Source organism: Aegilops tauschii, chromosome 7, assembly GCF_002575655.3.
Source record: "Aegilops tauschii subsp. strangulata cultivar AL8/78 chromosome 7, Aet v6.0, whole genome shotgun sequence".
Lineage (NCBI taxonomy): Eukaryota > Viridiplantae > Streptophyta > Magnoliopsida > Poales > Poaceae > Aegilops > Aegilops tauschii.
Window position 1 is genome coordinate 139621809 of NC_053041.3, and position 72089 is coordinate 139693897.

A 72089-nucleotide genomic window follows, 5' to 3' on the forward strand; every position below is an offset into this window, starting at 1 on the left:
GGCGGCAATTGGCTCCGTCGGGCCAAGCGAGGTTGGTGAAGCACCGAGCAGCCTCGCCCGTATCTGGACGGCTCGGCGGGCCACCCAGCCGGGTAATATGCCGGAGAACGGCTCCTCGGAAGCCATCGGAAGAGTGGAGAAAATGATGAAGGAGGAGATGGGGGAGCGGCGGAGGGGTGCGATTCTTGCCCGATGTCTGTCTAGCCTCGTGTAAATAGAGGGCGGACGGTAGGAGCTTGGCCGGCGTCTGGCCTCGTTTAAACTGAGGGCGGACTGGAGGAGCTCGGCCGGTGTTGCGTTTAATTCCGGCCCGCTCATGAATGGACGTGTGGCCGGAGTAGGTATCTCGGTTTGCACGCGGGTTTAACGGAGGGGTTTGATGGAGGCGAGGAGGCATGTTCAGCCGGGTGTGTAGCGGGCGGTGCAGTACTATTCGAATTGACAGCGGGCGGCGCAGTTCCCGATACGGCTTTTATGCAGGCGAGGGAGGGAGTAGCGGTTCCTGAAATGTTGAACGGCCAATGCATCCTCCTTCAATTAATGCATGAGGGAAGTAATGGGAGGAGGACCGGGAAAAGAGGTTGCACGATGTGAATGCAACGCAGTTTGCCCTCATATAAAGGTGCCCCTCCATTCCAATGCATCTACGTACGCACCTAAGCATTTTCCTAAGCACCTACACTAAGCGCAAAAGAGCTCACTCCAGACCCATGGCGGTGATGCGCGCGAGCGGCCAGCGGCTGTGCCAGATGGTCCACTATGTCGGCCTTCGGCATGGCGCCGAGGATCATCTCCAGACGGTGTTGGAGACCCGCTGGTGGATGGCCGCCGTCGACGCCAACTATGACTCTCAGTTGGACCAGATGATCGTTGCCACCACCAACAAGTTCACCGTCCTCAAGAAGCTCGCGGACGACATCGCCGTACTCCTCGAGCCCGCGCGCCCGGGCTCCTCATTGCCTGCCACCCTAATCGGCCTCCATGGCCGGAACCTCTTTCAAGCACTGGTGGCCCTGCGACTGCTCGCTGACGCCATGAAGAATGTCCACCTAGAGGTCGCGCTCGCCCCGAGGCGCCTCGCCCTGCAAGAATTCATCAACCTACACATCCACGTGTACGAGCAAATCGTGTACATAGGTATCTACAAGGCCAGTGAGGATGCTATGACGTTGGCCTTCCTCAACCGGCTCCAAGCCTTGGATGCCTTTGCTGAGAAGCACCTCGACCTCGCCACAAAAGCCGCCGCTCCTTAGCCACCGGTCGATTTCCCGGCGCACTAAGTTGAGGAGGAGGAGGTCGTACGTTGATGGATGCATCTTTCTTCTTGCCTTCTGTAACCACCACTGCGATTGCATCATCATCGTGGCCTTAATTCTTATTGTGCTGTTGCATTCTCGTTTCCAGTCAATACCGACATGTGCGATCCCTTTGCTTAATTATATGCATCACTGTAACTAGTACTCCATCCGTCAATTTATAAGTTGTGCTTACCTTTTCCATCAACTTCGTGCAACGTGCGGGCATCTTGCTAGAAACAGTAGAACATGTGGGACTGCGTGTGACCAAACCGATGATGTGCCAACCTAGCTACTACATACCCTACTTATCTGGTGGAAATAGCCCCGCCCTAGCGTTTCCAATCGTTATTTCTATCTATCGATCATGCCAAGGAGCAGAACCAAAATGTTACAATTTATACATGTTTCTCTACTCCTACTCCTATAAAAGACTCAGTTGGTGATGGTGGTGTGTCTGCCATCCGTTGTTTCTGACCATTAGATCTGCATCTAACGGTTGTGAGGTAAGTTGTGGCATTTTTGCAACAATAGCCCACTTCTCTGCTCCAATTTGCAGAAAACCCCTTATTATCTTGAAAGCAACCACATCCCTCCCTCACCTCATCAAAATAGCCTGAGAAATATATTTTGAGTGAAAAGTACTCCCTCCGTTCCTAAATATTTCTCTTTCTAGAGATTTCAATAAGTGACTACATACGGAGCAAAATGAGTGAATCTACACTTCAAAATATGTCTATATAATCCGTATGTGATAGTCCATTTGAAATATCTAAAAAGACAAATATTTAGGAACGGAGGGAGTAATATATTAGGAGTATATCAAAACAAGAGTGATTTCTTTCAAGTTTGTGAACAAGTACTACTATTCTACTACTTTGGATCCGTCCAATGCACGGGCACATTGCTAGTAAAAGGAAAAGGCCTGCCGCATTCGCGTCGCACTCCCCCCCCCCCCCACACGCCTGGGAATCGAGTGTACTCCACGGCCCATCCGGCACAACACATAGCTTAGGGAAGGCGTGTTGCCTAGCATTTTCACTTTCATGTGGGACCGCCGTTGAGCAAACCGACTATTGGCAAACCGCACCCTGCTCGCCGCCGGGTTGGAAAACAGAAACGAGGGGAAGATCTAGCTGTAGCACGGAAGCCAAGAAATTTGATGTCAGATGGGGTTCGTTGATAGAATAGGAGCATTCCGTACTACTCTACTCCTACTAGTACCAAGTTTGTACTATACAACTAGTACAACCACTATACAACTAGTAGGTACGTGCACGACACAGCATCGTAGGAACAAAAAATGGGAAGATCTTGTTTTGGGTGATTTATCTTTTTTCAGTCAACGTAGTATGAATAATATGATGTGGGAGGCACCCATGAAACTTATGTGGCTTGGTTGCATGGCTACGAAAGGTTAGAGAAAAATAAATAGATAATGTGTTTAGAGTGCACTCCACTAAACAGATATACTTTGGATCCATTGCAACGGGCCGACACATCTATATCTATACCCCCTATATAGTGTGTGAATAACTTTGAAAGTTGGTCGTTGGATGAAGCCAATCCGACGGTACAAAGATGGCAAATCCGAGGACTACTGGCCATTGGATATCATCTACATTCCACCAGATTTTGCCACATGTAGAATCTAGAAGACTCCACATGTAGAAGCATAACGCACAAACCACCAGAATCTCATGCGTGCAATGCACGTGTACCTTACTAGTAGTTGGTAGTAGTAATAAACAAATTCCGGCTTTGGCATGAGCTCGTACTGCGGGAGCACCACAAGGCCTGCCGCAGGAGTTACATTTCCCTCTCGGGGCCCACGGGACCGAACTTCAGTGGCTTAGTGCCCGGCCTATGAGTCAATGACATGTGGACCTTAAATGCGGCTGGCCCACATGTCATTCTCATGGTGGTGGTGTGGTTCGTGACTCACTCGTTCGAGATGAACCGGCCGGTGGTGGCGTGGCCATGGCGAGGGTGCCACAGCTGGGCGTCGGGGCGTTACGAGGCGTAGATGGCCACACCGGCGGGTACTACCTGTAGTACAGAAGTATTCCAGCTGAGGATTGATGCCCGAGACGAAATGTGTCACAGCCGCTGGATGAAAATTCGATGGTGCGGGAGTACGGATCGGAGCACAGCAGCGGAGCAGGCAAACCGCGTCCAATCAGGTGTGGCTGTGGTAGAAAGTTGATGGTCCCCGCAGTTCAGCTGGCCCGCATGTCATGCACCCAAAGGCAGAGGAGCGGTGGGGCCGAGAGGGATGAGGCGCACGTCGGGGGGATGATGATCCCTTGACGTGAACAATCCTACCATTCTATCACTAACATGTGGGAACCGCAAGTGTGGGTCCCACCAGTCAGCGAAGGAAAGGCAGGGTAAGGCAGTGATAGCCACGTCAGAGGATCCATGTTCACGTCGGGGGATGTCGTGCTTACAGGTACGGTTGGAGCGGCATCGTGGGAATCGCGTGTGGGTGTGGCAGTGGTAGAAACAGGAAACGTGATGGTCGCCGTGGTTCAACTTCCATGGACAAGCTGTCATGTCTGCCGACACATATATATCAAAACTAGAGTGTTTATATTTCAAGCACGTGAACAAGTATTATTCTACTACTTTGGATCCATTGCAACGCACGGGCCAGCACATTGGTAGTAGTAGTGTCTTCCCTCGTTCATCCTTTTCTCTCACAAGATAAACTACTCATACAAATGCATCTTGATGTTCCATGGAACGCACGAGGATGTTTCCTTGGGGGTCTCTCCAGCGCGGTGTGGCCGTAGTTGCAAGTTGACGCCCCTTGAGATGCCGACGTTGAGGGGCACTCGGATTTCCTCCGATGAGCAGGTAAGATGAGTTTGATCATGTAGTAAATGCATTCTAAAGACTACTTCCGTGTCCATTTCCTAATTCTCCCCCTGCCCAATATTTCACAGGTTAGGATCGGTGCGAGTGGAGATTGGCTTGCATATGTACGGGAGGGTACCAACATCAATTTGCACAACATTTACAACGGTGACACTGTTCCCGTAGAACCTTTGTCCAACATTGGGATCAGCCATGCAACAGGCCACCGCATGAATTGGTACGATAGAACCACGGTGAGATTGAATAAGATAGCACGAACCTTGCACATGGCGGTCAAAGGTGGACCATGCTGTCTGCGGCCGATTTGTTGTCGTACGAGTATGAAGACGCTGTGCTCCTTTCTAACCGCATCTTCGCGGTGACAAACCAGGGGACTTGTTTTGTATGGGACACATCCTACGATATACTCCCTCTCTCCCAGTTTATTTGTTTTGAATCTTTTCGTTTTATAAGTTTCAAATTCAAATTTAAAGGGGTAGTGGGGCCAAGAGGGGTGAGCCGCAGGTTGGGGGACGTGTGGTGTCATGGGTTCGTGCGGCGTCGTGGGAATCGCGTGTGGCTGTGGTAGAAACTTGATGCTCGCCGCATTTAAGGTGGCCCACATGTCATGCACACAAAGGTAGAGGGGCGGTGCGGCCGAGAGGGGTGAGGCGCACGTCGGGGGACGTGGTGCTGTGGGTTGGGGCGGCGTCATGGGAATCGTGAGTGGCAGTGGATGAAAAGTGATGGTCGCCGTAGTTGAACTTCCAAGGACAAGTTGTCATGTCTACGGACACATGCATTGCATACTGATCACTGGAAGGAGTAGTAGAGAAAGCTAGGCGGATAAATAGTTCCTTATAGTCAAGCGGACCCGCGCTACTACTTGTTCCAAAGACATGCACACCATCGAAATAGTCCATCTATATCAATATACATAGAGAGGGATTTTTTTTACAAGAGAGGAAATAGTTCATCCATCCATAATGCCCTACTGCTGGTGCAGCATCTTCTTCTTCTTCTTCTTGTCTCATTTTCTGTGGGAGACGGCTTCGCAACAAGCTCTCTGGACCTTGCAGCTATCTCGAAACTCACACAGGCATCGAGGGCAGCATATTTTATCCGCTCGTACATCAAGGGATAAATCTCCCATCCAGACGACCTTAATGCCAGCGTCTCGTCACCCTTCTGAAGATTTGTTCCTAGCACAAAATTTGCTACGTCGAATAGGGATGGTGTCGGTTTATCACAATCTTCTACAGGAATTTTCATTTTGGTTTGTAGGTTAGCGATGCTTTTCAAATCAAGGTTGTACGGCTCCAACTTCTGTTTGTCCCCTGCGATGGCTGCCCCAAAGAAGTATGTGTCCTCCCGAGACAAGAAATCATGAAGCTCACCTGGTATGGAGGGCGCGTGTATGATGCGGTACACCAAAACATCATCTTCGAGGCACAGCTGAACGACAGCGGCGTGTTGGATCTTCCCAGTGGCACGCTCCGTGTACTCTGCATCGAGACCGATGACATTCATCTCCACCTTTTGGAGGGAGTTGGATACATTGTTGATCCAGTTCCGAACAACCCTTGGGTGGTCGGTGACTGTGGAAACTATGCTCAGCGAGCCTTCGACGAGGACATTTGGACGCTAAAAACCTGCATCTCGATCTCTTTCGCCATTTGGAACCGCTGGACCGGAGGGCTATGGTTTGGAGAATTAGGATTAGATGGCTAGTCTAACTGAAGAAGATGATTATTTATAGGGGCTTCGGAATTACTCCAGGAGGATGTGAAGAGGTTAAAACAATGTGAATGTAGTGTGGTTTGGATGCAAATGAAGATCAAGGAGTAGTGAAAAAGTCGAGGAAAATCGGTTCCTAATGGAGAAGTAAATGGGAGAAGTTATGCGCATGCATGAGGAGAGCTGCGGTGGTTTGACTGCTGCATGCAATGGATTGGACAGGCTCTTCGGTTTCCTTTTCTCTCTCCCACGCGCACAGAATGGCCCACTTGCATGCTGCAGTTTATTGGCTGGAGTCTGGCTGCAGCTGCTCATGCGTACGCTAATTAATGCAGTGAATGCGGGGCATGGAGGGAATCGGGCGCATGCAAAAGGGTATATACGCAGACTAATTAGAGAAATACTGAAAAAAGTTATGCGCAGACAAAAGAGGACCAGAGGGAGTACTACTCATGTTCCTACTACGGTTAAGGAATATGCAGTTATCCTCAAAAAAGAAAAGTCTTCACGCTTCCGCATGCATGAGAATTTGGTTCTGCTCGCAATATCGATGATAGCTAGAGGATGAAGTGAACCCAGAGGCATGCTAGCACGGGAGTGTACTCATGTTCCTACTACTCCTACAACTAGTAGTAGTACAACTGTGGTACACTTGATGGTCAAAATACTATTATTCATCCGGTCCTCACAATGAAGTGACAAGACCCTGCGCCCGAGGTGACACCAGTCCAGGCGGCGTGTCCGGGTTACCAAAGTCAGCCTCACCTTGTGCACTGTGCAGTCACTGTCACCGCCGCTATATAGCATGCCTCGCCTCGTCTCCCTCTCCCCTAGCACCACTCCATCTCCATCTCCGTCTCGTCGGAGATCCTGAGGTCACTCTTCATTATCTCACTGTGCCCCCGCATACCCTCGCCTCACTCGCCTCCCCCAGTACCACTATTCCCTCGCTAGCCGCTCTAGCACCGACAGCCTTCTCCCCCGTAAATCAAGCCCCCCAAAACCCCACCTTCCAAACTCCACCATGGCCGAATGCGAACCGGGCAGCATCCATATGAGCCGCGATTGGAGCAATCTCCCCAGTCACGTCCTCGACCTCTGTTGTTCGTGTATGGATATGTTGAGCGCCCTGCGGCTGGCTGCATGCTCGAGGGGCATGCACACGGCCATCATCGAAGCGAGGCCAAAGCTTTTCAAGACACCCTGCTTGCTACTTTCTGGTCTTGCGAGATTGGCTCACCATGATACGGAGGCGTACATGATGCCCCTCGACTTCAATCCGATCTCCATTAGCCGAAACTTCTTTGCAGGTATGTAGTGGGTCGCCGTACATCATTTCCCTCGACTTCGATCCGATCACCATCGCCCGAAACTTCTTGGCAGGTATGTACTAGGTCGGCATGAACTCCCACTGGATGGCTGCCTTCAGAGAAGACGGTAAAAAGTTGGTGCTCGTGAACTTCCAGACCTCCCATGAGATTATCCTTCCTCCGTTGGATTATATAGAGTTTTACCATCGCGGTCCTAGTCATCTAGATTACCACGTCAGTTGGACGGACCTTGTTTTGCATAAGATTGTAATCTTCCAAGTGCCCACACGACATGCGAATTACGCAGACTTCAAGCTAATTCCCTTGTTCGACCGCGGACTCGCCTATCTTTACGCCGGTGCCTTCTTTAGCTGGAGACAACTCAGCTCGCAGTGGATCATCATCAAAGCTGATACACACTTCTGTGATGCTATTGAACACAATGGAATCATCTATGCGATCGACAAAGCAGATGGCACCATGTATTGCTGGGACGGCGCGTGTAAGTTGTTTCTGTCTCATGTTAATGATGACGCCATGACACTGTTTGAACTTTTTGTGATGATTGGCATATCCCTGTTTGAGCAGAATTTGAGTAGAACTATGGCAATGTATTAGAGACGCCATAAATCGGCTATATTTGGAATGAGTTAATTCATGCGATTGTGATCTTGTCATTACAGCCAATTTGTACCCCTGAATAGTCAAACGGTTAGGAATATATGGATATTCTCCTTATTTTACAGTAATCTATATACTACTACTAAATATGAGTGTGTATCAATGGCCATGTTAGTTTCCTCATTTTCATGATGTAGAAACATGCACCACACTGTTGGTTTCATCTAACCATACATTAGGGAAGTAAATGTGCATATGGAGAACTCTATATTTGGAAGTAGTGAAATCATGTAATGCTTACCATGGGTACATACATATATTCGCCCTTCAGCAATCAATGGCTAGAATAATATCCTCACAAAAATTTTGCCCAGAGAACACGAGTACATAACAATGCATGGTCTGTTAGTTGCCTTGAAGAATTTGTTTGTGAGGACAGAACATGATTACATAACATGCATGACATGGTAGTTTCCTGTGAAGAATCGATTGCGAGATAACATGAGTATAACCATGCATGGCACTTCTATATTTTTGAACCCAGTATACATTTCCCTGTATTTTCCTCCCAGTTCCAACAGGGACATATCAATGATGTTTCTTGCATTATCCTACTCATACTCTGAACAATGCTGACCTTACATTAACAATGCCTATCCTTTTTGATATGATGTAGTGTCCCTACAGTTACTGCCCTTTGTAATCACACCACCTTTGCCAAAAACAGGGAAGCACAACTGGTTCCTCGCTAGATCAGATGACGGTGAAAGACTGATGATCATTCGGACACATGAGCCCGAAAATTATATTGCAAAAACCCCACTGTATACAAGCACCGTGAAATATGTGAGTATCCGGGCAGTGGCAGTTACGTCTATGAGCAGGATACCAGCTTGTTGGGGCCTTCAGGATTTTTTAGTTGGAGGCGGGTAAACAGCCTTGGTTCACACTCTCTGTTTCTCGGACTCAATTATCCGATTAACCAGGAGATCACCGTTGGCAAGGACCTTGATGGCAGAGAGGCTTTGTTTGCTATGGAAAACTGTGTCTACATGGCGAGCCCTAGGAGTTCGGGAGCAAACTCCCCTGATTGTCAACGATACAGCCTGCAGCCAAAAGAAGGTGAGAATGACAAAGGCATCCGGATTAACTTTGATCCTTGGATGTCTCAATTACGACAGGCAGTGATGTGGTTCAAGCCCGGTTGATAGGTAATTGGGCTGTTGCGTCGAAAGGGTGGAGTACTGGTGTCTCCGGATCATTGGTCACTGAAGCGGGGCTGCAAATTATGATAGTGTTGGATCATCTCTTCGAATGACTTTGTTGTCTTTGCTGCTTGTTCTGGATCGGTAGTTCTTTCTTTTGTTATGCATATTCCTTGTCATTTGGTCATCCTCGTCTATGTCACACTTATTATGTAATAGTTGCCTCTGTTTAGAATGTCATTCTCGTCTGGATCACGAGAGTCTGAGCGCTGCAGATGGGTGCGTTTTGGTGGTGTAGGAAGAGTTCTTATGAACTATCATGTCTTGCTATTTATGTCAGTAGTAGTCACTAGTCAGTGTTTGAATGTTGTATATATCGTTGTTTCGAACTGTTTATTGTCTCGAACTACTAGTGGGCTAAATGAGGGCATCACCATTATGCAGTGTTCAGAGTGTATCTCCTTTTTTCAAGTTATATAATTTGAGCTCAGTGTCTTTTCGATGATGTACACTTGCTTGGGCCAGTGCGGTGTCGTTGAATATGGGCCGAGTAGTAACGCAATGCCAAACAGGTCAATTATGACTCGCAGGCCGGGCTCTCAAAAGATCCTAAAAAAGGTCGGGCTCTCGAAAAAAGAAAGAATAAGGACTCTTAGGCTGACATGTGGGCGCCACCGGTGTTTTCGTGCACTTGCGAGCTGAGAGCATATTGGCGCGTGTTGAAAATTCAAGCTACCTTTTCATCCCCAATCTCCCGCCCCCCCCCCACCTCTAGAATCTCGATTCCTACTCCAGTTCCCCCAAATCCCCCTCCTGTACTCCCTGTACTCAAGCTCACTATCATGTCGCTGGTCAACGCGGATCTCCGAGACGGAGATCCTGAGGTCCGTCCTACCTTCGGTCGCTGCGTGCTGTCGCTCAACAGTGGCATGGCGACGCTTGATGACCAGTTTGCCGGCAAAGTGCTGATGGTAACCATCAACGGTGACCGGCCTCCCGTCTCTCCGGACGACCTTGTAAAAGCTCTTGGCATTGCGCACGACATCCAAATAAGTGACTTGCTTGTCGAAGTCTGTCCGCCACCGGCTGATTTCTTCATCAGGTTCCGGACAACTTTCGACTGCAGTCGTGTGTTCGAATCTTCCCGGCGTTTGTTCTGTGATGGCGCGCTGGTGAGCGTTGATCGGTGGCACCCAGGATGGGGCTCGGTGCCCTCTGAGCTTGAGTTTTTAACAAAGCTTACCTTCCACGGCATGCCTCGACGTGCTTGGAACAACGAGTCCATGAATGAGCTTATCAACGACCTTGGAGGTGAGCTCGTAAGTATGTTTGTTCCTCCAGACAGTTGGGCTCTCACGGTTATGGCATGGATGAAGAAGCCGTTGATACGTCTCCAACGTATCTATAATTTTTGATTGCTCCATGCTATATTATCTTCTATTTTGAACATTATTGGGCTTTATTATACACTTTTATATTATTTTTTGGGACTAACGTATTAACCAGAGGCCCAGCCCAGAATTGTTGTTTTTTGCCTATTTCAGAGTTTCGCAGAAAAAGAATATCAAACAAAGTCCAAACGGAATGAAACCTTCGAGAACGTGATTTTCGGAACGAACGTGATCCACAGGACTTGGACCCTATGTCAAGAAAGCTACTAGGAAGCCACGAGGTAGGGGCGCGCCTACCCCCCATGGGCGCGCCCTCCACCCTCGTGGGCCCCACGTTGCTCCACCGACTTACTCCTTCCTCCTATATATACCTACGTACCCCAAACTACCAGATACGGAGCCAAAAACCTAATTCCACCGCCGCAACCTTCTGTACCCATGAGATCCCATCTTGGGGCCTGTTCCGGAGTTCCGCCGGAGGGGGCATCGATCACAGAGGGCTTCTACATCAACACCATAGCCTCTCTGATGAAGTGTGAGTAGTTTACCTCAGACCTTCAGGTCCATAGTTATTATCTAGATGGCTTCTTCTCTCTTTTTGGATCTCAATACAATGTTCTCCCCTCTCTTGTGGAGATCTATTCGATGTAATCTTCTTTTGCGGTGTGTTTGTTGAGACCGATGAATTGTGGGTTTATGATCAAGTTTATCTATGAACAATATTTAAATCTTCTGAATTCTTTTATGTATGATTGGTTATCTTTGCAAGTCTCTACGAATTATCAGTTTGGTTTGGCCTACTAGATTGATCTTTCTTGCAATGGGAGAAGTGCTTAGCTTTGGGTTCAATCTTGCGGTGTCCTTTCCCAGTGACAGTAGGGGCAGCAAGGCACGTCTAGTATTGTTGCCATCGAGGATAACAAGATGGGGTTTATATCATATTGCATGAGTTTATCCCTCTACATCATGTCATTTTGCCTAAGGCATTACTCTGTTCTTATGAACTTAATACTCTAGATGCATGCTGGATAGCGGTCGATGTGTGGAGTAATAGTAGTAGATGCAGGGAGGAGTCGGTCTACTTGTCTTGGACGTGATGCCTATATACATGATCATACCTAGATATTCTCATAACTATGCTCAATTCTGTCAATTCCTCAAATAGTAATTTGTTCACCCACCGTAAAATACTTATGCTCTTGAGAGAAGCCACTAGTGAAACCTATGGCCCCCGGGTCAATTTCCGTCATATTAATCTCCCATCAACAAGCTATTTCTAGCGCTGTTTTTATTTTGCTTTTATTTTACTTTGCATCTTTATCATAAAAATACCAAAAATATTATCCTATCATATCTATCAGATCTCACTCTCGTAAGTGACCGTGTAGGGATTGACAACCCCTTATCGCGTTGGTTGCGAGGATTTATTTGTTTGTGTAGGTGCGAGGGACTCGCGCGTAGCCTCCTACTGGATTGATACCTTGGTTCTCAAAAACTGAGGGAAATACTTACACTACTTTGCTGCATCACCCTTTCCTCTTCAAGTGAAAACCAACGCAGTGCTCAAGAGGTAGCAAGAAGGATTTCTGGCGCCGTTGTGACGCCCGGATAATTAAGCTACAGTAATCTTCTGCTAATGATGCCATCTCATCATTTTTACTGTTTCTAGAACCCATGTTAATCCAAACTAATTCTAAATTCAAATTCAAATTAAAGTTCAGGATTCAAATTTCTCAAACATGCAAAATAAAATGTTCAAAGTGTGGCAAATATTCCATAACTAATTATGGTGGTGACCCAACACTTTTGTAAAATACTTAAATGCCCTTTTGTGGATATAATAGTGGTTACAAAGAATTATTAAATGCTTTTTAGATCATAAAAATACTAAACTATTTTATTTGAACCTCAAACTAAATGTGGCAGTGGTATAATTAGTAATACCAATTTAGATGTTGTCACTATATTTTATAAAGCTAATTTCTATTCAAAAATAAAAGAAAACTAAAACTATACAAAGAAAAATAAGAAAAAGAAAATGCAAAAGAGTTAAGAAAAAAAGGAAACCCCCTGGCTCCCCTGGGCCTCGTCCCACCCCCACCCGATCCAGCCCACCTAACACCCCCACGGCCCAACTCCCTGCACCGGTTGCCTCCCCCTCCTTCTTGTTCCTCGGACTCGGCCGCTACAGGGCGCTCCCGCCAGCGGTCGGCACCGCACCACCTCGTCGACGACGCGGGAGAGGATAAGGCCTCCACCGAGGCCGCCCCCGAGATATTTTCTCCCACTCACCTCACCCTCTCTCCCTCGGTCACTCCCTCTCCCCAGATCCCTTTCCCCCTCCCCCCATCGAGCCCGTTCGCCGTCGGCCACCTCGCCTCGATGTGGCCACCGCCCCCCTGCGCCAAGCTGACGTGCCCACAAGCTCCACCTCGTCCTCCGCTCCTTCTCTGTCGAACCACGGGACCCGAAGCGATCCACAACGCCGACGACAACATCGTCTTCCACCTTCAGACGCGTGGGAGCTCGCCGTTGACCCACGCCGCCCCGAGCACCTCGAGTCGTCCCCGGGCCGTCTCTGCAATGGCCGTGAGCCCTCGATCCTCCTCCTTCTCTCCCCGGCCTCTCCTCGTAGACGTAGCTCACCCCCGACGCACTCGCGCTTCCGCCACTGTGGTCGAGCTCGCCGGCATGGCCCCTGTGGTCGAGCTCGCCGGCATGGCCCCTGTGGCCGCAGCCCGCACCCGAGTCCGCTTGCGTGCTCCGTGCCTCCGGCCGCACCCAACGCACGCGCTCGCTCACCCCCACTACCCCGGTCCGTCCCGACGCGCCGCGTCACCCCTGCGCCCGCGCTGCATCTCGCCCGAGATGGCCATTTCCTGCTTCTACCGCGAGACCTCATGGTCTCCTGCCTGTGTGCCCATCCACCCCTCCTCTGCCTCGCCGGTGCTCTACCGCTCGCCTGTACCGCGGCCGCCCCGCGCCGCCTCCTCTGCCGCGCCACCACGCCCTCCCACACCCGCAGTTGCCAGCGGCCACCTCCGGCGCCGCACCGGCGACCTGGCGCGTCCCCTCTCCCGTGGCCGTTCGGGCGGGTGACCACGCCCGGCCACCCCATCGCGCGGCCCCGCTTTCCCCGCTGCGCCTGCTGATGGCCCGCGCTCGTGTGCCTCCCCTGGCCGCTCGCCCGGCTCACCTCCGCACTGCACCCTGCGCCCCGCCGCGGCCCCCTACTCTCCCCATCGCCGGCAACTGCCCCGGCCACAGCCCGCGTCGCCGCGCCCGGTTCCTCGCGGGCGCCCACGCCCCAGCGCCCGATGCCCGCTAGCCCGCTCCAGTGGCCAGCTGGGCCACTGCCAGCGGGGCCCCACGCCCCTGTTTATTAAAAAAGGAAATGTTAAAAAGTATGTTAATAAAAATAATTAATTAATTAGTTAAACGCTTAATTAACTTAATTAATTTTTCCTAATTAACTAATTGGCTAATTAGTTAGTCAGAGGACTCTATGACAGTGGGGCCCCATCCCTAGTTAGTTTAATTTAAACACCCTTTTAAAATATGTGACACTGACAGATGGGCCCCATTGACCCTGTTGACTGTCAACATTGACCCAGTCAATGCTGACTGTACCGCTGACTGGGCACTGACCGGCCCCACACGTCAGGGTTGACCATAGTCAACTCAGCTGACTGCTGACGTCATGATGATGTCATGCTGGTGCAATAACCCTATTTTAGATTAATAATAAATCTAGGATATTGCATAAACTTTAGAAATTCATAGAAATTAATCCGTAACTCGGATGAAAAAGTTTTATACATGAAAGTTGATCAGAACGACGAGACGGATCCGGATACGCTCTCCGTTCGTCTGTCGCATGCCCCTAGAATAGCGAACATGCAACCTTTCCCCTCCGATTCATCTGTCCGAAAATGCCAGACTTCAAGAAAACTTTCGCGGATGGTATTCCCCTTCGCCGGTATCGTGTAGCACTGCTGTAGAACCCCCCCTAGCACCGCGTATCGTCTTGTCATCCATATGTTTGCTCTGTATTTACTGTTTCTTCCCCCTCTTCTCTTCGGTAGACCCCGAGACCGCTGTTGATGCCGTTATGATCGACTGCTTCGACGACGACCCCCCTCCTCGCCTGAGCAACCAGGCAAGCCCCCCCTTTGATCATTCCAATATCGCCCATTCCATTCTCTCATGCTTGCATTAGATTTTGCTACTGTTATTGATTGCTCCTATTCTGATGCATAGCCTGCTTTTGTACCTACTATTGTTACCTACCGGCTTACCCTAAACTGCTTAGTATAGGTTGGCTAGTGATCCATCAGTGACCTCCACCTTGTCTTTGTTGCCCCTGCTTCATCATCGACGCCTCGATCAGCGTGATCGACGACCAGAGCCCGACACCTCACATCACATCACGCCCCTTTTGTTGCTCGACTCTGTAGTGCTACTATCGAGTGCCTAGGGTGATCCCTCATAACACACTCCTGATGATAATTCTGTAGTGTAGTTATTCGGTCGTGGTCATCGAGAGTGATTTCCTCTTTCACCATTCCTGATACGGCTCTGTCGTTCAACACCTCAAGTGTGAACCTCGAGGGTGGTCCCTCTTACGTTCACCTTGATGATTACACTGAGTGGAATCCACCGGGGGTGATTCCTCGGGTTTTCTTCCTTGATGTTTTGGACACATGGTTACCTTGACTTTACTTGAGACCATTGTTGAAGTCGGATCGGCCCCGAGGGGTACCCGCGAGTTGATGTGAAAGCCGGGCGGGCCCGAAGAGCACCCGTGCGATGTGACAGTGGCGGATGGCTGTTTAGCGGTATCACCTAGGAGGGGTGATAGCTCCGGACTTGTCCCGACAGCCGTCACTACTTTTAATTGTTAATGCACTAACAGGTTTCGGTATTTGTTCTGAATTGGCCTTTGGCCTTTACGCACTAACCACCACGCGAGAATAGTTATGGGCCTCGACGTCGTGGTATTAGCCGAAGCTTTGACATATGTCCAGTTCAGCATTGTGGCACGGTCCGATCATGCCATCCACTACACGGGTGGTGCTGGTATCCACCCTGCACACAACGACCCGGAGTGCAACGGGCGATGGGCCCAGACCCCGGAGTGCTTAGGATGTAGACCGGCGGGGACCTCTCTGCTGAGCCTAGGTAGGGTTGCGACGTGTTGATCTTCCGAGGCCGGGCATTGACCCCAGAAAGGTGCGTCCGGCCAGAGTGATCGAGCGTGTTGGGTAACGTGGTGCACCCCTGCAGGGAAGATCTTTATTCGAATAGCATGTCCACGGTAATGGACGTTCAGACTTGTATCCTGATCTTATACAACTAGAAATGGATACTTGATATGTGACGGATATGTTGGCTCCGGGATTGCTTTGTCGCAGGGAGTCGAGGAAGGATATCTGGGCCTTACTGTTACAACATGATTGTTAATTAAACTGCTATTCTTTACTCTTCTACATGCTGCAAGATGCTTGGAGCTGCTTGAAGATGCTAGTCTTCGGTAGGCTAGGCCTTCCCCTCTATTCTGGCATTCTGCAGTTCAGTCCACAGATACAGCCCTTCCATTTGATACCATTACATACTTAGTTTTGATCTGATGCTTGCGAGTACTTTGGATGAGTACTCACGGGTCCTTTGCTCCCCTTTTCCCCCTTGCTTCCATTTTCCGGTTGATGCAACCAGATGGTGGCCCCCAGGAGTTAGATGCCACCCCCGTCGACTACGACTACTAACCCGAGGGTACCTACTACTACGTGGAGCCCGCCGACGACCAGGAGTAGTTAGGAGGTCCCAGGCAGGAGGCCTTGCCTCTTCGATCGTTGATGTTTGTGCTAGCCTTCTTAAGGCAAAACTTGTTTAACTTATGTCTGTACTCGGATATTGTTGCTTCCGCTGACTCGCTTATGTATCGAGCTATGTATTCGAGCCCTCGAGGCCCCTGGCTTGTAATATGGAGCTTGTATGACTTTCATTTGTGTCTAGAGTTGTGTTGTGGTATCTTCCCGTGAGTTCCTGATCTTGATCGTACACGTTTGTGTGTATGATTAGTGTACAGTCGAGTCGGGGGCGTCACAAGTTGGTATCAGAGCCGACTGCCTGTAGGAACCCCCTTTCCAACTCCTTGGCCGATGTCGAGTCTAGTCTTTGAAAAACTTTTTTACTAACATGGCTGTGTGGCTTACGGGCCCACGTCGCCATTGGGTGGTATTAGGATCTTTTACTCCTCGACCTTTACTCTGGGACTCTGATCTCTCTTCTATTCGGGTTAAATGATTTTGCTAACTCTATCCTAGGTTCTCGTGATCACATCCATCCGTAGATTTGTATTACGCCTTTCTTGAATTGGGAGCGAGGATCTGCTTCACATTGTTCACGGGCCGCAGGATCCTTTTATCGAGGGCACCCTGCGTCGTCCCCTGCAAATTCCTCGCTCTAGTGGTTTTCTCTGACGTGGATGTAGCCTTTGTTGTGTCTCGTTGTTGTATCCTTCCATCGCGTGCCAGCGTGCCACCTAGTATGTCTAGGATGATTCTCTTGTCCGAACTCATACTAACAACGTGTAAATGGCTCTGTATATGTATATGTATGTCTTTAATGACTGCTGCTTTGCACATACTACGTCTTTGCTCACTGTTCAAGTTACATCATGAATGACTCCCTACACTTGCTCGACACCTTGCTAAGCTACCCCGTGTTGCATTTAAGCAAGATGGTTAGACCCATTGGTTGTGGTCGTAGAGGCGACAATCCACCACCTCTCGAATACATGGCCGGAATGATACAACAGTTTGATGTTGAATCACCAGTTCATGGTAGGAGTCATGGCTCAGTTTGCGCTCCCAATATGAATCAGCAACCCACCCCAGCAACACTACAAGACTTTGCGCATCTTAACCCTGTCATCTATTGCAGCTCAACTCAGCCACTAATTGATGCTGATGATTGGCTCCATGACATCACTTTCGACTTGGAGTCTGCTGATGTAGCCCCTCCCAACTATGTCGCCTTCGCGGCTTATTACCTGAAAGGCTCCGATGCTAAATGGTGGGACCGCCACAAGCATTCCTTACCTATTGGAACCGCCATCACTTGGCCGGAATTTCAAGCTGCATCCCGCGGGCCAATGCGGAACCACCATGATTACTCACAATGTCCCCCGTTGAACTTGAAGGGTTGGAATCCATGTTTCCCCCATTGTTTTGAAGTCGTCCAATATCGACCTCATTCTGGGGATGGAATGGTTGAAGACACATACCGCTTCTACCATTTGCGCCGCTAAGACCGTCCATCTAATACATCCTTTAAGTGAGATAGTAAGCTACCATGCTCATCTTGTTTGAAATGCCGAAGTGCAGATTTATTCCTTGAACGCGTGAAATGCTTCCCCTTTTGTGAGAATTGAAAATGCTCCTGTCGTTTGTGAATTCCAGGAAACCTTTCCGGAAGAACTACCCAGTCCAGGACTTTGGACTTGCTGCAGTTAAGCTTGCACTGAAGTTGTGGCGGCATTTCCTTTTTGGTACTCGTTGTGAGATCTTCACCGACCATCAAAGTCTAAAGTAAATGTTTACTCGGCTAGATCTGGATCTCTGTCAGCAACGATGTATGGAAACAATCACAGACCATGACTACGTATTTTTATACCCCTGGCAAGGCTAATGTAATAGCCAATGTCCTGAGTCGCAAGTCTTATTGCAACAACCACATGGCAAGATGATCTCAACCCTTGCAAGATGATCTCACTTACAGAGAGCATATGGCCCGCTTTCTTGATCAAGCTGAACGTCGCACCCGTTTGAGGGCTGCCAAATTTCTAAAAGTTCAGTGCTCAAATCCTTCTGAAGGTGAAGCCACATGGGAACTCGAGGATCGTCTTCGAGATGAATGCCCCGCTTTGTTTCCTTCTACCTCCTAAAATCTCGGGACGAGATTTCTTGTAGTGGAGGAGAATTGTGACGCCCGGATAATTAAGCTACAGTAATCTTCTACTAATGATGCCATGTCATCATTTTTACTGTTGCTAGATCCCATGTTGATCCAAACTAATTCTAAATTCAAATTCAAATTAAAGTTTAGGATTCAAATTTCTCAAACACGCAAAATAAAATGTTCAAAGTGTGGCAAATATTCCATAACTAATTATGGCGGTGACCCAACACTTTTGTAAAATACTTAAATGCCCTTTTGTGGATATAATAGTGGTTACAAAGAATTATTAAATGCTTTTTAGATCATAAAAATACTAAACTATTTTATTTGAACCTCAAACTAAATGTGGCAGTGGTATAAGTAGTAATACCAATTTAGATGTTGTCACTATATTTTATAAAGCTAATTTCTATTCAAAAATAAAAGAATGCTAAAACTATACAAAGAAAAATAAGAAAAAGAAAATGCAAAAGAGTTAAGGAAAAAAAGGAAACCCACCGGCTCACCTAGGCCTCGTCCCACCCCCACCCGAGCCAGCCCACCTAACCCGCCCCCACGGCCCAACTCCCTGCACCGGTTGCCTCCCCCTCCTTCCTATTCCTCGGACTCGGCCGCTACAGGGCGCTCCCGCCCGCGGTCAGCACCGCACCACCTCGTCGACGACGCGGGAGAGGATAAGGCCTCCACCGAGGCCGCCCCCGAGAAATTTTCTCCCACTCACCTCACCCTCTCTCCCTCGGTCACCCCCTCTCCCCAGATCCCTTTCCCCCTTCCCCCCATCGAGCGCGTTCGCCGTCGGCCACCTCGCCTCGATGTGGCCACCGCCCCCCTGCACCAAGCCGACGTGCCCACGAGCTCCACCTCGTGCTCCGCTCCTTCTCCGTCGAACCACGGGACCCGAAGCGATCAACAACGCCGACGACAACATCGTCTTCCACCTTCGGACGCGTCGGTGCTCGCCTTCGACCCACGCCGCCCGAGCACCTTGAGTCGTCCCCGGGCCTTCTCTGCAACGGCCGTGAGCCCTCGATCCTCCTCCCTCTCTCCCTGGCCTCTCCTCGTAGATGTAGCTCGCCCCCGAGGCACTCGCGCTTCCGCCGCTACGGTCGAGCTCGCTGGAATGGCCCCTGTGGCCGCAGCCCGCACCCGAGTCCGCTTGCGTGCTCCGTGCCTCCGGCCGCACCCAACGCACGCGCTCGCTCACCCCCACTACCCCGGTCCGTCCCGACGCGCCGCATCACCCTGCGCCTGCACTGCATCTCGCCCGAGATGGCCATTTCCTGCTTCTGCCGCGAGACCTCGTGGTCTCCTGCCCGCCTGCCCATCCGCCCCGCCTCTGCCTCGCCGGCGCTCTGCCGCCCGCCTGTACCGCGGCCGCCCCGCGCCGCCTCCTCTGCCGCGCCACCACGCCCTCCCACACTCGCAGTTGCCCGCGGCCACCTCCGGCGCCGCACCGGCGACCTGGCGTGTCCCCTCTCCCGTGGCCGTTCGGGCGGGCGACCACGCCCAGGCGCCCGCAGCCCCGCTCTGCCCGCCGGCCGCGCCCACGGCCGCCCGCGCCCCGGCCACCCCATCGCGCGGCCCCGCTGGCCCCGCTGTGCCTGCTGATGGCCCGCGCTCATGCGCCTCCCCTGGCCGCTCGCCCAGCTCACCTCCGCACTGCGCCCTGTGTCCCGCCGCGGCCCCCTGCTCTCCCCGTCGCCGGCAACTGCCACGGCCGCAGCCCGCGTCGCCGCGCCCGGTTCCTCACGGGCGCCCACGCCCCAGCGCCCGATGCCCGCTAACCCGCTCCAGTGGCCAGCTGGGCCACTGCCAGCAGGGCCCCACGCCCCTATTTATTTAAAAAAGGAAATGTTAAAAAGTATGTTAATAAAAATAATTAATTAATTAGTTAAATGCTTAATTAACTTAATTAATTTTGCCTAATTAACTAATTAGCTAATTAGTTAGTCAGAGGACTCTATGACAGTGGGGCCCGATCCCTAGTTAGTTTAATTTAAACACCCTTTTAAAATATGTGACACTGACAGATGGGCCCCATTGACCCTGTTGACTGGTCAACATTGACCCAGTCAATGATGACTGTACTGCTGACTGGGCACTGACTGGCCCCACACGTCAGGGTTGACCATAGTCAACTCAGCTGACTGTTGACGTCATGATGATGTCATGCTGGTGCAATAACCCTATTTTAGATTAATAATAAATCTAGGATATTGCATAAACTTTAGAAATTCATAGAAATTAATCCGTAACTCGGATAAAAAAGTTTTATACATGAAAGTTGCTCAGAACGTCGAGACGAATCCGGATACGCCCTCCGTTCGTCTGTCGCATGCCCCTAGCATAAAGAACATGCAACCTTTCCCCTCTGATTCATCTGTCCGAAAATGCCAGACTTCAAGAAAACTTTCCCGCATGTTATTCCCCTTCGCCGGTATCGTGTAGCACTATGGTAGAACCCCCTAGCACCGCGTATCGTCTTGTCATGCATATGTTTGCTCTATATTTACTGTTTCTTCCCCCTCTTCTCTCTGGTAGACCCCAAGACCGTTGTTGATGCCTTTATGATCGACTGCTTCGACGACGACCCCCCCTCCTCGCCTGAGCCACCAGGCAAGCCCCCCCTTTGATCATCTCGATATCGACCATTCCATTCTCTCATGCTTGCATTAGATTTTGCTACTGTTATTGATTGCTCCTATTCTGATGCATAGCCTGCTTTTGTACCTGCTATTGGTACCTACCTGCTTACCCTAAACTGCTTAGTATGGGTTGGCTAGTGATCCATCAATGACCTCCACCTTGTCTTTGTTGCCCCTGCTTCATCATCGACGCCTCGATCAGCGTGATCGACGACCAGAGCCCGACACCTCACATCACATCACGCCCCTTTTGGTGCTCGACTCTGCAGAGCTACTATCGAGTGCTGAGGGTGATTCCTCATAACGCACTCCTGATGATAATTCTGTAGTGTAGCTATTCGGTCGTGGTCATCGAGGGTGATTTCCTCTTTCACCATTCCCGATACGGCTCTGTCGTTCAACACCTCAAGTGTGAATCTCGAGGGTGGTCCCTCTTACGTTCACCTTGATGATTACATTGAGTGGAATCCACCGGGGGTGATTCCTCGGGTTTTCTTCCTTGATGTTTTGGACACACGGTTACCTTGACTTTACTTGAGACCATTGTTGAAGTCGGGTCGGCCCCGAGGGGTACCCGCGAGTTGATGTGAAATCCGGGCGGGCCCGGAGAGCACCGTGCGATGTGACAGTGGCGGCTGGCTGTTTAGCGGTATCACCCAGGAGGGGTGATAGCTCCGGACTTGTCCCGACAGCCGTCACTACTTTTAATTGTTAATGCACTAACATGTTAGGGTATTTGTTCTGAATTGGCCTTTGGCCTTTACGCACTAACCACCACGCGAGAATAGTTATGGGCCTCAGCGTCGTGGTATCAGCCGAAGCTTTGTCAGATGTCCAGTTCAGCATTGTGGCACGGTCAGATCATGCCATCCACTACACGGGTGGTGCTGGTATCCACCCTGCACACAACGACCCAGAGTGCAACGGGCGATGGGCCCAGACCCCGGAGTGCTTAGGATGTAGACCGACGGGGACCTCTCTGCTGAGCCTAGGTAGGGTTGCGACGTGTTGATCTTCCGAGGCCGGGCATTGACCCCAGAAAGGTGTGTCCGGCCAGAGTGATCGAGCGTGTTGGGTAACGTGGTGCACCCCTACAGGGAAGATCTTTATTCGAATACCGTGTCCACGGTAATGGACGTTCAGACTTGTATCCTGATTTTATACAACTAGAAATTGATACTTGATATGTGATGGATATGTTGGCTCCAGGATTGCTTTGTCGCAGGGAGTCGAGGAAGGATCTCTGGCCCTTAATGTTACAACATGATTGTTAATTAAACTGCTATTCTTTACTCTTCTACATGCTGCAAGGTGCTTGGAGCTGCTTGAAGATGCTAGTCTTCGATAGGCTAGGCCTTCCCCTCTATTCTGGCATTCTGCAGTTCAGTCCACAGATACAACCCTTCCATTTGATACCATTGCATACTTAGTTTAGATCGCCGACGACCAGGAGTACACTAGTAGAAAAGGGGGCTTTTGTCCCGGTTGGTAAGGGCCTTTAGTCCCGGTTTTTGAACCGGGACTAAAGGGTCGTTACTAATGCCTCCCCCCTTTAGTCCCGGTTCTTACACGAACCGGGACTAAAGGCCGTCCACGTGGACGCGGCCTGGAGCTCCACCTTTAGTCCCGGTTGGTGTTACCAACCGGGACTAAAGGAAATTTTATGATATTTTTTTAAAAAAAAAAATTTGCGAATTTTTTTTATTTTCAAATTTATGAATTATTTTAACCTCTAATCTCTAATCACCACCCCTCATCACTGCTTAATTTATCCTCTAATCTCTATTCACCCCTCATCATTCCAAATTATCTAACTTCCCGGACGGTCACCCATCCTCTCACTACTCCAGCTTGAGCACGCTCAACTTCCGGGTTCTATTCTCCCTCGTTTCCAAGTCTGCACTTGTTGTTTCCCTGACAATAGTAAGAAGTCAATTCTATTAACCCTCAGGAATTTAGCTTGAGCATGAAGTGACACATTTCACTGTTTGAGTTTGAAACTATTGTTTTAAAAAACAATAATTATTTAGTAACACTAATATTTCTGGAATAATTAGTTTGACCATTGTTTGACCACTGTTTGACCAGATTTGACCAAAATTCAAAAAAACTGAAATAATTATTTAGTAACACTAATATTCTAGAATAATTAGTTTGATCATTGTTTGACCACAGTTTGACCACAATTTGAAATTTTTTGAATTTTTTTGCCTCTCCAGATCTTAAAAGCCCCGTAACTTTTTTCTGTTAGGTTTTTGAGGATTTTGAAAATGGTTAACGGGGTTCCCCCAGTTAAATTCGGATGTAACTTTTTGAGTAGATGATTTTTCATATAAAAAACTTTTTCATCCGAGTTCGTATGCAAAAGTTATGCCCATTTTAAGAAATTCCAGAGAGATTTTGCAAATAAAGTTGAAATTCATATTTGTTAATTTTCTCAACAACTAGACCACATATCACATGGGAAACTTATTTTATTTTATTTTTTTGACATTTCCATCATTTTCTTTTATTTTTTCTAAAACTGAAAAGGCGGTCCACGGGGGGGGGGGGGGGGTGGTGGTGGTAGAGTTTGATGGGCCCTTTAGTACCGGTTCGTGCCATGAACCGGTACTAATGCCTCAAAGCCCATTAGTACCGGTTGGTGGCACCAACCGGGACTAAAGGACTAACCTTTAGTCCCGGTTGGTGCCACCAACCGGTACTAATGGGCATCGCACCCTTTAGTCCCGGTTCGTGGCACCAACCGGGACTAATGCCTTAGCCGCACGAACCAGGACCAATGCTCACATTAGTCCTGGTTCGTGACTGAACCGGGACTAATGTGAATATTGCCCTGTGACGAAAGCCTTGTTTTGTACTAGTGGTAGTTAGGAGGTCCCAGGCAGGAGGCCTTGCCTCTTCGATGGTTGATGTTTGTGCTAGCCTTCTTAAGGCAAAACTTGTTTAACTTATGTCTGTACTCAGATATTGTTGCTTCCGCTGACTCGCTTATGTATCGAGCTATGTATTCGAGCCCTCGAGGCCCCTGGCTTGTAATATGGAGCTTGTATGACTTTCATTTGTGTCTAGAGTTGTGTTGTGATATCTTCCCGTGAGTCCCTGATCTGGATCGTACACGTTTGCGTGTATGATTAGTGTACGGTCGAGTCGGGGGCGTCACAGCCGTTGCCGGGGAGGTCGACGCAAAAGTCAACATACCAAGTACCCATCACAAACCCTTATCTTCCGCATTACATTATTTGCCATTTGCCTCTCGTTTTCCTCTCCCCCACTTCACCCTTGCTGTTTTATTCGCTCTCTCTTTTCCGTTTGCTTGTCGTTATGGCTAGTCCCTTATCAACTCCTTTGTCCCCTGAGTTTGAAGTCTTTCACTTCAAACAAAGACAAGGAGAAAACTTAAAAGATGCCTGGGTGAGAATAATGGAGTCTTACCGTAATTGTACCTTTGAAGTGAACCTGAGAATTTTGCTTCGCAATTTTTATGTTGGATTAAATATGTCTCATAGACAACTCTTGGATTGCGTTGCCAAAGGCAATTTTATTGAAATTGATCCCCATATTGCGCATGAAGTTATAGAAGGTATAGTGGGAACACTACCTCAACAAAAGGGGCCTCATCATACCCAGGAAGAGACTCACGTTTTTGAAAAAAATTGCGAAGTAACTAAGATTTTACAGAAGTCTCATGAACCTCTTAAGAATGTTAGCGGAAATATTCACCGCATGAATATGTTGATTACTCTTTGCAATAAGCGGTTGGATTCTTTAGATCTAAAAATTTCAGAATATGAAGGGAAACGTAAAGAACCTCCCGGATCCGAGCTTTTTCCGCTAAAAAGTTGAAAGCCAAAGATGGCAATACCTAGATCTATCCTTGCTATTATGCCTAGCTAGGGGCATTAAACGATAGCGCTTGTTGGGAGGCAACCCAATTTTATTTTTAGTTTTTTGACTTTTGCTTCTGTTTAGGAAAAAAATATTTGTTCTAGCCTCTGGTTAGATGTGTTTTTATGTTTTAATTAGTGTTTGTGCCAAGTTAAACCTATAGGATTTTCTTGGATGATAGTTATTTGATCTTGCAGAAAATTCCAGAAACTTTCTGTTCACGAAAATAATTGTTAAAAATCACCAGAACGTGATAAAATATTGATTCCAATTTCTGCTGATCAGTAAACAAATTATATAGTTCTTCCTATTTTGGCAGATGTTTTGGAGTTCCAGAAGTTTGCGTTAGTTACAGATTACAACAGACTGTTCTGTTTTTGACAGATTCTGTTTTTCGTGTGTTGTTTGCTTATTTTGATTAATCTATGGCTAGTAAAATAGTTTATAAACCATATAGAAGTTGGAATACAGTAGGTTTAACACCAATATAAATAAATAATGAGTTTATTACAGTACCTTGAAGTGGTCTTTTGTTTTCTTTTGCTAACGGAGCTCACGAGATTTTCTGCTGAATTTTGTGTTGTGAAGTTTTCAAGTTTTGGGTGAAAGATTTGATGGATTATGGAACAAGGAGTGGAAAGAGCCTAAGCTTGGGGATGCCCATGGCACCCCCAAGATAATCTAAGGACACCTAAAAGCTAAAGCATGGGGATGCCCCGGAAGGCATCCCCTCTTTCGTCTACTTCCATCGGTAACTTTACTTGGAGCTATATTTTTATTCACCACATGATATGTGTTTTGCTTGGAGCGTCTTGTATGATTTGAGTCTTTTATTTTTAGTTTACCACAATCATCTTTGCTGTACACACCTTTTGAGAGAGACACACATGATTCGGAAATTATTAGAATACTCTATGTGCTTCACTTATATCTTTTGAGTTATATAGTTTTTGCTGTAGTACTTCACTTATATATTTTAGAGCACGGTGGTGGATTTGTTTTATAGAAACTATTATTCTCTCATGCTTCACTTAGATTATTTTGAGAGTCTTAAATAGCATGGTAATTTGCTTAAAAATCCTAATATGCTAGGTATTCAAGAATAGTAAAAACTTTCTTATGAGTGTTTTGAATACTAAGAGAAGTTTGATGCTTGATGATTGTTTTGAGACATGGAGGTAGTGATATTAAAGTTGTGCTAGTTGAGTAGTTGTGAATTTGAGAAATACTTGTGTTGAAGTTTGCAAGTCCCATAGCATGCACGTATGGTAAACGTTATGTAACAAATTTGAAACATGAGGTGTTCTTTGATTGTCCTCCTTATGAGTGGTGTTCGGGGACGAGCGATGGTCTTTTCCTACCAATCTATCCCCCTAGGAGCATGCGCGTAGTGCTTGGTTTTTGATGACTTGTAGATTTTTGCAATAAGTATGTGAGTTCTTTATGACTAATGTTGAGTCCATGGATTATACGCACTCTCACCTTTCCACCATTGCTAGCCTCTTCGGTACCGTGCATTGCCCTTTCTCACATTGAGAGTTGGTGCGAACTTCGCCGGTGCATCCAAACCCCGTGATATGATACACTCTTTCACACATAAACCTCCTTATATCTTCCTCAAAACAGCCACCATACCTACCTATTATGGCATTTCCATAGCCATTCCGGGATATATTGCCATGCAACTTTCCACCATTCCGTTTACCATGACACATTCATCATTGTCATATTGCTTTGCATGATCATGTAGTTGACATAGTATTTGTGGCAAAGCCACCATTCATAATTCTTTCATACATGTAACTCTTGGTTCATTGCATATCCCGGTACACCACCGGAGGCATTCATATAGAGTCATACTTTGTTCTAGTATCGAGTTGTAATCATTGAGTTGTAAATAAATAGAAGTGTGATGATCATCATTTTCTAGAGCATTGTCCCAAGTGAGGAATAATAAAAAAGAGAGAGAAAGGCCATAAAAAAGAGAAGGCCCAAAAAAATGAGAGAAAAAGAGAGAAGGGACAATGTTACTATCCTTTTACCACACTTGTGCTTCAAAGTAGCACCATGATCTTCATAATAGAGAGTCTCTTGTTTTGTCACTTTCATATACTAGTGGGAATTTTTCATTATAGAACTTGGCTTGTATATTCCAACAATGGGCCTCCTCAAGTGCCCTAGGTCTTCGTGAGCAAGCAAGTTGGATGCACACCCACTTAGTTTCTTTTGTTGAGCTTTCATATATTTATAGCTCTAGTGCATCTGTTGCATGGCAATCTCTACTCCTTGCATTAACATCAATCAATGGGCATCTCCATAGCTCATTGATTAGCCTCGTTGATGTGAGACCTTCTCCTTTTTTGTCTTCTCCACATAACCCCCATCATCATATTCTATTCCACCCATAGTGCTATGTCCATGGCTCACGCTCATGTATTGCGTGAAGGTTGAAAAAGTTTGAGATTACTAAAGTATGAAACAATTGCTTGGCTTGTCATCGGGGTTGTGCATGATGAGAGCATTCTTGTGTGACAAAAATGGAGCATGACTAAACTATATGATTTTGTAGGGATGAACTTTCTTTGGCCATGTTATTTTGAGAGGACATAATTGCTTAGTTAGTATGCTTGAAGTATTATTATTTTTATGTCAATATGAACTTTTATCTTGAATCTTTCGGATCTGAATATTCATACCACAATTAAGAAGAATTACATTGAAATTATGCCAAGTAGCATTCCACATCAAAAATTCTGTTTTTATCATTTACCTACTCGAGGACGAGCAGGAATTAAGCTTGGGGATGCTTGATACGTCTCCAACGTATCTATAATTTTTGATTGCTCCATGCTATATTATCTTCTGTTTTGGACATTATTGGGCTTTATTATACACTTTTATATTATTTTTTGGGACTAACCTATTAACCGGAGGCCCAGCCCAGAATTGCTGTTTTTCGCCTATTTCAGAGTTTCGCAGAAAAAGAATATCAAACGGAGTCCAAACGGAATGAAACCTTCGGGAACGTGATTTTCGGAACGAACGTGATCCAGAGGACTTGGACCCTACGTCAAGAAAGCTACCAGGAAGCCATGAGGTAGGGGGCGCGCCTACCCCCCTGGGCGCGCCCTCCACCCTCATGGGCCCCACGTTGCTCCACCGACGTACTCCTTCCTCCTATATATACCTACGTACCCCCAAACTACCTGATACGGAGCCAAAAACCTAATTCCACCGCCGCAACCTTCTATACCCGTGAGATCCCATCTTGGGACCTGTTCCGGAGCTCCGCCGAAGGGGGCATCGATCACGGAGGGCTTCTACATCAACACCATAGCCTCTCCGATGAAGTGTGAGTAGTTTACCTCAGACCTTCGGGTCCATAATTATTAGCTAGATGGCTTCTTCTCTCTTTTTGGATCTCAATACTATGTTCTCCCCTCTCTTGTGGAGATCTATTCAATGTAATCTTCTTTTGCGGTGTGTTTGTTGAGACCGATGAATTGTGGGTTTATGATCAAGTTTATCTATGAAAAATATTTGAATCTTCTGAATTCTTTTATGTATGATTGGTTATCTTTGCAAGTCTCTTCGAAATATCAGTTTGGTTTGGCCTACTAGATTGATCTTTCTTGCAATGGGAGAAGTGCTTAGCTTTGGGTTCAATCTTGCGGTGTCCTTTCCCAGTGACAGTAGGGGCAGCAAGGCACGTCTAGTATTGTTGCCATCGAGGATAACAAGATGGGGTTTATATCATATTGCATGAGTTTATCCTTCTACATCATGTCATCTTGCTTAAGGCGTTACTCTGTTCTTATGAACTTAATACTCTAGATGCATGCTGGATAGCGGTCGATGTGTGGAGTAGTAGTAGTAGATGCAGGCAGGAGTCGGTCTACTTGTCTCGGACGTGATGCCTATATACATGATCATACCTAGATATTCTCATAACTATGCTCAATTCTGTCAATTGCTCAACAGTAATTTGTTCACCCACCGTAAAATACTTATGCTCTTGAGAGAAGCCACTAGTGAAACCTATGGCCCCCGGGTCTATTTCCATCATATTAATCACCCGTCAACAAGCTATTTCTGGCGCTATTTCTGGCGCTGTTTTTATTTTTCTTTTATTTTACTTTGCATCTTTATCATAAAAATACCAAAAATATTATCCTATCATATCTATCAGATCTCACTCTCGTAAGTGACCGTGTAGGGATTGACAACCCCTTATCGCGTTGGTTGCGAGGATTTATTTGTTTATGTAGGTGCGAGGGACTCGCGCGTAGCCTCCTACTGGATTGATACCTTGGTTCTCAAAAACTGAGGGAAATACTTACGCTACTTTGATGCATCACCCTTTCCTCTTCAAGGGAAAACCAATGCAGTGCTCAAGAGGTAGCAGCCGTCCACCATACCGAAGGTGATTGGTGTTGAGATACCAGTGTAGGAACCGAGGTTGTACTATTCGTCGCCACCAAGGCCGCCACGGACCACGTTAGGGATGTACCTGTATCGAGTGTTCGTGCATGTCGAAGAAGTGGTCAATCCATCAATCGAAGTCCTGCCGCCGCCGCTGGTGCCATGGTCCGTCGACGACGTCCATTACAGGAGTCAACATCATACTTTCCCCGCGTTGCTCGGAACGATGGATGGCACATGGCCTACTCCATCGCGCGGCGGAGGCCACTTCTTCTTTGGGAGAAGAGGCAGGGCTGGCTGCCTGGATGTGCTCTAATTTGAGGTAACAACTGAATCTTGTCAGATACTAGTTAAATCCAAGCTATGGGTGTGAAGCACTGATGTGCCGGTACATTTGATTGTGACCTATTCTAATTTTGTACCTGAACTTTTTTTAGAAAGGGATGTACGTCAACTTAATGTGCTAGTAGAACTTATTGTGTTGTCTGTCTGTTTTCTTTGCACATCATTCAAGATATTTCCTTGTCATTGATAAAGATGATGAACCTTATGTACGAGTTCATTGGTTTCAACATAGCCCTACCCGTAGCGATCCACTACTTTCATCCTGATTGTGCCGCTTGCGTGAAATTTTTGTATGCAAGTTCAGTGTGCTATGATGTTCTATATGATTGTGTCAACTATATAAGTTTTTACTGAGCATCAGCAATGCATATGGATGAAAGATGTATTTACGAGCATCGACTGATGGGTCTCTCTCTCTCACACACACACACACACACGCACACACGCACAAGTGGGACCCGTTGAATTATTTCTTTGCTCGTGACAGCTTTTAATTAGGTTCCACTGTAATCTAACTTTTTTCTTAAGTTATTAATTGAGCTCAGTGACTTCAAAAAGTTGTACAGAAGCCTTGTTTGGACCTTTTCGGCGTCGCTAAATGTGGGCTAAGTAACCATGTTAGGTTGTACTGTACTACATAGGCCTTTTTTTCAACATCAGCAATGCAACTGGGCCGACAGTTGTACACAATATCCTGGTCAACTTGTTATTCTCCGCCCCGCTGGGCTGCAAACTTTCCTAGGAGGTATACATTAGGCTTAACAAGAAAATGAACTTTAAGAAATAATAAATGGGATGTAATTATAATAACTGGGCAGTAACTATAAAAAATGAACCAAACGTGTAATTACTTTAAAAAAATATTATTTTTGGAATTTGAAAATTTTAATTTCATTACTTGTTGGGCGCGCAATATTTTGTGGGATTTTAACGTAATACAAATTTATTTTGAAATTATATTTAATCTGACTATAAATTTCAGATAAAAATATTTCGGATCCCATAAAAATGTGGGAATTTTTTTTAATTCTGTTTTGAGCAGTTGGTTGAAATTATTAATCGTTGTCCTAGCTAGAAAATGGGTTGTACTTTTAACAAACTGTAAATGGGCTGTAGTAAATTCCATTAGAATTAAAAAATGGACTGTACATTCTTACAAATCGCAAATGGGCTATATATTCTCTGCCACACACTTGTGGGCCTTCTAAGTTGACGCGTCCCCTAAAAAAACTAAGTTGACGCGTATGCAACGCTTTGTCAACAACACACGGTTCTGGCAGCTGTTGCCGTTGGATGTCCATCCAACGGATGTCGTGCTTCTTCTTCCATCTCGGATATTCTTGCTTTAGCCGCCCAAAACATGATTCCTCCCCCTGACATCTGAGGCGCACCGTTTCGGAGGCTGACCTGTGGGCCTACTAAGTTGACGCGTACCAAGGGCTTTGTCAACTTAGTCAATATAAACGATTCTAGCTACAGTGACCGTACGATGTCCATCCAATGACCGTAGTGCTTCTTCAACCTCTGGTCTTCTTTCTCCAGCCGCCCAAAGCAGCGCCGGTCGTGCCGCGTGCTCCTGCCTCCCGTGGCCGGCTGTGATGCCGCAGAGGCCTCACCGCCCCCTACTACTCCCACCGCTGGCCAGGCCATCCCTCTACTCACCCACACCCCTTGTTATTTTGCGGCGACGGCAGCCTCACACCGCAGCCGAACCAGTGAACCCTCGTACTCCTCTCCGCGCGGGCTTCCACTGTCGCGTCTTCCCCGGCTCCGCGTCGTCCCCTTCCTAGGCCTCGCCGTCGTCCATCGCCCTGGTGCTCTCGGCGCGACGTGGTCAACGTGGTCAAGGAACGGCTTCCATCAGACGTGGACTATACGTGGAGAGGCTGACAGCTGGGTCCACGACGGCAGCAAGGAAGTTCCTCCTCATTACGCGGAAAATAATGATTCCTCCACCTGACAGCAGGGACCCACCGGACGGGCCACCGTATTTCGTGAAAAAAACGTTTCCCCCCTGACTGCTGGGACCCATCGGACGGGCCACCGTATTGCGTGAAAAAATGTTCCCCCCGCTGTCAGCTCGGACCCACCCGAAGTGCCTCCTTATTACGCACAAAAAAATGAATACTCCCCCTGCTGGTTGGGACCCACCTTGGTGGGAGGCTGACTTCTGGGCCTACTAAGTTGACGGGGATGGAGTGCTTTGTCAACTTAGTCAATATGGACGATTCTAGCTCCATTGACCGTACGATGACCATCCAACGGCCGTAGTGCTTCTTCAACCTCTGGTCTTCTTGCTCCAGCCGCCCAAAGCAGCGCCGGTCGCGCCGCATGCTCCTGCCGGCTGGGCTGCTGCGGAGGCCTCATCGCCCCCTACTATTCCCATCGCTGGCCAGGCCATCCCTCTACTCACCCACACCCCCTATTATTCTGTGGCACGGCAGCCTCACACCGCAGCGAACCAGTGAACCCTCGTACTCCTCTACGCGTGGGCATCCACTGTCGGGTCTTCCCCAGCTCCGCGTCGTCCCCTTCCTAGGCCTCGCCGTCGTCCACCGCCCTGGTGCTCTCGGCGCGGCGTGGTCAACGTGGTCAAGGAACGGCTTCCATCGGATGTGGACTGTACGTGGAGAGGCTGACAGCTGGGTCCACGGCCGCAGCAAGGAAGTGCCTCCTTATTACGCGCAAAATAATTATCCCTCCACCTGACAGCGGGGAACCACCGGGCGGGCCACCGTATTTCACGACAAAAATGTTGCCGCCACTGACAGCTCGGACCCACCAGCTATATCGTCGCACGCAAAGAAGTGCCTCCTTATTACGCACAAAAAGATGAATACTCACCCTGATAGCTGGGACCCAGTATAGTGGCAGGCTGACTTGTGGGCCTACTAAGTTGACGGGGACGGAGGGCTTTGTCAACTTAGTCAATATGCACGATTCTAGTTCAAGTGACCGTACGATGTCCATCCAACGGCCGTAGTGCTTCTTCAACCTCTGGTCTTCTTGCTCCAGCCGTCCAAACCAGCGCCGGTCGTGCCTCGTGCTCCAGCCTCCCATGGCCAGCTGTGCTGCCACGGAGGCCTCACCACCCCTACTACTCCAACCGCTGACCAGGCCATCCCTCCACTCACCCACACCCCCTGTTATTCTGCGGCGACGGCAGCCTCACACCGCAGCCAAACCAGTGAACCCTCGTACTCCTCTCCGCGCGGGCTTCCACTGCCGCGTCTTCCCCGGCTCCGCGTCGTCCCCTTCCTAGGCCTCGTCGTCGTCCACCGCCCTGGTGCTCTCGGTGCGGCGTGGTCAACGTGGTCAAGGAACGGCTTCCATCGGACATGGACTGCACGTGGAGAGGCTGACAGCTGGGTCCACGGCCGCAGCAAGGAAGTGCCTCCTTATGACGCGCAAAATAATTATTCCTCCACCTGACAGCGGGGACCCACCGGACGGGCTACCATATTTCACGAAAAAAACATTTCTCCCTGACTGCTGGGACCCACCAGCTACATCTTCGCACGCAAGGAACTGCGTCCGGGCAAAAAAAACGATTCGCCCCCTGACTGTTGGGACCCACCAACTACATCTTCGCACGCAAGGAAGTGCCTGACAGTCGGGACCCACCTGGTCGAAGCATACGTAGCGTTGTCATTCTGGTCGCGAACGTGTACGTACATACTGGTCGATGTAGAGGCGCGCGCGTGTCGTAGTAGAGCCCGCTGCCGCTACTGATTCCCGCCGGCCATGGCTGTCACGGCCAGTAGCCATCTACTACAAGCGTGGTGCCGGATGGCTCCGACGAGGAGCTCGCCGGCGAGGGCCCGATTGCTTCTTTTTTATTTTTTAGGGACCCGATTGCTTTTTGTATTTTTTTCAGGGGCGTGATTGTTGTTAGTTTTTATTGTAGGGAGCCGATTGCATGTAAAAAAATATTTGGCTTGTCAATGGTCAACCTAGCGGTCATACCTAACGGTCCACCTGACGGGTGGACCCGAGCTGTCATAATAACGTTTAAAGTTAACCAACATAGTCATCAGTGCAACATAGTAGTTTTTTGGAACAGTGAACCAATTTTGTGGTAGTTTTTTGAAAGATTAATGAAATGGTAGTGTTTTTTTAGACTTGCATGTAGGAGCATCTACAACCGGCCTCTCAAACCGTTTCAAATGCCCGGGCAGGCCGCACAGTCACGATTTTTTGACCCAGACGGGCCTCTCAAACGGCCTTCAAACGCCCGGGCTGAGCGACACCCCGCATATCCAGCCCAAATATGGGGCGGATATGGGGGCGCCCGGGTAAGCCCGCCACGTCGGATCCGATAGCCCGACCCCACCCCAAATTGCTGAAGGAAATATGCCCTAGAGGCAATAATAAAGTTATTGTTTATTTCCTTATATGATGATAAATGTTTATTATTCATGCTAGAATTGTATTAACCGGAAACTTAGTACATGTGTGAATACATAGACAAAAACAAAGTGTCCCTAGTATGCCTCTACTTGACTAGCTTGTTTGTCAAAGATAGTTATGTTTCCTAACCATAGACATGTGTTGTCATTTGATGAACGGGATCCCATCATTAGGAGAATGATGTGATGGACAAGACCCATTCGTTAGCTTAGCATTATGATCGTTACAGTTTCATTGCTACTGCTTTCTTCATGACTTATACATGTTCCTCAGACTATGAGATTATGCAACTCCCGAATACCGGAGGAACACCTTGTGTGCTATCAAACGTCACAACGTAACTGGGTGATAATAAAGATGCTCTACGGGTGTCTTTGAAGGTGTTTGTTGGGTTGGCATAGATCGAGATTAGGATTTGTCACTCCGTGTTTCGGAGAGGTATCTTTGGGCCCTCTCGGTAATGCTCATCACTATAAGCCTTGCAAGCAATGTGACTAATGAGTTAGTTGCGGGATGAAGTATTACGGAACGAGTAAAGAGACTTGCCGGTAACGAGAATGAACTAGGTATGATGATACCGACAAATGAATCTCGGGCAAGTAACATACCGATGACAAAGGGAACAACGTATGTTGTTATGCTGTTTGACCGATAAATTCATAGAATATGTAGGAGCCAATATGAGCATCCAGGTTCCGCTATTGGTTGTTGACCGGAGATGTGTCTCGGTCATGTCTACATAGTTCTCGAACCCGTAGGGTTTGCACGCTTAACGTTCGATGACGATTTGTATTATGAGTTATGTGATTTGATGAGCGAAGTTTGTTCGGAGTCCCGGATGAGATCACGTACATGACGAGGAGTCTCGAAATGGTCGAGAGGTAAATATCGATATATTGGAAGGCTATATTCGGACATCGGAAAGGTTCCGAGTGATTCGGGTATTTTTCGGAGTATCGGAGAGTTACGGGAATTCGCCGTGGGAAGTAGTGGGCCTTAATGGGCCATACGGGAAAGGAGAGAAGGGCCCCAAGGGGTGGCCATCTGCCCCCCACCATGGGATGGTCCGAATTGGACTAGGAGGGGGCGGGACCCGCTCCTTCCTTCTCCCGTCTTCCTCCTTCCCTTCCTTCTCCTAGTTGGAATAGGAAAGGGGGGCTGAATCCTACTTGGACCGGGAGTCCAAGTAGGACTCCCCCCTTTGGCGCGCCCCTTCTAGGGCCGGCCTCCTCTTCCTCCCTCCTTCATATACGTGGGCAGGGGGCACCCCAAAGGCACTCAAGATTTGTCTTAGCCGTGTGCGGTGCCCCCCTCCACAGTTTTACACCTCGGTCATATCGTCGTAGTGCTTAGGCGAAGCCCTGCGCTGGTAACTTCATCATCTCCGTCAACATGCCGTCGTGCTGATGAAACTCTCCCTCGGCCTTAGGTGGATCAAGAGTTCGAGGGACGTCATCGAGCTGAACTTCTGAAGATTGCGGAGGTGCCGTGCGTTCGGTACTTGATCGGTTGGATCGCGAAGACGTTCGACTACATCAACCGCGTTACTAAACGCTTCCGCTTTCGGTCTACGAGGGTACGTGGACACACTCTCCCCGCTCATTGCTATGCTTCTCCTAGATAGATCTTGCATGATCGTAGGCAATTTTTTTTGAAATACTACGTTCCCCAACAGTGGCATCCGAGCCAGGTCTATGCGTAGATGTTATATGCACGAGTAGAACACAAAGAGTTGTGGGCGATAATAGTAATACTGCTTACCAGCATGTCATACTTTGATTCGGTGGTATTTTTGGATGAAGCGGCCCAGACCGACATTACACGTACGCTTACGCGAGACTGGTTCTACTGACGTGCTTTGCACATAGGTGGCTGGCGGGTGTCCGTTTCTCCAACTTTAGTTGAATCAAGTGTGGCTACGCCCGGTCCTTGTTGAAGGTTAAAACAACACACTTGACAAAAAATCGTTGTGGTTTTGATGCGTAGGTAAGAACGGTTCTTGCTCAGCCCGTAGCAGCCATGTTAAACTTGCAACAACAAAGTAGAGGGCGTCTAACTTGTTTTTGCAGGGCATGTTGTGATGTGATATGGTCAAGACATGATGCTAAATTTTATTGTATGAGATGATCATGTTTTGTAACAGAGTTATCGGCAACTAGCAGGAGCCATATGGTTGTCGCTTTATTGTATGCAATGCAATCGCCCTGTAATTGTTTTTACTTTATCACTAAGTGGTAGCGATAGTCGTAGAAGCAATAGTTGGCGAGACGACAACGATGCTACGATGGAGATCAAGGTGCCGCGCCGGTGACGATGGTGATCATGACGGTGCTTTGGAGATGGAGATCAAAGGCACAAGATGATGATGGCCATATCATATCACTTATATTGATTGCATGTGATGTTTATCCTTTATGCATCTTATTTTTCTTAGTTCGGCGGTAGCATTATAAGATGATCTCTCACTAAATTCAAGGTACAAGTGTTCTCCCTGAGTATGCACCGTTGTGAAAGTTCGTCGTGCCGAGACACCACGTGATGATCGGGTGTGATAAGCTCTACGTTCACATACAACAGGTGCAAGCCAGTTTTGCACACGCAGAATACTCGGGTTAAACTTGACGAGCCTAGCATATGCAGATATGGCCTCGGAACACTGAGACTGAAAGGTCGAGCGTGAATCATATAGTAGATATGATCAACATAGTGATGTTCACCATTGAAAACTACTCCATCTCACGTGATGATCGGACATGGTTTAGTTGATTTGGATCACGTGATCACTTGGATGATTAGAGGGATATCTATCTAAGTGGGATTTATTAAGTAATATGAACTTAGTACCTAATAGTGTTTTGCATGTCTATGTTGTTATAGATCAATGGCTCGTGCTACTGTTCCTTTGAATTTTAATGCGTTCCTAGAGAAAGCTAAGTTGAAAGATGATGGTAGCAACTACACGGACTGGGTCCGTAACTTGAGGATTATCCTCATTGTTGCACAGAAGAATTACGTCCTGGAAGCACCGCTATGTGTAAGACCCGCTGCAGGAGCAACGCCGGACGTTGTGAATGCCTGGCAGAGCAAAGCTGATGACTACTCGATAGTTCAGTGTGCCATGTTTTACGGCTTAAAACCGGGACTTCAACGACGTTTTGAACGTCATGGAGCATATGAGATGTTCCAGGAGTTGAAGTTAATATTTCAAACAAATGCCCGGATTGAGAGATATGAAGTCTCCAATAAGTTCTATAGTTGCAAAATGGAGGAGAATAGTTCTGTCAGTGAGCATATACTCAAAATGTCTGGGTATCATAATCACTTGACTCAGCTGAGAGTTAATCTTCCGGTTGATAGTGTCATTGACAGAGTTCTTCAATCACTGTCACCAAGCTACAAAAGCTACGTAATGAACTATAACATGCAAGGGATGGATAAGACGATTCCTGAGCTCTTCGCAATGCTAAAGGCTACGGAGGTAGAAATCAAGAAGGAGCATCAAGTGTTGATGGTCAACAAGACCACAAGTTTCAACAAAAAAGGTAAAGGGAAGAAGGGGAACTTCAAGAAGAACGGCAAGCAAGTTTCTACTCAAGTGAAGAAGCCCAAGTCTGGACCTAAGCCTGAGACTGAGTGCTTCTACTGCAAAGGGACTGGTCACTGGAAGCGGAACTGCCCCAAGTATTTGGCGGATAAGAAGGATGGCAAGGTGAACAAAGGTATATGTGATATACATGTTATTGATGTGTACCTTACTAATGGTCACAGTAGTTGAGGCAGTCCTGGACTAAGGGGTCCTCGGGCGTCCGACCTGTTAGCCATGGGCCGGACTGATGGGCTGTGAAGATATGAGGACCGAAGACTCTCAACGTGTCCAGATGGGACTCTCCTTTGCGTGGAAGGCAAGCTTGGCGATTAAATATGAAGATTCCTTTTTCTGTAACCGACTTTGTGTAACCGTAGATCCCTCCGGTGTCTATATAAACCGGAGGGTTAGGTCTATAGGACCGAATACTCATTACCATAGTCATACAAGCTAGACTTCTAGGGTTTAGCCATTACGATCTCGTGGTAGATCAACTCTTGTAATACTCATATTCATCAAGATCAATCAAGCAAGAAGTAGGGTATTACCTCCATAGAGAGGGCCCGGACCTGGGTAAACATTGTGTCCCCCGTCTCCTGTTACCATCGATCCTAGACACACAGTTCGGGACCCCCTACCCGAGATCTGCCGGTTTTGACACCGACATTGGTGCTTTCATTGAGAGTTCCATTGTGCCGTCGTCAAGAGGTTTGATGGCCCCTTCGATCATCTACAACGATGCTGTCCAAGGAGAAGTCTTCCTCCCCGGATAGATCTTCGTATTCGGCGGCTTCGCACTATGGGCCAACTCTCTTGGCCATCTGGAGCAGATCGAAAGCTATGCCCCTGGCCATCAGGTCAGATTCGGGAGCTTGAATTACGTCGCGGACATCCGCGGAGACTTGATCTTCGACAGATTCGAGACCGCGGCAGCCGCTCCCTGTCACCTCGATGAACATGACTTAAATCTGTCATCGGACCACATCCAGGAGATAGCTCCTGTAACAACTCTGGCCTTAGATCCGGAGCAAATCGCGCCATCCGAGGAGGGGAAGCTCAACCCCACCATGGAGGCCACTGATTCCGCGGCGTTGGAGCCACACACAGACTTAGCCTCATGTGATATCTGTGTCACCGGAACTCCGGACTCGTTTCCGGCTATGAGTTCCAAACCATGTGCGTCCGCGAACGCCAAGCTTGATCGGTTATCGATCTTAGAATTCGGCGCCGCAGACATCTTCTGACACTCGCCTTTCGGCGATGTACTAAACTCATTAAAGAATCTGTTCTTGGTGGGGGACTCACAGCCGAATTATGTCCGGTTCGAACTGGAGGCTGACGATGGAGAATTTTGTTTCCCACCCACCACCCACTTCATAGCCACAGTTGAAGACCTAACAGACGCGCTCGATTATGACTATGAAGACATCGACGGTATGGACGACGATGCTGGAGAGGAGGGGGCCCAAAACCCGCCGTTCACCGGACGATGGACGGCCACTTCCTCATGACGTATACATGGTGGATACGCCAAAAGATAATAGCGGCGACGATAAGGAAAACCCAGTGGAGGATAGCCCCCCTAAGACACAACCAAAGCGCCGGCGTCAGCGGCGCCGCTCTAAACCACGCCGCAGCAAGGGCAAAAACACCGGCACAGGAGACGACAACACTCCGGACGGTGCCGAAGACGTAGAAGACCACGATGAACAAACTGCCGAACAGGACAATCAGGAGGATGTGCAAGTCAGCCCTAACAAACAAGCCATAAATGAAGACTCGGAGTATAGTGGTTATCATCCGCTCTCCGAGGAGGTGAGCCTCGGCAACGAGGACTTTATCATGCCTGAGGAGCCCCTCGAGCAGGAGCGCTTTAACCGCCAGCTAATAGCCGCTGCAAGGAGCCTCAAAAAGAAGAAGCAGCAGCTTCAAGCTGATCAAGATCTACTCAACAATAAATGGACTGATGTCCTGGCAGCCGAAGAATACGGCCTTAAGCGCCCAGCCAAAAGTTACCCGCAGCATAAATTGCTACCTCAGTTCGACGATGAGGCGTTGGAGCCCATACCGTCATCGTGCAATGCGGCTGACCGACCACCACGGGGTCGGGATAAAGCGGCAACTCAAGCCGAACACCAGCTTGCTCCACCTCACCGTAAGGGTAGAGATAAAACAGCTCTGGGACATACCTACGACCTATGGCAAAAATTGGGTAATAATGTAGGATATACAAGATCAATCTACGGATCGGGAGGACGTGCCTCGACACGCGACGACGACTATCTATTCGGACATGACAAACCTAGTCACGCCCGGGCCGAAAACCGTAGACGGACTCCATCGGAGCTACGTCGCGACACGGCCCGATAGAGAGGCGCCGCACACCCTCTTTGCTTCACTGGCAAAGTAATGGATCATGAATTCCCAGAAGGGTTTAAACCCGTAAATATCAAATCATACGATGGAACAACTGATCCCGCTATATGGATCGAGGATTTTATCCTCCACATCCATATGGCCCGCGGAGATGACCTCCACGCCATCAAATACCTCCCACTAAAACTCAAGGGGCCAGCTCGGCACTGGTTAAACAGTCTGCCTGAAAATTCCTTTGGCAGCTGGGAGGACTTGGAAGAAGCCTTCCTTGACAACTTCCAAGGCACATATGTCCGGCCACCAGATGCCGATGACTTAAGTCACATAGTTCAACAGCCTGGGGAGTCAGCCAAGAAATTCTAGACTAGGTTCCTAACTAAAAAGAACCAGATAGTCGACTGTCCGGATGCCGAAGCCCTAGCGGCCTTTAAACATAGCATCCGTGACGAATGGCTCGCTCGCCACCTCAGCCAGGAAAAGCCGAAATCTATGGCAGCCCTCACGGCACCGATGACCCGCTTTTGTGCGGGTGAGGATAGCTGGCTGGCCCGTAGTAAAAATATGGCCAGTGATGCAAGCCCCTCCGAGTCCAAAAACAGCAACGACAAGCTCCGATGCAGTAGACACAAACGCCAAAGCAATGGCGACAATACCGATGACACTGCTGTCAACGCCGAATTCAGCGGCTCCAAGTCCGGTTAGCGGAAGAAGCCGTATAAAAGAAACAATCAGGGACCATCCAGCTTGGACCGCATACTCGACTGTCCGTGCCAAATCCATGGCACCCCAGACAAACCAGCCAACCACACCAACAGAGATTGCTGGGTTTTTAAACAAGCCGGCAAGTAAAAATGCCGAGAACAAGTAAAAGGGATCGCAGAGTGAGGACGATGACGAGGAGCCCCTGCAGCCAAACACGGAGGGACAGAAGAAATCCCCCCCAAGTTAAAACGGTGAACATGATATAGGCCACCCATATCCCCAAAAAGGAGCGCAAGCGTGCACTCAGGGACGTCTACGTGATGGAGGCAGTCGCCCCAAAGTTCAACCCATGGTCCTCCTGTCCGATCACCTTCGATCGCAGGGATCACCCGACCAGTATCCGTCATGGCGGTTCAGCCGCACTGGTCCTCGACCCAATAATTGATGGATTCCATCTCACGCGAGTCCTCATGGATGGTGGCAGCAGCCTGAACCTGCTCTATCAGGATACAGTGCGCAAAATGGGTATCGATCCCTCAAGGATCAAGCCCACAAAAACCACCTTTAAAGGTGTCATACTAGGTGTAGAGGCCTGTTGCACGGGCTCAATCCCATTGGAAGTGGTCTTCGGATCCTCGGATAATTTCCGAAGCGAAGAGTTAATCTTCGATATCGTCCCTTTCCACAGTGGTTATCATGCACTGCTTGGACGAACCACATTCGCTAAATTCAACACGGTGCTGCACTACGCCTACCTCAACCTCAAGATGCTGGGACCACGTGGTGTAATAACGGTCAACGGAAAAATGGAGCGCTCCCTCCGTACCGAGGAACACACCGCGACCCTTGCAGTAGAAGTACAAAGTAGCCTTTTTAGGCAGAACCTCAATTTGGCAGTAAAGCCCCCGGACACCGTCAAGCGAGTCTGAACTACTCTGCGGCAGGACGGTCCAGCTCGTCCAGAGCTTGACTAGCAATCTGGCCTCCGTCCCAGTCCCGATCAAGCGGTGACATTTGTGCCCCGCTTACATAACTACGCACTCAAAATACCATGGGCACGGACGGAGGCAAAGCTTGACCATGATCCATAATGCGGCGCAACCGCCCCTGGATCCGCACACCTTCACTTTTTCTTTTTCATTTCAGGTTTTTCTCTTCTCGAGGCTTTTTCTGATAACCTGATCATCGGACCAATCATGGGACGGATACACCAAGGAGGCAAGGAGCTTGACGTACAAGGGAATCCCCAGGTGGTCTCTGCTAATGATCGCTATACCTGTTTTACACACCCGCACGCAGCTCGCTCTTGGTCATGGCATGTTAAATAGCCTGTTGCTTATCGCACTATTTGTATCAATACACCTTGACAAATTATAAAGGAAACAGTTTGCGGCCCAAAATTTTAAGGCCCGGGCTTATTACCTTTGCTCTCTTCCTGTTTTCCTTTGTTTTCTGTTGATAATCTCATCACATAGCACCCGTACACTTTGGTACATTTCATATTTTCCAGGGGCTTCATAGCGCCCCACACTACGGCAACAAAGTCTAAACACTTTTACAGTATAGTTCGGCACCCCGAATTTAGCATTATATGCATTGGCTCCGAATCATGTCTTTGGTCAATAGTTGGGTTGCCCGGCTCCTGTGCTTACTACCTTACGTTCCGCTATATCGGCTAGGGTAGTAAAGGGAGAACTATTGCGATTGTGTCCCGGTTCATCCGGATGAGCACCTCTGTAGAGAAAGCCGAAAATTGACTGTCATGATGCGGCGAGAGCCGGTCACTTGTTCGGAGGTTTCAATTCGATAGTGGTTTTTTTCCGCATTATGTGAAGGGTCGTTACTTACCCAATCAAGTGTTTACAACACCCTAGTTTGGATGCTAGTGGCCGCGCCTACATTTTTCTTGTCGAAGTCCTATGGCTAAGTGAGGGCGATAAAGTGTTATAGTCCGATTGCCTTGTTCGTTGCGCTAAACACCTCCTTCAAGGACCAAATAATTGGATCAAGAGTGTTCAGATTCCATCCCGAACACCCCCGTACTACCTACGTGGGGGCTAAAGCCGACTACTGCCCAACCCTCAGATTTAATAAACGGCCGCACAGGAGGTAAGAATTTAACACAAAGCATTATATTACACAAATTGTCTTTGCTTCATATTATAGGGCGAGACAAATTTGAATGTATTCATTCAAAGATCACATCCTTTGCACATTGCTCCGCCACAAGGCGGGATCCCTCCAGGACACTATCAAAATATAGCTCGGGTCGACGGTGCTCCTTGCCCTCAGGCGGCCCCTCGGTCATCAGCTTCTTGGCATCCATCTTCGCCCAGTGCATCTTGGCGCGGGCAAAGGCCATCCGCGCACCTTCAATGCAGACCGACTGCTTTATGACTTCAAGCCGCGGGCAGACACTCACAAGCCGCTTCACGAGTCCGAAGTAGCTGCCGGGCATGGGCTCGGCAGGCCATAGCCGGACTATTAGGTCCTTCATGGCTAGTTCAGCCGCCTTGTGCAGCTCGACCAGCTGTTTCAGCTGGTCGCTAAAGGGCACCGGATGTTCTGTTCTAAGGTATTGAGACCAGAACAACTTCTCCGTAGAGCCCTTCTTCAGCTTGATAGAACTCTGTAGCATCTGATATGCTGCGCGGTAGATCCGTAAACGCCCCTGGAGAGCTCCAAATTCGAGTAAGTAAAAGGAACGTTTCCTTTGCAGATTTGCTTCGCATAATGAAAGCCTTACCCGCCGCGATCTTCTTGGCCACCTGGATTTCCTGGAGGGCCCTCTGGGCTTCGGCTCGGGCATCTTGTGCGCTCTGGCGGGCCTTGGCAAGTTCGGACTCTTGAGTCTTAGAATCACGCTCCAAGGACTCGTACTTCTTGACGGCATCCTGGAGCTCTTGCTGGACCTCGCTGACCCAGGCCTCCTGCTTCTCGCGCGCGGCGCTTTCCTTGGCCACTCTGTTCTCGGCCTCGGCTAACGCCTTCTTGAGGACTGCCACCTCGGTCATGGCCCCTAATAAAATTCATGACACTTTAGTCAGCACAAACCATTCATCCTCCCTAAATATACAAGCAGGTTACTGCATACCTTGGTTGTCCTCCAGCTGCTTCTTCACGAGGTCGAGCTCTTCCTCGGCCCGTTTCAGGTTCTGCTTCAGTCCCGAGACCTCCGCAGTATGAGCGGCAGTGGCCAGCAGCGACGCCTGCTTATTCACATAGACACCTTATGTTAGACTCCTGCGAAAATTATTTTGATCCTCTGTTCGGCTTTTCCTCTCCGAACACCGAAAAGAGCATTAGGGGCTACTGTCTACACTGTGATATTTTTGTACAATTACATTACTTACCTCAAAGCCTGTTAGAAGGCTAGTGCAGGCCTCGGTCAGTCCGCTTCTGGCGGACTGAACCTTCTCAATCATCGCACCCATAAGGATACGGTGTTCATCCACAATGGAAGCACCTCGTAGCGCTTCCAGCAGATTATCTAGTGCCTCTGGTTGGACAGAGGTCACCGGCGGAGCAGACATCCCTCCTCCTTTCAGGGAAGGCTGCTCGCCTGACTCCAGAACCATATGGGTCTCAGGAAGGGTATCCGGCTGGGGGTCGACTTGTATATGGCCCCCATCGCCAGTCCCCATGGGGGCTTACTCCCCCGTGTGTCCGGCGACCAAGGAATCATCCTCTGGCACCATCTTGGCGGCCTCCTAAACCTCTCCCTGGCCTGGGAAGGTCCTTTGAGACACCACCTCGTCGTCCCCCTTGGCCGGAGGAGAGTGAGCGGCCGACGGAGACTCGCTGGCCATCGCCTTTGAATCTAGCGAACCTCCTGATGAGGATCGCAGGGGGCTGTCGTGGGCCGGACTGTAATAGCATAATTCAACATATTAGTACCATGAAGCTGAGACATGGACGTGCACAAGTTTTTTGGTACTTTCGATGCAGCACGGGGCTTGGTCCGAGGGGGTCGCTCCGGACTGTTGTCGATGTCCCACGCGGAGTTATCCGCGAGGGCGCGTTTCCCTCTCTTGGGCGCCTCCGCCTCCAGATTTGTGGAGGCCGTCCCCCTTTTTCTCCCCTCGTCAGGGGGAGATTTGTTCTCCTCCTCCTCGTCGTCGTCTTCGGCAGCGGAGGAGTGAGACTCGTCGTCTTCGGACGTCATGTCCGAAGCACCTTTTCAGCGAGGGCCACTCTTGGCCCCCTTGGCCTTCTTCTTGGCCTTCTTCTCCGGCACCTCATAAGGCGCCGGAAACAGCATCTTTGTTAGAAGTGGGGTTTCTTGGTCTTCGGGTAGCGGAGCCAGATAGTTAATCCGCCCCGCTGTCTCTATCCGGGCCTGAAAAAATTGATAGAAAGGCTTAGACTCCTTCCTCAAAATAAGCCAGTAAAGGTTATACCTTGAAAACATGAAAGAACTTACCAAATTAGCCTGGCGTTTTAAGCTAAGCCCGCGATCCTCGGTCGTGGGCGGTGGTGTCTCGCCGGCCTTGAAGAGCACTTTCCAGATGTCTTCGTGCGTCGTGCCAAAGAGCTCTAGTAGCGTCTGGTGCTTGGCCGGATCGAACTCCCACAAATAGCAAGTCCGGCGTTGGCAGGGAAGGACCCGACGAATGAACATAACCTGCATCACATTGACGAGCTTGATTTTCTTGGTTATCATGTTCTGGACGCACGTCTGGAGCCTAGTCAGCTCGTCCGAAGAACCCCAGGTCAGGCCCTTCTCTTGCCAGGAGGTGAGCCGCATCGGAACTCCAGATCGGAATTCCGGGGCCGCCGCCCAGTTGTTGTCGCGCGGCTTGGTGATGTAGAACCACCTCGACTGCCACCCCTTCACCGTCTCCACAAAGGAACCTTCAGGCCAGGTGACATGGGGCATCTTTCCCGCCATGGCGCCTCCGCACTCTGCTTGTTGGCCGCTCACCACCTTCGGCTTCACATTGAAGGTGATCAGCCATAGGCCGAAGTGAGGTGGGATGCGGGGAAATGCCTCGCACACGATAATAAATGCTGAGATGTTGAGGATAGAGTTGGGGGCTAGATCATGGAAGTCTAGCCCGTAGTAAAACATCAGTCCGCGGACAAACGGGTGGACAGGGAATCCCAGCCCGCGGACGAAATGTGTGAGAAACACAACCCTCTCATGGGGCTTTGGGGTAGGGACGATCTGTCCCACGGCCGGGAGTCGGTGAACGATCTCCTTAGTCAGGTATCCGGCCTCCCGGAGCTCCTTGATGTCCTTCTTCTTGACGGAGGAGGCCATCCACTTGCCTCCAGCTCCGGATCCGGACATGGTTGAATGCTTGCTTGAGGCGGAAAAGTTGAGAGCTTGGGCGCTAGAACTCAAGGATGGGAGGGTAGAGAGAGAGAAGGCATGGGTGAAGAAAGGGAATCCTTATCCCCTTATAAAGGCGGTAAATATCAAGCACCTTCCCACTCGCCTTAAAACTCGCCTATTCCCAAGGGCTGTGCGAACGGCACGGTTGGGTTACCCACGCCCGTATTGATGAGAATCCCGTAATAAGGGGACACGATCTCTGCTTTGACAAGACGTGCCAATGGAAACCGCATCTCAAAACATGGAGCGGCAGACAAAAACGGTTCGAATAATGACCGGGTGGATGTGATGTCACATTACAAAAAAGTTGTCAGCGGATTAGACTCATGGAATATTATACTCTCTGCGGCTGTGTGGTGCTTGTGTTACAGGTCCGGATACATTCTTCGCGTCCGAAGACTATCTTGGAGTATTCGGGAAAGGGAACCCGCCTTGCAATGCCGAAGACAATCTGCACACCGACACCTCGTCATTGAAGCCTGGTTCAGGGGCTACTGAGGGAGTCCTGGACTAAGGGGTCCTCGGGCGTCCGGCCTGTTAGCCATGGGCCGGACTGACGGGCTGTGAACATATGAGGACCGAAGACTCTCAACGTGTCCGGATGGGACTCTCCTTTGCGTGGAAGGCAAGCTTGGCGATTAAATATGAAGATTCCTTTCTCTCTAACCGACTTTGTGTAACCCTAGATCCCTTCATGTCTATATAAACCGGAGGGTTGGGTCTATAGGACCGAATACTCATTACCATAGTCATACATGCTAGACTTCTAGGGTTTAGCCATTACGATCCCGTGGTAGATCAACTCTTGTAATACTCATATTCATCAGATCAATCAAGCAAGAAGTAGGGTATTACCTCCATAGAGAGGGCCCGGACCTGGGTAAACATTGTGTCCCCCGTCTCCTGTTACCATCGATCCTAGACGCACAGTTCAGGACCCCCTACCCGAGATCTGCTGGTTTTAACACCGACAGCAGGCCTTGAGCTTCTTCTTGGAGGTCCTAGTCTTGAGGCCCCTCAAGACTTCCGCGTTGGCGCGTTCGGCTTGGCCATTGCTTCCGGGGTGTGCCACGGAAGCGTAGCAGATCTGCGTTCCAAGGTTAGCACAATACATTTTGAAGAGATTGCTAGATAACAGTGAGTTGTTGTCGGTGATGATGCGGTTGGGGACCCCAAACCGGCTCACGAGACCTTTGATGAACCTGACCGCGGAGCCGGCCGGGATAGTGCGGACGGCTTCTACCTCCGCCCACTTGGTGAACTTGTCGATGGTGACGTAGAGGTAGCGGTAGCCCCCAGGCGCTCGAGGGAATGGGCCCAAGATATCCAGCCCCTAGACCGCGAATGGCCACGAGAGTGAGGATGTCTGGAGGCCCTGAGCCGGCTCATGGATCTGCTTGGTGTGGAACTGACAGGCCTCGCAGGACTTCACCATCTCAGTCGCGTCGTTGAGTGTCGTGGGTCAGTAGAATCCGCTGCGAAACACCTGGCCGACGAGGGTCCGTGACGACGAGTGGTGCCCGCAGTCCCCGCCGTGTATGTCGGCAAGCAGCTCTTTCCCCTGCTCCTTGGAGATGCAACGCAGGGAAACATCATTTGGTCGTTTCCTGTATAACTCACCGTCCTGACGCCCTCTTGGCGATCTCATCGGCTTCCTTGTTTGTGCCGCGGGGCACATGCTGCAACTCCAGACCCAGGAACTGCTTCTCCATCTTGTGTACCTCCGCGAGGTACGCCTCCATGTGCTCGTCCCTTGGCTCGTACACCTTGTTGGAGAAGTTGACGAGGAGCTGAGAGTCCCCCTTGATGGTGAGGCGCTTCACTCCTAAAGCCACCGCTGCCTTGATGCCAACGATCAACCCCTCATACTCAGCAATGTTGTTGGAGACCCTCTCGCCCTGCTGAAAGCAGAGCTGCACGGCGTAGTAGAGCTTGTCCTGGGTGGGCGAGATAAGCACTGCTCCAGCCCCCGCGCCCTAGCGCGAGAACGCGCCGTCAAAGTACATGACCCAGCCGTCCGGCGCTTCACTCCCTGGTGATAGGGATTGTCTCGCCAGCTTCGAGCTCCGGGGCGTCGGTCCATTCTGCCACAAAATCTACGAGCGCAACCCCCTTAATGACCCTGGTCGTGCTAAACTCCAAGTCAAACGCTTGCAGCTCGATGTTCCATTCAGCAACTCGTCCCGCAGCATTGGGGCTCCTGAGCACTCTCTCCAGCGGGTAAGCCGAGACGACCTTGATGGGGTGACCCTGGAAGTAGTGGTGCAGCTTGCGCGAGGCCACCAGGAGCGCGAGCAGGAGCTTCTGAGGCATGGGGTATCGTGCCCTCGCATCTCGTAGCACCGTGCTAATGAAGTACACCGGGTGCTCGATGAGGGCGGGAGAGCTGTCGGAGTCTTCGGCTCTCGGGGGTTGAGGTGTCTCTTTGGGGTCTTCGGCTTCAGGGGCTTGGCAGCCTGCCGAAGCAGCCGCTGCTTCAGGAGCATCGCCTTGGTGCCGCGCTGCTTCGTCTGGCCTGGTGGTTCCACTTGGTGGGCCCTTGACCTGGCGCTCTTCTCTGAGGGCCACCAGCGCTGCGCTGGCGGAGTGGGGTGTGGCAAATAGGTAGAGCACCAAGGGCTCGAGAGGTCGAGGTTCCACCATCACTGGTGGGCTGGTCAAGTATCTCTTGAGGCCTTGAAATGCCAGGTCGGCCTCAGGGGTCCACTCGAACGAACCCTTCTTCTTCATCAGCTTGAAGAACGGCAAGGCGTGCTCCCCCAGCTTGGAGATGAAACGCCCCAGCGAGGTCACGCAGCCGGCAAGCTTCTGCATCTCCTTGAGGGTCTGCGGTGGGCTCATGTCTTCAATTGCCTTGACCTTCTCTGGGTTGGCCTCGATCCCCCTGTGGGACACAAGGAAACCCAGCAGCTTGCCGAAAGGGACACCAAACACGCACTTCTCCAGGTTGAGCCGCAAGTCCACCTGGCGTAGGCTCGCGAAGGTCTCCTCCAGGTCCTGAATCAAAGTTCTCGCCTCCCGAGACATCACCACAATGTCGTCGACGTAGGCCTCCGTGTTTCTCCCGAGCTGCCGTCCCAAGGCGATGTGCATCAGCCGCTGGAAGGTCGCTCCCGCGTTGCGCAGTCCAAAAGGCATGCAAGTATAGCAGTACACCCCACACCGGGTCAGGAAGGACATCTTCTCCACGTCTTCCACCGCCATCTTGATCTGGTGATACCCTGAGAACGCATCCAGGAAGGATAGCAGGTCGCACTCGGCGGTGGAGTCGACGATCTGGTCGATGCGCGGCAGCGGGAATGGGTCTTGAGGGCAGGCCTTGTTGAGGTTGGTGAAGTCGATGCACATGCACTCCTTCCCTCCTTTCTTCGGCACGACGACAGGGTTCGCCAACCACTCCGGGTACCGGACTTCACAAATGACACCTGCCGCCTCCAGCTTGCGGGTTTCTTGGATGATGAAGGACTGTTTCTCCGCGGACTGTCGCCGCGCCTTCTGCTTCACAGGGCGCACGTTGGGGCACACTTTTAGATGATGCTCAATCACTCCTCTCAGGACCCCAACTAGCTGCTTGGGCTCCCAGGCGAACACTTCCTTGTTTGCCCTCAGGAAGTCCACCAGCGCCCTTTCTTGATCTGGGGTGAGGTCGGCGCCTATGGTAAAGGTGGCGCATGAGGCCCCGTCCTTGTCGACCGGTATTTGCTTCGTCTTGGCTTGGCCTTGAGTGAATAGCTGCTTCTTCTTGGTTGGCGCAGCCCCCTTGACTCTAGGTTCAGTCTTACCGGCCGGACAAGCTGGCATCGCGGCCTTGAAGGCGAGTTTGAGGGCCGCCAAGGCTTCCTTGGTGTCCCCAGCCACGATGAGGACGCCCTTGCTCCCCGACATCTTCATGAGGTTGTAGGCAGGATGAGTAGCTGCCATGAATCGGGCCAGCGCCGGGTACCCGAGGATGGCGTTGTACGTTAGGTCGATGCGGGCAATGTCGAAGTCGATTAGCTCGGTGCGGTAGTTGTCGCGTGTGCCAAAGGTCACGGCGAGACGGATCTTCCCCGGGGGGTTGGAGGAGCCGCCACCGACCACGGAGAAGGGCTTGCTAGGGCGAAGCCGCTCAAGCGGTACATGGAGGAGGCTAAAAACCTCCATAGAGAGTACGTTGAGGCTGGCGCGGCAGTCGATGAGGGTCTTGGTGACGGCTACGCTGCAGATGGTGGGCATGCAAAGCATTGGGAGCACGCCCGAACCGATGGTGGTGACAAGGTGATCCCCCGAGTCGAAGATTAGGTCAGCCTTGGGCGCCGCCCAACCCAGGGGAGCCCCCTGCCGCGTCGAGGCGGCGCCGATCTGGCGAAAGAACGGCTTGGTATGACGGTGCGAGGGCGGCGCTTGCGAGCCACCAAGGAGGGCCGCGACGATGGGGGGGCTGGTCCCCCGAAGCGCGCGATGAAGAGGTCGCGCAGCTCCCCCAGGAGGCCACTGAAGATCCCGGTAGATGGAGCAACCAAGCGCGCGGCACGCCAGTGAGGGCCATGGGGAGCCAGTTGGCCATGACCTTATCGTCGCCGGCGGCCTCCAGAACGGCCTCCTCGTATGCTAGCAGGAAGGCCACCGAATCTGCCGCACCGTCGTAGCGGGGCGACATCTCCGGCCTGAACTTGTGCGGCCACTGTACCCGCCGCAAGGGGGGGTGAGGGCCCGGAGCCCCATGGTGCTGCTTGGGGCGCCCGTCGATCCAGTCGGAGAAGCGGCGCCGTCCATGAGAGCTGGTTGGATATGCGAAGCCGTTGAGGGAGCGAAGCTTCGGCGCACCCCTACCTGGCGCACCAAATGTCGGATCACGGGTTCCGGCAAAACCCTCATGGTTCGAACACTGGGGTGCGCATGAAGATCTCTCTCTCTCCCTCGATGGCTCGCTCGCTCAAGGATCTCTCGGCCTAGCTCGACGAACTCAAATAACAAAGAGACACAAGATTTATACTGGTTCGGGCCACCGATGTGGTGTAATACCCTACTCTAGTGTGGTGTGGTGGATTGCCTGTCGGGCTGAGGATGAACAGTTACAAGGGAAGAAAAACCTCTTGAGGTTAGGTGTTCTTGTGCTTGGTGAGCTGGTCAAGGTTTCAATCCCCCTTGCTATGGAGGTGGCTAGTCCCATTTATAGAGGCCCGGTTCCTCTTCCCAAATATTGAGCGGGAAGGGATCCCACAACGGCCAAGTTTGAAGGGGGACAGCTAGTACAGCTTATCCTGACAAAACTAGTCTTCGCCTGCCAAAGGCTCTGATGGTGACGCCGTCTTGGGCTCCACGGTGACCTCTGTCCTGCCATCCTGCTGGTCTTGGTCTCGTTGCACCGATATGGAAACCTTTGCATGATGCCTTGGGACTCCTCGCCTGCGCCTGCCTCTTTAGCACCAAAGAGGAAACAAGGACACTGCGCGCGCGGGCGCCCGCCTGGCGCCCACCTGGTTGTGGTCGTCATAGCTTGTGTCATAGGAACCTCGCGAGGTGTCCCTTGCCTCTATCTCTCCACCCCTCGCGAGCCAGCCTGATGAGGCCGCCCCTCAGGAGGTCTTGTGTCGTCCACCTCGCGAGGCTTGGCCCCTCGCGAGGGTCTCGGGTGCTTGCTGGTGAAGATGGGCCGCACGGGCCCGCTGGTGGAGCCACGGCATGGGTCGCAGGCAGGCAAGTCTGGGGACCCCGTTCCCAGAACGCCGACAGACTTATACATGTTCGTCAGACTATGAGATTATGCAACTCCCAAATACTGGAGGAACACCTTGTGTGCTATCAAACGTCACAACGTAACTGGGTGATTATAAAGATGCTCTACAGGTGTCTCTGAAGGTGTTTGTTGGGTTGGCATAGATCAAGATTAGGATTTGTCACTCCGTGTTTCGGAGAGGTATCTCTGGGCCCTCTTGGTAATGCTCATCACTATAAGACTTGCAAGCAATGTGACTAATGAGTTAGTTGCGGGATGAAGTATTACGAAACGAGTAAAGAGACTTGCCGGTAACGAGATTGAACTAGGTATGATGATACCGACGATCGAATCTCGGGCAAGTAACATACCTATGACAAAGGGAACAACGTATGTTGTTATGCGGTTTGACCGATAAAGATCTTCGTAGAATATGTAGGAGCCAATATGAGCATCCAGGTTCCGCTATTGGTTGTTGACCGGAGATGTTTCTCGGTCATGTCTACATAGTTCTCGAACCCGTAGGGTTCGCATGCTTAACGTTCGATGACGATTTGTATTATGAGTTATGTGATTTGATGACCGAAGTTTGTTCGGAGTCCCGGATGACATCATGGACATGACGAGGAGTCTCGAAATGGTCGAGAGGTAAAGATCGATATATTGGAAGGCTATATTCGGACATCAGAAAGGTTCCGAGTGATTCAGATATTTTTCGGAGTACCGGAGAGTTACGGGAATTCGCCGGGGGAAGTAGTGGGCCTTAATGGGCCATACGGGAAAGGAGAGAAGGGCCCCAAGGCGTGGACGACCCCCATGGGCTAGTCTGAATTGGACTAGGAGGGGGCGGCGCCCCCCTCATTCCTTCTCCCCTCTTCCTCCTTCCCTTCCTTCTCCTAGTTGGAATAGGAAAGGGGGGCCGAATCCTACTTGGACCGGGAGTCCAAGTAGGACTCCCCCCTTTGGCACGCCTCTTCTAGGGCCGGCCTCCTCTTCCTCCCTCCTTTATATACGTGGGCAGGGGGCACCCCAAAGGCACTCAAGATTTGTCTTAGCCGTGTGCGGTGCCCCCCTCCACAGTTTTACACCTCGGTCATATCGTCGTAGTGCTTAGGCGAAGCCCTGCGCCGGTAACTTCATCATCTCCGTCACCACGCCGTTGTGCTGACGAAACTCTCCCTCGGCCTCACCTGGATCAAGAGTTTCAGGGACGTCACCGAGCTGAACGTGTGCAGATCGCGGAGGTGTCGTGCATTCGGTACTTGATCGGTTGGATCGCGAAGACGTTCGCCAAGATCAACCGCGTTACTAAACGCTTCCGCTTTCGGTCTACGAGGGTATGTGGACACACTATCCCCGCTCATTGCTATGCTTCTCCTAGATAGATCTTGCGTGATCGTAGACAATTTTTTTGAAATACTACGTTCCCCAACAATTGCATCAAACCAAACCCTTCCTCCTCCTCCCGCCGCCCTCCAACCATTCCCGCGCCCGGACCCTCACCGATCTCCACCCTTGCTCCCAATCCTCACCTTCGTTCCCGATCCACCGCCGGAGATGTCGTCCAGCCCGACCCACGCCACCATGACGGAGACGCAGTCCGCCTCGTCTGTGGGAGGCATGGTGTCGTCGTCGGTGACTTGCAAGGCGGAGAACGTCGCCCGCATGTTGCGGCGGCGCCGGCGACGTCGTAGGGAGGTTCAGACGTGGTGGGGCAGCTGTCTCCTCTGTCGCGCCCGGATCCCCACACCCCTTCCCTCCGAGCACCTGCGCATATTACGCTGTCCGCCACCTTTGGGACACAGGATGATGCGAGCGCCGGCTGGGCCATTCCGGAGAGCTTTCTGCCCATGTTGTCAGCGTTCTGGGAACCGGGGTACCTAGACTTTCCTGCCTGCGGCCCACCACGTGGCTCCTCAACGGTCTGGTACGGCCCATCTTCAACACCGACAACACAAGACCCTCGCGAGGGGCCAAGCCTTGCAAGGCGGACGGCATCAAGACCTCCAGAAGGAGTCGCCTCCTCAGGCTGGCTCCTGAGGAGTGGAGATTTCTATGCAATCCCTCACCTCATGAGGTTCGGATGACGCGAGCCATGACGACCAAGGCCAGGCGGGCGCCAGCGGGTGCGGTACAACGGTTTCCTCTGTTGTGCTAAAGAGGAAAGCGCAGGCGCGGAGTCCTGAGGAATCAGCCAAAGGTTTCCATTTCCATGCAACAAGACCAAGAACGCTAGCACGGCAGGACGGAGGTCATCACCGAGCCCACCACGGCGTCACGACCAGAAGCTTTGCAGGCGAAGACTACCATTTGTCAGGATAAGATGTACTAGTTGTCTCCCTTCGAATTTGTCCATTGTGGGATCCCTTCCCACCATCATTTTGGGGAGAGGACCAAGGCCACTATAAATAGAGCCTAGCCACCACCGTAGAAGGGGATCCGGTCCAGTCGATCCTCACCCCCACCAGCTCACCCAAGCTCAAGAACATGCTATCTCTTGAGCTTGAATTGGTTTTTCCGTTGAAGAGGAAAGGGTGATGCAGCAAAGTAGCATAAGTATTTCCCTCAGTTTTGAGAACCAAGGTATCAATCCAGTAGGAGACAACGCAACAAGCCACCGAATACCTGCACAAACAAACACCAATTTGCAGCCAATGTGACAAAGGGGTTGTCAATCCCTTCACGGTTATTCGCAAAGTGAGATCTGATAGAGATGATAAATAGTGAAGTAATATTTTTGGTTTATGGAACGGAAAGTAAAGATTGCAAAGTAAAGGAAATAGGAAACTGAAATTGTAGATCGGAAACTTATATGATGGAAAATAGAAGATTATATGATGGAAAATAGACCCGGGGTCCATAGGTTTCACTAGATGCTTCTCTCGAGATAGAAATTATTACGGTGGATGAACAAATTACTGTCGAGCAATTGATAGAAAAGCGCAAAGTTATGACAATATCTAAGGCAATGATCATGAATATAGGCATCACCTCCGTGTCAACTAGACCGAAACGATTCTGCATCTACTACTATTACTCCACACATCGACCGCTATCCAGCATGCACCTAGAGTATTAAGTTCATAAAGAATGGAGTAACACTTTAAGCAAGATGACCTGATGTAGAGGAATTAACTCAAGCAATATGATGAAAACCCCATCTTTTTATCCTCGATGGCAACAATACAATACATGCCTTGCTGCCCCTGCCATCACTGGGAAAGGACACCGCAAGATTGAACCCAAGGCTAAGCACTTCTCCCATTGCAAGAAATACCAATCTAGTTTCCCAAACCAAATTGATAGTTCAAAGAGACTTGCAAAGATATCAAATCATGCATATAAGAATTCAGAGAAGATTCAAATAATATTCATAGATAAAATGATCATAAATCCACAATTCATCGAATCACGGTAAACACACCGCAAAAGAGTATTACATCGAATAGATCTCCAAGAACATCGAGGAGAACTTTGTATTGAGAATCAAAGAGAGAGAAGAAGCCATCTAGCTACTAGCTATTGACCCGTAGGTCTGAAGTAAACTATTCACGTTTCATCAAAGAGGCAATGGTGTTGATGTAGAAGCCCTCCGTGATCGGATCCCCCTCCGGCAGGATGCCGGAAAAGGCCCCAAGATGGGATCTCACGGGTACAGAAGGTTGCGGCGGTGGAAAAGTGGTTTCGTGACTCCCCTGGATGTTTTTGGGGTATAAGAGTATATATAGGATGAAGATCTAGGTCAGGGGGCCTACGAGGGGCCCACAAGGTCGGGGGGCGCGCCCTCCACCCTTGTGGCCGCCACGAGGCTCTTCTGACTTGCACTCCAAGTCTCCTGGGTGTCTTCTGGTCCAGGAAAAATCATCGCGAAAGTTTTATTCCGTTTGGACTCCGTTTGGTATTCCTTTTCTACGAAACTCTAAAACAAGGGAAAAACAGAAACTGGCACTGGGCTCTAGGTTAATTGGTTAGTCCCAAAAATCATAGAAAATAGCATATTAATGCATATAAAACATCCAAAACAGATAATAATAGCATGGAACAATCAAAAATTATAGATACGTTGGAGACGTATCAAGCATCCGCAAGCTTAATTCTTGCTCGTCCTCAAGTAGGTAAATGATAAAAACAGATTTTTTTTATGTGGAATGCTACCTAATATATTTATCCATGTAATTCTCTTTATTGTGGCATGAATGTTCAGATCCGTATGATTCAAAACAAAAGTTTAATATTGACATAAAAACAATAATACTTCAATCATACTAACAAAATAATTATGTCTTCTCAAAATAACATGGCCAAAGAAAGCTTATCCCTACAAAATCATATAGTCTGGCTATGCTCCATCTTCATCACACAAAATATTTAAATCATGCACAACCCCGATGACAAGCCAAGCAATTGTTTCATACTTTTGATGTTCCCAAACGTTTTCAACTTTCATGCAATACATGAGCGTGAGCCATGGACATAGCACTATAGGTGGAATAGACGGTGGTTGTGGAGAAGACAAAAATAAGGAGATAGTCTCACATCAACTAGGCGTATCAACGGGCTATGGAGATGTCCATTAATAGATATCAATGTGAGTGAGTAGGGATTGCCATGCAATGAATGCACTAGAGCTATAAGTTTATGAAAGCTCAAAAAAGAAAACAGAGTGGGTGTGCATCCAACTTGCTTGTTCATGAAGACCTAGGGCATTTGAGGAAGCCCATCGTTGGAATATACAAGCCAAGTTCTATAATGAAAAATTCCCACTAGTATATGAAAGTGACAACATAAGAGACTCTCTATCATGAAGATCATGGTGCTACTTTGAAGCACAAGTGTGGCAAAAAGGATAGTAATATTGCCCCTTCTCTCTTTTTCTCCCATTTTTTTGGGCCTTCTCTTTTTTTTATTTGGCCTTTCTCTCTCTTTTTTTATTTCCTCACATGGGACAATGCTCTAATAATGAAAATCATCACACTTCTATTTACTTACAACTCAAGAATTACAACTCGATACTAGAACAAAAATATGACTCTATGTGAATGCCTCCGGCGGTGTACCAGGATGTGCAATGAATCAAGAGTGACATGTGTAAAAAATATGATGAACGGTGGCTTTGCCACAAATACGATGTCAACTACATGATCATGCAAAGCAATATGACAATGATGATGCGTGTCATAATAAACGGAACGGTGGAAAGTTGCATGGCAATATATCTCGGAATGGCTACGGAAATGCCATAATAGGTAGGTATGGTGGCTGTTTTGAGGGAGGCTATGTGGTCGGTTTATGGTACCAGCGAAATTTGCGCGGCACTAGAGAGGCTAGCAATGGCGGAAAGGTGAGAGTGTGTATAATCCATGGACTCAACATTAGTCATAAAGAACTCACAGACTTATTACAAAAATCTATTAGTCATCAAAACAAAGTACTACGCGTATGCTCCTAGGGGGATAGATTGGTAGGAAAAGACCATCGCTCGTCCCCGACCGCCAGTCATAAGGAAGACAATCAAAAAACATCTCATGCTCCAACTTCGTTACATAACAGTTCACCATACGAGCATGCTACGAGACTCACAAACTTTAACACACGTATTTCTCAAATTCACAACTACTCACTAGCATGACTCTAATATCACCATCTTCATATCTCAAAACAATCATTAGGAATCAAACTTCTCATAGTATTCAATGCACTTTATATGAAAGTTTTTATTATATCCCTCTTGGATGCCTATCATATTAGGACTAATTTTATAACGAAAGAAAATTACATGCTGTTCTAAAGACTCTCAAAATAATATAAGTGAAGTGCGAGAATTCATCAATTTCTATAAAATAAAATCACCGTCGTGCTCTAAAAAAATATAAGTGAAGCACTAGAGCAAATTTTGCCTAGCGCAAAAGATATAAGTGAAGCACATAGCGCATTCTAATAAATCACGATTCATGCGTGTCTCTCTCAAAAGGTGTGTAAAGCAAGGATGATCGTGGCAAACTAAAAATCAAAGACTCAAATCATACAAGACGCTCCAAGCAAAACACATATCATGTGGTGAATAAAAATATAGCCTCAAGTAAAGTTATCGATAGACGAAGACGAAAGAGGGGATGCCTTCCCGGGGCATCCCCAAGCTTAGGCTTTTTGACATCCTTGAATATTACCTTGGGTTGCCTTGGGAATCCCCAAGCTTAGGCTCTTGCCACTCGCTATTCCATAGTCCATCAAATCCTTACCAAAAACTTGAAAACTTCACAACACAAAACTCCAACAGAAAATCTCGTAAGCTCCGTTAGTATAAGAAAATAAATCACCACTTTAGGTACTGTTGTGAACTCAGTCTTTATTTATATTGGTGTAATATCTACTGTATTCCAAATTTTCCATGGTTCATACCCCCCCCCCCCCCCCCCGATACTAGCCACAGATGCATCAAAATAAGCAAACAACACGCGAAAAATAGAATCTGTCAAAAAACAGAACAGTCTGTAGCAATCTGGATATTTCGAAAACTTCTGTAACTCCAAAAATCCTGATAAATTAGGAAGTACTAAGCAATTTGTTTATTAATCTTCTGCAAAAAGAATCAACTAAAAAGCATGTTCCTGTGATTTATGAAAATTATTTTCGTGCACGCAAAAGTTTCTGTTTTTCAGCAAGATCAAATCAACTATCACCGTAGGCTATCCCAAAGGTCTTACTTGGCACAAACACTAACTAAAACACAAAACCACATCTAACTAGAGGCTAGATGAAAATATTATTGTAGAACAGCAAGGAAAAATATTGGGTTGTCTCCCAACAAGCGCTTTTCTTTAAAGCCTTTTAGCTAGGCATTGATAATTTCAATGATGCTCACATAAAAGCGAAGAATTGAAGCACAAAGAGAGCATCATAAAACACGTGACAAACACATCTAAGTCTAACATACTTCCTATGCATAGGCATTTTATAAGCAAACAAATTACCAAGGCAAGCAAAAACTAGCATATACATGGAAGAATTAAGAGACGATAGCAATCTCAACATGAAGAGAGGTAATTTAGTAACATGAAAATTTCTACAACCACATTTTCCTCTCTCTTAATAATTACATGTAGGATCATAAGAAAATTCAACAATATAGCTATCACATAACATATTCTTAATAAGATGCACAGGCATACAAAGTTGACACTCTTCCAAAATAGTGGGGTTAACATTAACTAAAGTCATGACCTCTCCAAACCCACTTTTATCAAAAAAAAATAAGATTGAACATTATCCAAATATGTGGCGTCTAAAGTTGACACTCTTCCAAACCCACTTTCAGTATTATTGCAAACATTATTATCAATCTCATATTCATCATGGGGCTTAAATAAATTTTCAAGATCGAAAGAAGAATCACCCAATCATGATCATTACAATAGGTAGAGGACATAGCAAAACTAGCATCCCCAAGCTTAGGGTTTTGCATATTATTAGCACAATTGACATCAATAGAATTTATAGCAAAACCATTGCAACCATGCTTTATATTCAAGGAGCTATCGTGAATCACTAAATAAATTTCTTCATCACAATTTTCAGACCACGAATTTCAAGAAAAACTTCATAATGATAATCTAGTGCACAAAACTCACTAGCAATTGGTTCATCATAAATGGATCTCTTAAAAATATTAGCAAGTGGATGAGGATCCATAAACTTTTAGCAAGCGAAGATGCAAGCAAAAAAGAAGGCACGTGGTAACACAAGAAAACAAAAGATCAAACGGAAGAAGGGCGAAGAAAAGAGCGAATCTTTTCGAAAATCATTTTAGAAGTGGGGGAGAGGAAAACGAGAAGCGAATGGGAAATAATGTAATGCGAGGGATGAGAGTTTATGATGGGTACTTGGTATGTCTTGGCTTGGCGTAGATCTCCCCGGAAACGGCGCCAGAAATCCTTCTTGCTACCTCTTGAGCTTGCGTTGGTTTTTCCCTTGAAGAGGAAAGGGTGATGCAGCAAAGTAGCGTAAGTATTTCCCTCAGCTTTGAGAACCAAGGTATCAATCTAGTAGGAGACAACGCAACAAGCCACCGAATACCTGCACAAACAAACACCAACTTGCAACCAACGCGACAAAGGGGTTGTCAATCCATTCACGGTTATTCGCAAAGTGAGATCTGGTAGAGATGATAAACGGTAAAGTAATATTTTTGGTATTTTTGGTTTATGGAACGGAAAGTAAAGATTGCAAAGTAAAGGGAATAGGAAACTGAAATTGTAGATCGGAAACTTATATGCTGGAAAATAGAAGATTATATGATGGAAAATAGACCCGGGGGCCATAGGTTTCACTAGAGGCTTCTCTCGAGATAGAAATTATTACGGTGGGTGAACAACTTACTGCCGAGCAATTGATAGAAAAGCGCAAAGTTATGATGATATCTAAGGCAATGATCATGAATATAGGCATCACGTCCATGTCAAGTAGATCGAAACGATTCTACATCTACTACTATTACTCCACACATCGACCGCTATCCAGCATGCATCTAGAGTATTAAGTTCATAAAGAACGGAATAACGCTTTAAGCAAGATGACATGATGTAGAGGAATTAACACAAGCAATATGATGAAAACCCCATCTTATCCTCGATGGCAACAATACAATATGTGACTTGTTGCCCCTGCTGTCACTGGGAAAGGACACCGCAAGATTGAATCCAAATCTAAGCACTTCTCCGATTGCAAGAAAAATCAATCTAGTTGGCCAAACCAAATCGATAGTTCGAAGAGACTTGCAAAGATACCAAATCATGCATATAAGAATTCAGAGAAGATTCAAATAATATTAATAGATAAGCTAATCATAAATCCACAATTCACCGGATCTCGGCAAACACACCGCAAAAGAGTATTACATCGAATAGATCTCCAAGAACATCGAGGAGAACTTTGTATTGAGAATCGAAGAGAGAGAAGAAGCCATCTAGATACTAGTTATGGACCCGTAGGTCTGAAGTAAACTACTCACGCTTCATCGGAGAGGCAATGGTGTTGATGTAGAAGCCCTCCATGATCGAATCCCCCTCCGGCAGGATGCCAGAAAAGGCCCCAAGATGGGATCTCACGGGTACAGAAGGTTGCGGCAGTGGCAAAGTGGTTTCGTGACTCCCCTGGATGTTTTTGGGGTATAAGAGTATATATAGGAGGAAGATCTAGGTCAGGGGGTCTACGAGGGGCCCATAAGGTCGGGGGGCCGCCCTACTCCCTGGGCGCGCCCTCCACCCTTGTGGCCGCCTCGAGGCTCTTCTGACTTGCACTCCAAGTCTCCTGGGTGTCTTCTGCTCCAAGAAAAATCATCGCGAAAGTTTTATTCCGTTTGGACTCCGTTTGGTATTCCTTTTCCGCGAAACTCTAAAACAAGGAAAAAACAGAAACTGGCATTGGGCTCTAGGTTAATAGGTTAGTCCCAAAAATCATATAAAATAGCATATTAATGCACATAAAACATCCAAAACAGATAATATAATAGTATGGAACAATAAAAAATTATAGATACGTTGGAGACGTATTAGAACACAGCTCCTGAGGTTGTTCTTCTACTGTAGTAGTTCATCCTCTGCCCACCTCAAGGCCAATCCACCACAAAGCAGGAGTTGGGTTTTACACCACAAGGTGGCCCGAACCTGGGTAAACTGATGTGTCCTCTTTCCTTCTACTTCATCAAGCTAGGCCGTGGGATCGATGAGTTGGCAGACTGGAGAGGTTGAGTTCTTCGCACGCACCCCAGAGTTCGAATCTATCCAGGGTGTGCGGAGCCTGAAATCTGACATTTGGCGCGCCAGGTAGGGGTGTGTCGGAGCCTCTCTTCCTTCGATCGATTCGCCACCACTCCACCATTCCCATGGCTGAAGCCCCTCGAGCCCACGCTGAGCACTGGGCCGTCGGCCCGCCCGGGCATCGCCTACCGCTCAAAAAGACCTCCACTACGCACACCTCGCAGTCCGCGCGCCGCCTGGTCCTGTCGGGCGTGGGCGGCGCGGACCACCACCATCCGCTCTCGCGTCGTGCCGCAACCGCGGCACCACGCGATCTTCGAGCTACGCCGCGGCGACTGCACTGCACACCCGCCGGGAGCAGGCGAACACACGAGCTACGCTCATCATGGCATGAGAGCTGTTGCGATGCACGCTGGTGGAAGGCGGCCACGACGCCCTGCTGGAGCGGGTCGCCGAGATGCTCCATGCCGCCTGCGGGGGTGCAGCACCCTTCTGCACCCTGCCTACGTCGCAAGTGACGCCGGGGGCACGTTCCGCCCCCACAACGCCCGCGCGCCCTTCCACGAGGGGCCCAGAGGACCTCGCGGCAGCAACCTGGCCCGCGACGGCGCTCATCCGACCCAGGATGCATCGCCCCCGGGCGCAGCGAGGCCGGGCGGCCCCTCCTGGGGTCATGCTGAAACGCTACCCTACAATCATCACGGCTTGGTGCTAGGTCTGGCAAGCAATAGGGTCGGACGATCAGGCGACGACTCGAGGATCACGGCTTCAGGCGTCCCACACCTCCGCTGGCGGATTTGCTGTACGCGCCAAGAAGAAGCCCTTGCCCGCTTACCTCACCATCCTGGACGTCGGGGCCGCGCGAGGCCGAGGCTCTTCACGAGCCGCCCCGGAGCTTCACCGACATCTTCAACAACGGCCACCGGGTACAGCCAATATCTCAGGGGCACGATTACGCTAACCATGGACCGCAGGTGAACCAAGCCACGGCGGCAGCCGTGGATCTCAGGATGATGGCCCCACTGCTGGCGGACGAGATGCACTGGGGCTACGTGGGGGGAGCCTGGCGCCAGGGCCTCCAACGCGCAGCATGGAGCAAGGCGCCGCACGAAGGTAGGTCCTCCACTGGGGAAGGTGCCGGTGAGCCCTTCCCCCCGGTAGAGGACCTGCGGTCGTCGCGGGCACCGCCAGTGTCCCCCTTGCCCTTTGGTCTCGTCCAGGTTTCTGGATGCCCCAACGGTGGTCGGGGGAGGCGCAGGGCTGCGCCCTCATCAGGCGACAAGAAGCTATGAAGATCTCCACTCGTGACACTCTCACGTAATAATGAGTAGGGGCTATACACGCCCCGGAGTCTCCTGAGTGCCGCCCACGGGCCTCACGGGGGCTCCCACCCACACCCACGTCCAAGTGGAAGCACTATGCTCCGCGCTGGCCGTCGACACTGTCCCCCAATGACTATGCCCACGCCCAGTGGAAGCACTTAGCTCCGTGCTGGTGAGAAGACTAGCTAGGTGCCGGACGCGACTATTTGCTTTTGCCCTCTTTCTGTAACCCAATTTGCCGTCTTTCGGAATGAGATTTGGAGTTTCGTGTGCTTGTGAAAATAAAAAATGGGGGGGGGGGGATTTTTCTTGGCTCATGGCAATTTCTTGCCTTCTGGTTTTGTGTTTAAAGTAAGGCTCACGCCTGCTACCCCCCTGTGAGTGCCCCGCGAGCGGGAGCTGGGCATGGTATGCGTGCGTCGAGCACGCTCGGGCTAGCCCAGGCGACGCCCCCCCCCCCCCGGGATTAGGAATGCAACCGCCGTAGGATCACCACGCGCACACCTTGCCGTAGTCCGGCAATCGGCTCCTCGCGAGGCCCTCTTGGGCGGGCCAGCAGGCTCCTCGGGAGGCTTAAAACCTCACGAGCCCCCGGAGGGCTCGCTTCGGGAGAAGAATGCTCCCGCAACATCAGGACCCGCTCAGGACCGACGGAACCAAAGATAATTCGCAACAATTACTCCGCTCGGGAGCCTCCAGGCTCACGACGACACGTTCCAAATCCTATCTCAAAATCATATCATCGTTTCATACACTATAAGGGCCCCCTTCAAAAAATGCTTTCACGCCCCACAGGGTAGTGTCCGAGGGTTTTTGCATACAAGTCAGAGCAGGAAGGGAAATGCAGGCCTAGCCGGATGCGCTGCCACTGGCGTCGTCCTCATCGTCATCATCCGCACCGCCTCCGTCGGCCGCGATCACGACCGCGTCATCCTCAGGAGCGAACTCTGCGACCAGGACATCAACATGGTCGTCCACCCAGCCGGCCAAATTGTCCTGGATGACCCCAGGCACGGGGGCTATCACAGCATTGAAGTCAAAGTGAGGGTCAAGGTTGAGGAGGTGGCTGAAGACGCGTGAGAACGCACGCCCGAGAAGGCCCTGACTTCTCTCTTCAACGAGCTGGCGAGCCCTCACGGCCAGGTCCTCCAGACGGGTCACGTCTGGGTGAAGAAGCGGAGGTGGCCGACATCGTCATCCTCGTGCGGGTGACAGACGCTCTCCTTGCAGATGGTGTCCAAGGCCCGCTTGGCCCTGACCCTGAGATCCTTGAGCATCAAGGAACGCTCGCGTTGTATCGTCCGGCGGCGGCATGCCTGGTTCGCGGTCTCCTTCGCGAGGGACGTGGCAGCCTCAACCTGCTGCTGAAGTGAGGACAGGTCGGCGCGCACGGAGGCCAGGTCAGCTTGGGCGGAGGCCTGAGCCTCCATGGCGGCCCTCTCGCGCTGCTCTGCCGCGGCCAGCTTCATCCTAAGAGCGGCGGTTCTGCCCTCAAGCTCGGCCTACTACAGTTTGAAGCGGGTCTCCTGGAGCCCCAATTCCCGGCGGTGCTCATCAACAAGAGCCGCACGAATCTTCGCCACCTTTTGATCGACCTCCTGCTGGATCCTGGCCTCCCGAGCGACAACAACGTCCTCAGCCATGACTGCCTGGCGCTCCCTCACCTCTAATCGCTCGAGCTCCAGGCTATGCTCCAAGACCTCAAGCTCCAGCGCCTCCTCGCGTTCCGGGACCTCCTTCTCACCGGAGGGGGCCTTGCTCGGCGGGGCCGCCAGGGCAGCCCTGCGCCTGGATCTGCCGCTCAAGGATGGCGTCCGAAGCTCCCGCTCTCGCTCTTCGGCCGCCTCACGACGGCAGTCGGCGGCCCTGGCCTCCTCCAGAGCGCGGGCACGCTCGTGCTAAAGATGCCCAAGGTTGATGGCGACCTTCAACTGATGCCACTCACGCGCCAAGCGGAGGCCCTCCGTCTCGAGGTGGGCGTCGACATCGACGAGCTCTCCTCCAAGCCGACTCAGCGCGCCCATCGCTTCCCGGAAAAGTTCATGGTGGACGGCACTGCGCCCGCACGCGAGCTCCAGCACGCGGCCGAGCCCATCCTCCGCGTTCGGGGCTGCCATAGGGGCGCGAAGTGGCCGGCGTTTCCCCAGCCGCTCCCCGGGTCTTGGCGAAGGCGCTGGGTGGCACGGTCGCGCTGCTCGAAGATGAAGCCGACGCTGGGGCTACCTAGCCACCGGCGATGACCAATAAAGGGGCCCTCGGCACGCCTACTACGCCCCAGGAGTGACCACGAGGGAAGGATGCTGGGAGCACAGGCCCACAGCCTCCCAGCGGCGCATCCGCCTCGCAGACTGGCCCCGTGCCTCGCGCAGGCGCTTGGCGCGGGGGGCTCGGAACCATGAGCGGACCAAGGACTGCCGGAGGTCGCTCCCCAGCAGGTCTCGCTGCCGCAACTGAAGGGATCCCGAGGAGCCAGGGTCAGGAAGGGATGCAACAAGCGGAAAACCACAAAGATAAGGCACTTACTCGTCTATGGCTATGTAGTTCCTCTGTTTCAGGGGCCGATAGGCGTCGCCGCTGCAGCTCGGGAGCCCTTTCCTTTTGCGAAGCGCTTCAAGGTTCAGACGAAGCAAGCCGAGGGTCGGGGCATGACCCTTGGCGGCTGAGCAGCGTACTACCACCTCAGGGGCAGCAGCCTCTGGAGCACCAGGCCGCACCTGCTCACCAGCCACCGCCTCAGGAGCACCAGCCGAGGCTGCTGGGACAGCTTCCTCAGGGGCACCGGGGTGAGCCTGCTCACCAGTAGCCTCCCCCGAAGCACTCGCTGGAACTTCAGAAGCGGCTGCCTCGGGAGCATCTGACCATATCCGCTCCCCGGCGGTCGCCCCGGGAGTACCCGGTGGTGTTCGCCCCCTGCACCACATCCGGGGCGCGCGTCGCAGGGCCGGCAAAGCACAGGAGACACAAAGGTGGGATTCTCGTGAGGCCCTTCAAGGCCCCCCGGGCGTAGCCCCCACTCGTTAAAGAGGGGCATCTGTCTCACGAAGTCCTCCTTGTTCGAGCAATGCCATAAGAGACAGCCTTCCTCCGGAAGCGCAGCGGGCGCTGTGCTGGGTCGCCCGTCAGGAGCCCGAGCATTGCGCGCAGCGTCTTTGAATGGAGTGAAGGCACCTGAAGCCTCATGGGGTCCTTGGGGCCAGTGAAGACCCACATTGGGCGGGAATGGCGCTGGAGCGGGGCGATGCGCCGCCGGACGAATCCCCTCACCACCATCGGTGCAGTCACCCCGACCTTCTTCATCTTGGCCAGCCTGAACCAGACGTGGGCGAGCCAACGGTCGACGAGCTTTACGTGCCCCCAGCCGGAGCTGGGCTCCGCCGACGCTAGCGGGAGCAGGAGCAGGGGGCTGAGCATGCCGGCGTCCACATACACCCAATGCTTCCGAAATCCCTTCACATCTGGGCGAAGCGTGAAGTCGATGCCTAAGCCAGCTGGCGCCGCCACGGGCTGGAATGCCACACATCCTGAGCGCTGGCGGTCGTCGACCAAGTGGAGCGAGAAGAAATGGCGGAACAAGGCGACAGATGGGGCAATGCCCACCATAGCCTCGCACAGGAAGGCGAAGGCAGCAAGGAGGATGATAGACCAGGGGTCCAGATGCAGCGCCTGGATCTGGTAATGCGAAATTACTACATTGAAGAAATCAGAGAAAGGGGGGACTAGGCCAGCCAGGAGAGCATGAAGATGGATGGGGATCTCGATGGCCTCCATGTCGATCGTGGCCTGGGAGGCAGGCCAGACCGTCGTCGCCTTCCATTCGTTGGAATCGGCGACGAGGGCCGGCCGGACCTTGTCCGACCCCTCCCGATTGATCATCGTCGACCGATCAAGAGCGGGCTCCAAGCCCGGCCGGGATTCAACAGGCGAGCAGGCCTTTCCCTTCCTCTTCAACTTCGGGGCCATGGCGTCGAGGGAGGATTGGCGCCGGCGCTAAATTTGGGAGAAGAGACGCAAGTTCATAGGAAAGAGGAGGAGCCAAGGAAAAGCACAGCGGGTAATCATGGCAAGGCCGCGCTCGCAACAGGCAGCCGTCAAGTCGGGCAGTTATCGAGGCTGCGTGGGGAAGTGGAGGCGCCCACATCCCATCCAGCGCCACGCGTCGACTGGACCCGCAGGCGGTTAGGGCCCACGGCGCTTCGCCCTTGCCCACGAAACCAAGTCCGAGCGCGCCTTGGGCCCGGGGGCTACTGTCGGCGTTCTGGGAACCGGGATACCCAGACTTTCCTGCCAGCGGCCCACCGCGTGGCTCCGTCAACGGCCTGGTATGGCCCATCTTCAGCACCGACAACACAAGACCCTCGCGAGGGGCCAAGCCTCGCAAGGCGGACGACATCAAGACCTCCAGAAGGAGCGGCCTCCTTAGGCAGGCTCCTGAGGAGCGGAGATTTCTATGCAAGCCCTCACCTCGTGAGGTTCGGATGACGCGAGCCATGACGACCAAGGCCAGGCGGGCACCAGCGGGTGCAGTACAACAGTTTCCTCTTTGGTGCTAAAGAGGCAAGCGCAGGCGCGGAGTCCCGAGGAATCAGCCAAAGGTTTCCATTTCCATGGAACAAGACCAAGACCGCCAGGACGGCAGGATGGAGGTCATCACCGAGCTCACCATGGTGTCACGACCAGAAGCTTTGCAGGTGAAGACTACCTTTTGTCAGGATAAGATGTACTAGTTGTCTCCCTTCAAATTTGGCCGTTGTGGGATCCCTTCCCGCCTTCATTTTGGGGAGAGGACCAAGGCCACTATAAATAGAGCCTAGCCACCACCGTAGAAGGGGATCCGGATCCAGTCGATCCTCACCCCCACCAGCTCACCCAAGCTCAAGAACACACCTCCTGAGGTTGTTCTTCCACTGTACTAGTTCATCCTCAGCCCACCTCGAGGCCAATCCACCACAAAGCAGGAGTAGGGTTTTACACCGCAAGGCGGCTCGAACTTGGGTAAACTACTGTGTCCTCTTTCCTTCTAGTTCATTGAGCTAGGCCGTGGGATCGACGAGTTGGTAGACTGGGGAAGTTGAGTTCTTCGCACGCACCCCAGAGTTTGAATCTATCCAGGGTCTGCGGAGCCCGAAATCCGACACACGCAGATGCCGACAGTTGACGTTTGTGACTCGCTGCAGCTCATTCGGGCGCGGATGAGCACGGGCTCCGACAGTGCCCAGGCTGCCCTCAACATGTTCGACAAAATGACCGAACAAGAGTCGGTACGTTTTCTTTACTCTCGTCCGATCATATTTTAGCATAGACCACTAGTTCATTTGCTCATGATGAATGCTTGCAAATTTGAATCATGTAGGAGGCGTTCTTGTCGAACATGATCAATGACAATGAAGAACCGACCGAAATGGAGTATGAATTGGAGGCCACCACCGCATTTGAAGTTGGGACAACATCCGACCAAGAAGAAGAAGACCAAGACGCCGAAGGCAAGAGGTCCGGCATTCTCAAAATTTGATGACATCTTGTTGGTCAAAGCTTGGTTGGCCACAACGATGGATCCAATATGCGGCACCAAGCAAAAGGGGAACACCTATTGGATGAAGATTTGGAAGGAGTACCATGAGCAAAAGGAGTATGTGGAGCCGCATCCTATCGTGACCACTCGCAATGTGGCATCTCTCTTGTTGGGGGATCATTCAAGGGGAAGTGAACAAGTACATCGGCTACTACTCACAAGTGAGCAAACGCCCTCAAAGTGGGATGGGAGTCGCAACTCACGTAAGCTCGATTGCCTCATCTTGTCGTCCATTGCATATGCTTCTTGTGTTTGCATTCTCGTGCTCGTACATATGTCGTTTGCTAGACGGCGGTGGCGGCCACTTTGTAGCACGAGGTGGAGAAGAAGTCATTTGCTTTTAGACATGGTTGGCTCATATTGAATGGCAAGCCGAAGTGGAACCAAATTGTGGACGATCTCAAGTCTGGCAAGAAGAGGAATGATGGCTCAAGCTCCAACCAATCAATTGGGTTGGACGATGAAGATGACGACATTGTCATGGAGAATGGAAAAGCCACAGTGCCAAAGGACAACCGCCAAGTCATGGGAAACAAGTGGGAGAAGGCACGTGCCGCCCGTGATGCCGCGTCTACCGAAATGTCGTCAAATGGACGGACATTTTTTTCGGTGAGGGAGAACAAGGAGGAGAGGTACAAGCTCGTGTTGGATGCGCAAAGGAAATGGTGCAGTGGGACCGGAAGAGGGCAGAGAAGAAGCTTGAAATTGAGAGGGAGAAGATCGAGTTTGAGAAGCAACAAGCAGCGATCAAATGGGAGCTCGAGAAGGCCAAGACATTTGGCAGCATAGAGCTTGAGAAGGAGAGGTTGCAACTCGCACGGGACGCGAAAGATGCGAGGATCATGTTGGCGGCCGAGACTCTCTATGATGAGCATTCAAAGAAGTGGCTTGTGGACAAGAAGGTGGAGATCAACGACCGTAGGAAATACGAGGCGGCAAGGGCAGCTGCGGCTCGGATGCAGTCGAAGGAGGCGGCCCGGATGCAGTCGGAGCAGGCAGCCCGGATGCAGGCGGAGCAGGACGCATGCCGCTTGGAGCAGGCGCCGAGCCAGTGATCCGAGGCCATCCGTCACGCTCGGACATTGATTTCATTTTGTCATGTCCGATTTGTCAAATTATGATTTGCTTTGCTTTGTTTCGAACTTTGGCATCAGACAGTTTATATCGTATGATCGACTTGCATGGATTACACAGATTTGAGGATCGGAATTTGCGATATGTGAATGTACGGCGCAACATTTGAGGGGTGTCCAGTCAGTGCCCGCGGGCGCGTCGGAGCGCGTCCGCGGGCGTCTGAGGGGCCGAATTTGCAAGTCCGACTGTAGCTGCTCTAATGTGGTACTCCCTCCGTCCCATAATATAAGAACATTTTTTACACTGCTCTAGTGTCAAAAACGTTCTTATATTATGGGACACAGTGTCAAAAACGTTCTTATATTAGGGGACGGAGGGAGTAGTTTTTTTCTATATGCAAACAGTCTGGTGGTAAATCAATTACGCCGGTTTCACCGTCATCGTCACCGGCACCGGCACGCCGCACGTAGGCGTATTGCGGTATAGCCATACCGTCGTCAACCCGTCCTTTCCGCAGGTTGAGAGATGTGCGATCTGCCAGTATGCGATGTTTTGGCAGTTCTCTCTGCCTGCTAGTATAAAACATATCCAAAACTGTGTGCTGTCGCATCATTCTCTGCGGGAATGACCCATGAATGCTGTACAAGCAAATAAAATATTATCCTCTCTCTACACGATCAAACGAGACGGTCGGCCGAGCGGCGGCGCCGGCTACCGCGCCCCGGCGGTGCGGCGCAGCGCGTGGGTGTGGTTGAGGATGGAATTGATGCGCTCCAGCTTGAGCTCCTCCCGAAACTGCCGGATGAACTGCTCCGCCCGCGCGTCCACCTCCTCCGTTCCCCGCCCGCATCCGTAGGCTCCTCGCCCCTTGGCCTTCTTCGGCACCGTGGCCACCGTGTCGGCGGCGGACTGCCGCCCCGCGCGCGCCAGCGCGTATGCCTCGTCCAAGCTGATGGACTCCTCGGCTTCGTCCTCGCCCTTAGTCGCCGCCGCGGACGCGTCGAGTGCTGCCGGTGCCGCGCTCTGCGGCGAGGCGGTTGTAGCGGCCGCCGCTACAGTTTCTTCTTGGGCGACTGATGCTGACTCGAGCTCCACCATCCTGTTCACCTCCTGTGCCGCCGGTGCCGCGACAGGCGCGCTCTGCGGCGAGGTGGTTGTTGCGGCCGCCACTACAGCTTCTTCTTCGGCCACTGATGCCGGCTCGGACTCTATCCTGCTCACCTCCCGTACCTCCTGCTCTCGAAACGTATACTCCTGGTCTTGCACGTGGTGGAGCTGTGACGCCGCCGGTGCAGAGTACGCGGCGACGTCGTAGTCGCCCAGCGAGTGGAAGGGGAAGTTGGAGATCGAACGCAGGTTCTCCAGCACGACGGTGGAGGCGGTGCGAACGAGCTTGCGCCGGGTGGCCGGTTCCTGCCCCCGCCCCCGGGACGACGACATGACCGCGATGGCGCCGACGAGGACGTTGAAGAAGATGAACGACGCCGCGCCAGGGCTCAGCCACGGCGACATCGGCCACCACCCAAACTCCGGCGCCATCGATCGAATGGAGATCAAACTCCGATCCTCCTCCCGATCTTCTTGCTTGCTCGCTCTGTGTCGGCTGTCGACGGATGGATGAATAATGCGGTGCCTTTGCTCAGCTCAGGTGAGCTGTGCGTATATATAGGGCTCTGGAGTCTGGACCGTGACAGCTCCTCTCGCGGCTGGCCTGTCAATAAACAACGCAAAGGATGGGGCCAAAGGTGGGAACACCGAGCGCCCAGGATGGAATAGCTGCATTCATGCGCCGCGTACGGCACATCGCTGTTGCTCTCTGCTTTGCTCCTCGCTGCATGTGGTGTGTGGCTTGCGGCAACTTGGGCAGGCCAGGTAGGCGGCCAGCGAGAAGGTTCGCCGCTCCCCGGCACTTGAAAATTGCTCGGACATCGACCATCGCGATCACGTGCCTTCGTGTTTCCACCTGAATTAGTGGCGAGTACACTCGCCGGAGGCCGCGTACACACGGTGAGCGTCGACGGCCGGTCCGTGTCTCTCTCCGACTCTGTTCCCTGTGCCATGACAGGTCCTACTTCGTGTATCTGCCGATCTTATTTTACTGTACTGCTGATTTGCTCGTGGCGACGAGGCAGGAAGTGAAATCGACATTTCCATGGAGAGGAGAGCGGTTTGGACTTTGGAGTCTCGTCGCGCAGGCTGGACTGGCGTGCAAGGCACAGGGCTGTGCGCTGTGGGAAGGCTAGTGACGAGTGGTCAACGTGTGCAGGAAAATCTCTTGCGTCTCGATCAGAGACCGAGAGACATCGGCGCGTACCGGTGGATTCCGACCTAACTTCACCTAGCAACGAAGAGCTGTCGCATTTGTGGAGTCCTGGTTACGCGTGTCCGCGTTACAAATCTAGTGGCGGCCAGCGTAGCATGCGCCTTGGCCACGCATGTCATCGCCTACAGGTGCGTGGTCTGATGATGATCGACAGACAAATTAGAGCAACTCTAGCACCTCGTGCGTATATGATAGGGCATGTACAATATACGTGTGGCTACACGTAAGTCGACCAAGTTTTGAATTAGGGCTAGTC

General features: G+C 50.4%; 1 protein-coding gene across 1 annotated transcript; it reads right to left on the reverse strand.

Moving 5' to 3' along the window:
• Positions 1-70045: 70045 nt before the first annotated feature.
• LOC109758666 (uncharacterized) lies at positions 70046-71161 on the reverse strand. The gene has a single exon (XM_020317535.4). The coding sequence runs from the start codon at positions 71047-71049 to the stop codon at positions 70222-70224; it is 828 nt and encodes a 275-aa protein (XP_020173124.1). The 5' UTR covers positions 71050-71161; the 3' UTR covers positions 70046-70221.
• Between the last annotated feature and the right edge of the window lie 928 nt (positions 71162-72089).

Bases quoted from the DNA above. Each gene is read 5' to 3' on its own strand.
- LOC109758666 (XM_020317535.4), bottom strand. From the start codon at position 71,049: ATGGCGCCGGAGTTTGGGTGGTGGCCGATGTCGCCGTGGCTGAGCCCT.